This window comes from Crocodylus siamensis, chromosome 2, assembly GCF_052110815.1.
Source record: "Crocodylus siamensis isolate JL-2025a chromosome 2, ASM5211081v1, whole genome shotgun sequence".
NCBI lineage: Eukaryota > Metazoa > Chordata > Crocodylia > Crocodylidae > Crocodylus > Crocodylus siamensis.
Genome location: NC_143396.1, coordinates 297,409,539 through 297,481,627, shown reverse-complemented (window position 1 = coordinate 297,481,627; position 72,089 = coordinate 297,409,539). Strand labels below are relative to the sequence as shown.

Below are 72,089 nucleotides of genomic sequence, written 5' to 3'. Positions count from 1 at the left end.
AACCACCCTGGTTAAAAGATACATGGATGCACCGATAAAACATTTAATAATCAATGCATAAAAATGGAAAACAAGAATCCCAAGTTTAAAAATGTGGATGACTGATAATGGAAGCTAAAAGAATTAATGTACCATCAGCCGCTAATTAAATTTAAAATAAGATAGTATACTTTTTAAACGTTAGGAATAAAATGCAGCATAGGTCAGACATGGATCTGTTGCTAGAGGTGGTAAAACGATAAATAGGTGGAGAAATGGTGGCATTATTCACCTGGTATGAAGGAGAGGATGAACGCATCCCATTGCAGGCCATGGCTTGAATTGAAAATATCCTATTTGTAACAAGAGTATATGTGAGACAATACTACCTGAAATCAAAGTACCAGGCCTGGAGACTTGCATCCAGGAACCACACTGTACTGCACTGTGCCATGCCGGCTGGACCATTCCCACAGCAAGGCCCCAGATACCCTCCAAAGGCATCTGCTTCATGCAGGCAGTCCCCTCCTTGCCTGCTTTTATAGGGCTGCCCCTTCCACTTCCTTTTTCTCCCCTAGCTGCCATCTCCTCTCCTTTTTAGGCAACATGGTAAAAACGTGCCCAAGCTCAGGAACCTTGTGTTTTCATTGTGACTCTTATCTGTGATGCTTTGCACAAAGCCCTTGGTCCAGGAGGAAACGCTTTTAAAAAGCCAGTTCCTAGACTTGACACTTAAACTCCTAAGTGCCATTGGATACCTTCAGACTAAGATGGACTCTAACCCTTAGTCTCCATGCCTCAACTACTTTGTTAAAGCCTTGGGGTGTTCACACCCCCAGAACCAAAATAGTATCTTTCTCAGCGGCAATTCTCAACCTGGGACCCACGAGGCTTAAGTGTTGCGTTAATTATAATAGTATGGTTATCCATGTATGCTTTTCCCAGTTCATTTTAAAAAGTGTTTCTAGTCATGTTATGCGTACAAACTATAATAGACAGATATTTAAAAATGGGGTGCTACTACATTCAGAAGAGTTATGGGTGGGTGCCTTGAGTCTGAAAAGGTTGCGAACCACTGATTGAGGGAACAGTGTCATGTATTTGCTGGTAAAGTTTTCAGAGGATGCAGAGACATGGCGTGGCTCAAACAACAGCTCCCTGGTTTGCCAGGTGACCAAAGCAGGTACGTTTTGTATTAAAATGTTAATACATTTGTATGAATATGGCCTGCATTCATCTTTACCTATTCTAAATGAAGGGTTACAGCAGAATTTTTCTCAGAAACTGGTTTTTAAATGCTGACAGGCTCAGTCCCTCCCAGCTACATGGCAGCCTTCTCCTCTCATTTAGCTACATATGGTTTATGACTCAGGCATGTGAATTTCCTGACAATACCAAAGAGACGAGGGGATACCCTGAGGTGGTGCCATCTGGAGCCTTTCATAATCCTTCTCTCCTGCAGGAACAGGGCACTTTCCCTTGGGGGATTCAGTATTATTTAATGGCGTGTATCTTGCAGCTCAAAAGGACTTCTCACAAGTCAGAAGTCCACCAAGGTAAGTCTCTGCATTTGTTCCTCAGTTTTATAGCAATGATTCTGGTTACAGTGCACTGAATATTTGGTGAGATTCAAAAATGAACATATTATGTCATTTACTCAAGTAATTTATTTGATGAAAACTTCCATAGTGTTGGCCAGCTGTTGCTTAGAGGCTGATGTTGTGCCCTCAGCATGGAAGTTCTGGAGACTTGATACAGGTAAAAAATAACAAAATTGATATTTACCTGAAACTTCTCAGTTCTGCAAAACTGTCCTCAGGATTTCAGCGCTCTATCCTCATCACCAGGCTAATCTAACAAGCACAAGAATGGGAAAAAGTAAAGCTGAGGTGGATTTGGTTGTGCGCCATTGACTAAGGTTTGATTCCCACTCAGTGAGTGCATCTACATGTGCTTTAATGCACTTTTCCTAATATGTGTTATATTTAGTACCTCCAGTGTGAGGTACTACATAAATGTGCATTAGACTGCAGTAATGCTCAGTAGCGCAAGCACACACTTTTTAGGTGACGTTTAATGTGCAGTAGCCTATTCTACTGGGCAGCATATTAGCATGTTTTTTTACACGCCACTTTAATGCCCAGTAGAATAGGCTACTGTGTATTAAAGTAGATGCACTCAGTAAGAACGACGGGAGACAGTTCCCTGTGGTCAAGTTCGCTTCTGATGGTTCTTCTCAGCTCACACTGTTTTGGTATTTATATCTTTTAAAGAAGTTGAAAATCTGCAAAGGATTCAAGAATAGCCTTAAAGACCTTGATCCATTATGCTACTAAATGCAAGATTGTTGGTGACCTCATTCCAACAGATAAACTATCTGTATGGGAAAAAATATTGGATACTAAAGGGCTCTTTTAATCTAGGGAGATGGTTATAAACACAATGAAAAACTGGAAACTGAAGGCAACTGAATGCAAACTAGTTAGAATGACTAACTATTGGAGAAAACTACCAATGGAAGTGGTAGATTCTCCATGTTCTGGTAGTTTTAGATTAAGACTGGATACCTTTCTGAAAGATATGCCTTATCCAAACAAAGCTATGAACTGACTGCCCAGAGGAGTTTTCCATCTATTGACTCCTTTGTGAAATCCTATGAAATATGAACTTTCACTTCTACCCAGGAGAACTTTTACAATCTTTTCTTCAATGCTTGATGAAAGATGTTTATACCTGGAAGCTTGCAATTAAAGAAAGGGGTTTTTTGCAAAAATCTTGTTGGTCTAATAAAAGATATCATCTCTACTATGAGTCCTAATAGCTTTATCCAAACAAAGTTATTAGATTCTACACAGAAGAACCTGCCTGAAGTGTAAGAACCTGTGCTATGCAGGTGGTTGGACTGGTCAACTAATTGTCCCTTATGACTTTCAACTTTATGAATCAATGTATTAATTTAAAAGTTTGCTTCTTCCTACTCGCCACAAAGACAGCAATGAATCTTTTTATTTTTGGGGGAAAAGACTGAAATAAAAAACAAATCTGGAGTAATTTCAGTGTTTTGGTCCTTTACCAGCAACCCACTTTAAAGCAAATTTTACTTCTGCCATCTGAGTGGCTATTTTCTCAACAGATTTTAGTTGCATAATGTATATACCTTAGCTCTGCTATCTACATGAGAAAGCTTACATGTTTTCATATGAGTTTAAAACCCAGTGAAATGCATCCTCCAAGGTTTAAATGAAACTACTTTTCTATGAAAGATTTGTTTTGGTTCATTTCCTTTGCAATTACATTAATGTTTAATAAAAATAGATTATAAAAATGCTCAGAATGGCAATTTTCTTGAGCTGATTATGTCTATGGAGGTGGAACAAACACTAAAGGTAAGAAAATGGATTTTAATGAGGCTTTCAAGATATCAGGTAAAGTATTAACTTATATAATGAGTATACTTTTCTTCTATATTTCAATCCATTCCTAAATGAGTGAGTATAACACTCAGGATGTTATATGATCATTCACTTTAGAGTCCTGGCAATTACTATGTGTTTTGAGCAATACTCTGGCGGAATGAAATAGCATCTCTTAAAAATATCCAGCTTCAAATAATATCTCAGGAAACAGCTTGTCACATAATGGAAAAAATAAAATACAACTTTAAATAGAAGTACTTGCCTGGGCACAGTGTTCAACCCATAAATCATCATCACTCCACAGAGGACTGAGGAACTTCGTCTGTTTGCATCAGCCATGGACCTGGAATCCTCCCTGCCATATTAATAGAGAGATGAGTGAACCTGGGTAATGAAATATGTATTCCCTAAAGCTTTGTCCACAGGTTGAAGCAAACCTACGCTGAAAGTTATGTTAAAAAAAACCTGGAGTTGATTCTTGTTTCCTTCATGCTAGTTGATGCAACTGTAAAGTTAATGATGAAGAAGTAAGTCTTTTGAGAAGCAGTTCTCAGGGTATTTCCCCCAAGGAGCAGCAGCAGCAAACTCTGACAAGAGGGGCTGTTCCTAGCCCAGACATCTTGAGACATAGAAGCTACGCGGTGCAAATTCACTGAAATCATTAGCATAGGTTGCCAGCTGAGTATATGGCTTAGAGTAATAGGGAGTTCCTGTTTGCTTCATGTTTGGAGACTCACATGAACTCACATGGAGGAGCTTCTTTCTTGTGCAAGATTGTCTCAGAAGGCACCAATTCTACCAATAAAATTAAATGCAAAAATGTTGGGGGTGATGTTTTTTAAGTGTCCTGGGAAGTGATGCCCCTTTGTGTCGTGGTTGGCACCCAGTTCATGTGTCAGTAAGAAAGATGATATGTAAGATGGCACTTCTGGATCTATAACCAAGACAAACTCAGTGGGTTGAAATTAGACTGCACAAAAACATCTTTAAAAGTAAAGTGGGAAGTGCATGAGAAAAGGAAAGTAGGCATTCATGGGACGTTAGCAGGATGCGAGAGGGAATACAGGAAGAACTGTATGTGTGTGTGTATGTATCCCTTCATGCTTTTGTCATAAATCCAGGATAAACTAGAACTTGCAAAGTAAAAGCAGGTGTGCAGGATATTGCTGAGCTCATTCAAGGAAGCAGCACTGTGACCTTTGCAAGGTGTTTGTATTAGAAAGGGATTCTAAATTTCCACCTAAGAGAGCGGTACTCTTGAATCAAAGACAAAGGGAAGCATTATTTAGACAGTGAATATTTAAACACCCTGACATCACTGTTGTGCTAATTTTCTCATGCTATTTTTAACGAAATACAGACTGTCTGCTCTACGTGGCATTCATTATTTCATTATTGTCTCTCTATTTCTTTAAATTACTCACCTGCCAGATCTTTTCTTCTCACACTGTTAACCTGTCAGACCCAATGGCAAGTTAAGAGTCTGAATTACTGAAACTGATTGATTCAGATGAATAGAAAGAAGGACAAAAGCTTTTCCTTTCTCTGCCATTCCTCCCTTGTGAACACTGAACCCTGTGAGAGGCTTTGCTTTGTCTTGGAGCCAGGCACACTATCGATCACTGGATCAAACCTGAGTCCATGTCAGGCAAGTCTGGTGCGAGGCTGCCACTCTCATTTTGTATTTTTAATCTGAAACGCTGGTAGTTAAAACACCTGCCTGTCCATGAGGCTTAGCATGACTTAGGGCTGTCAGCTGGGAGGAGGTTGGCATCCAAGTCTATAGATGTTTACAGCTTCCTGTTCATCTCTGTCAACATGCCCAGGGGGATTTTATTCTACCTATGAATTTCCTAACAAAAGAATTGCTTGTATTGTCAGGTTTTATCGTCCCCGCAGGGTTCCTTGGTGACAGTGAGTTATCTACCTTTACTCAAGGGTTAGCGGCTTTCATATATTTACATACCTAGAAAGATGGGCTTAGACTGGCTGGTCTCACATCTGGCTCAGCCCCGCCTTACAGGCACTGGCCACTGGAATCGGTGCAGCGGTGGGAACGCAGAAGCCTGCGGCTGCTCCAGGTTACAACGGTGGCTTACTCCCCATCCTATGGGATGAATGTTTCAGCAGCTTAGGGCTCTGGGGGCTTCCCTTTGAGTGGAGGCTTGAAAACATTATTATAAATTGAAGATGGTGTCTGTGCTGAACAGGCTGTTCTCGGTGTCCATGAGAGACAGGAAGAAAAGCTGGTGCAGAGTTTGGTTTCAGGACCGCTGTTCAAGACAGCCAGAAGTGAGGCTGAAGGGGTGGTCCCACCCCACACCTGCCATGAGCTGACAAAGACTCTCTATGCCCTGACTACTCCCCGCTGCAGCAATGGCACACTGTAGGCTAACACCTGTATCTGTACATCTTACCAACTCACAACTCCCTACCGATGCAGTTATCATGTGCGGGGTCCTGTATCCTCTTGATAGCGATTCATTTCTTTTCCCCAGGCCAGTGTAGGGTGTGTGACCAACCACATATCTTAGATTGTACCAACATGCTCCAACTGCGTTCCTTGCAACCACCAAGCATGATGGTGTCCTGCTTTGCCTTCAGTCTCTACAAAACCACGTAAACAACTACATTTTTTTTTAACATTCACTAATAAAGTTAAGATTTGTTTGGGATTCAGCTTGGAGTTAAAAGGATGCACATGAGTCTGTGCCTGTTTGCAAACATCTCTCCTGGGAGGATAAGTGTCCTTCAAACTGGTCTGTATCCCAGGCACAACAGAGGTGGGGAGCTTCTTTACACAGTTGCATGGCGGGCAGTGCAGAGAGCTGGGGCTCAGTCGTGGAGGAGGGGGAAAGGGAAGCGCACACCACTTTGAGGTGGGGAAGGGAAAGGTGGGTGGGTGCCTGGCAGCCCCAAAATCCTGGGAGCTGATGGGAGGTGCTAGGCATACCAGTTTTGGGGTGGGGCCTTACCTGCTGCTTCTGGCAAGTGGGCGTGTCAGGACGGATGACAACAGCAGTCCTGCATCTCTACCAACCCTTGCTGGGGGTCCGGGCTCCAGTGAGGAGGAGTCTAGTGACCATTTCTCCTTGGTCTGGCCCCTGGCAGCTGCTGTCTTTGGCCTCCTGCGCTTCTGGCCCAGAGTCCAGCATGAACAGAGGCTGGGTCCTGGCATCCCTGCAGGAGATCTGCGAGGGCTCCAGTAAATGGGGCAGGCAGAAGCCCTGCACCTGAGCAGCAGTTTCTGTCCTGCACCTTTCACCAACAACTCCTACAATCCCTGGGGGTGGCCGGGCACTGCTGTCCAGCTGGGGCCCAGGCAGCGCCACTGACCGCTTCCGACCATGGTGACATAGGCCCAGTGCCATGGCTCTGCCTGCTATCCTAAAAGCTATGCTATGGAGTCTGCTCCCTGGACCAGCCGCCAGATGCAGATGGGCTGGGTTGAAGGTGGGCAGGTCTCGGCATCAAGCAAGGTGCCACAAAATGGCAGCACTGACCCTTGCAGAACAGTGATAAAGGGAGTCTTGGGGGCTAAGGAGAGGCCCAGACAGCCCAATGGGATTCTGGCTGGACACCAATCCCCTGATCCAGCTGGAGGAGGCAGACAGATGTTTCCTTTGCTGCCAGCTCCTGTGCTGCTGTAGGTTCAAGCTTCCCATCTTCAGATTGAAGCTTGCCCTGTTTAGACAGGTCTATACCAGTCGAGCGGTGTGCATCTGTCCATGTGCTTATTAAATCAGTTTAGGGGCACTCACACTGGGGCAAACCTGATGTCTGCCCAGGCCCTCTGGTTACAGGCAGGCATATGAGTTATTAGGCCCATGCTTAGGGCCCACAGCATCCCTGGCAACATTAAAGCACCGGTAAGGATTGGACACAGAAAGGCTAGGTGGCAAGGGCTCCTGGAAGCAGTGCATGACAGCTGCCCTTGTCACAAACCTGCCCTTGTCACACACTTGTTCAGGCAGGGCTAGGAGCACTGGTACCAGCTCCATCCAGTGAGAAGGTGCAGCTGTTTCTCAGGCTCTGATCAGGTCACCAGCATCCCTGGCTTTGCAACCTCAAGGCTGAACCACTGCCATGAACTCTACCCGGGGCTGCTCTTGAAGACTATCTGTAAGCTGCAGCTGGTGCAGAAGGCAGCAGCTGCCTTCAAAGATGGTTGGGCACCAGGAGCATACAGCTGCAGTCTCTCCAGCGCCTGCACTGCTTCCAAGTACCTTCCAAGTGCAACACAAGGTGCTGGTCTTGCCCAGTCATGATCCCTAAGGCCAGCTGAAAGCAACCTCCTGCAAGCACCAGGACTGCACCGAGACCGCTTGGTGATATTTCATGGGAGGTCGTTCTCAGCAGCTGCTCCTCAGCTCCGAGGCCACCAAGCCCCAACCCCACCTGGACGTCCTTCAGAAGCACCACAGGATGGCTCTATTTGGGCAGACATCTAGCAACTAGGCTGAGACACTGCTTAGTGGGTCTGCTTGGTTGTTATATTTATTCCAGATGTGCTTCTAAGTTTCTGTTTCTCTTACTGCCCTGAGCCATTGTTGGGAAGGGTGGTATATAATTCCCATAAGTAAATAGATAATAAATAAATAAATAATCTCTATTAGGGCAAAGAGAAGAACTCCAACTTGAACAACTACAGAAGGATCTTGCTGCTGGCCCATGGCTTGTACGTTCTCCTCAACTGACTGCTGTTTCACTCTGAGAAAGGAAACCGCAAGGAGAATGCTATCCTTGCTCCCATACACACGTATCTATAGCTATGCTCGAATGGGACCCTGGGGCTGGAGTGGGGAGAGGGCAGAGCCATGGACGGCTCATCCAGAGGTGTGCGTGTGTGTGTGTGTGGGGGGCAGCCCCATTGCTGCACACACCCCTGAAGGAGGCACGGTGGATGTGCTCCTCACCCCCCCAATTTGTGCATGGGGTGAAGGTAGAAGCAGGCTGCCTGCTGCAGGCTCGAGGCTCTCTGCTCTGCTGCCTTTGCCCCAGGAGCCATGCACTGGCCGCATGTCCCTGGCCCACCCCGCAGCAGTGGTAGCAGTGAGTTGTGCCCCCCACTGCAGGGCAGGCAGGGGATGCACAGCCAGTGCACAGCTCCCGGGGCAAAGGCAGCAGGGTGGAGAGCCCACAGCAAGCAGCCCACATCCACCCTTGCCCCACTTGGATCTGCTCCTAAAAGCATTCCTATGCTTAAAAATGGTGGTGGAGGCATTTGAACTAAAGTTCATTTGATAAGCTTTAGTTCAAGCAGCCCCCCCCACCATTTTTAAGCACCAGGACACCAATCTGCCATACGAGCTGCTTGTGGCTCCGTCTTGGTCCCCACCCAGGTCCCATTCTCTGCCCCTGCTGCTGCCCCTTCCCCATTCCCTCCCTCACCCTGGGCTTGATTTCTCCCCCTCCTGACCCATCCCTCCCCAATCCCCTTCCCCTCCACAGACTAACCTTCAGGGAGCTGCTTTCTATGCTGCTCGGATGCATTCCTGTAAATTGGTTATCAAATCAGTATTGGCCAATGTGCCTGGTGAATAATTGGCTATTGGTATTGGCCAAGAAAGTCTTTATTGGTGTACCCCTATGTGATTTTGTTTCTTTCAGCAAAGCAGAAAGAAACAGACATAGTGTAGGGCAAGCCAGAGTTTGTTGAAAAATGAAAAAAAAAAAATCTACCAGCATTTTTTCCATTTTTAATAAATATTTATCAACCTTTCCAAGAAAATTAAGCAAGAGCTAGCAGTACCATAGTGACATTTCATTATCCTCCTGAATTCTCTCTCTTTTTTTCTCTTTATTGTTTTACCTTCCCTTGTGCATTGAGACTTTTGAAGTGATGCCCTCTGCCTGCAGTTTGATATTAGGCTCTTAACAGTGATTACACCTAAAAAAGGCTTTGGTCTTCGAGGGTTGTTCTGCTCAGTTTTTACATTCCAACACCTGCAGTTGCACTATGCAGAAGAGTAAATGTAACTTAGCATAGCAATGCAAGAGCAAAAATCATGCCTCAGAGAGAATTCATTGTAGATTCAAAGACATATTCAATAGCAGGTTAATGGTCTTATGATAGTTCTCCTTTCTGTACATTTAGATACCTTTTTTTCTCTCTATGTAACTTAATTGCTGCAAGTCTCAATTACTCTTCTCCCCCCTGGGGATCAGCACAACGCTAACATGCAGGTACCGCATGCTAATTGGGGATGCTCCAGCAGAGCTTGGTTTCACAAACTGTTTGAGTCCTCGAGAGATCCATTAAAAAGCTTCTGAAGGCAGCAAACGTGCCAGCTCTCCTTCACAAACCCACTAAACAAGCAAGGAGCTGGGTGACTGGCTGCATATGAACTGGAACAGTACAGCACATGCCTGCATATCTGCATGGTTTGCTTCTGCACGTGACTGTGGGCATCTCCACCATGTCCCTGCTTTTACTGTCAGCCCTGCTCTCACAAAACACATTTCACTGATGAGATGCACATGCTGCTCTGAACGTGCTCTTGTCTCCCCACAGTCTCTGAACCCTTTGCTTCATTCCATGTTCACTATGAAAATGAAGAATACTGTTTGAAATTAGAGGAATAATGACATTTAGCTGAGAAAGGAAAAAGCCTCTCTCCTACTATACATCTCAGAATCAGGCCTTCAGTCTCTGCCGCAGCATGCACCATGCCATCGTACACTGTCTGATAATTATGTGCCTAAGCCCTTTGTTGGAGAAAGACAGGATGAAAACAAGGAACTGCACAATCAGCGAGGCGATTCAGACTAATGGCAATGTGAATATTGTTCATACAAAAATGGCATTTCTCCCCTGCCTGAAAGTGGTACAATCTAGGGGGAGCAGAAACCCGTTTAGACTATGGTAGTATCTCTATGAGAAGTCTGGAGAAATTCCAGAATTAGCTCCTTTAGAAATATGAACAGATATGCTGGGTGTCAAGGAAATAAGGGTCACACATAGCATTTCACCTACCTGGAATCATGCAGGAGAATTGGGTACCTGGGTACAGACCTATCTAAATGATGCAAGCTTCATCCTGAAGACAGGAAGCTTGAACCTGAGCAGTGCCTGGAGTTCAGCGTTAATCTTGTATACTGTTTAACATTGATAGCATTCATTGTGTACTTAGCACTGTAAGCAAACGGGGGAAAAACACAAGATAACTTGATTTGCAAGTGACACTTAATATAGCCTGTGGCAGAAAGCCACCTTGGTTTCTCCCCAAAATCTCTGCCCTGTGACAATGTGATAAAATCTCTGTGCTGTGACCATTTGAGTCAGGTGGGCTCAGCAGAGGGGACCGCACCCTGTCTCTTTAGGTAACTTGAGCTGGCTGCAGTCCTGAGGGAGGGGGGAAACCTGCTCCCTCGGCCTACGGGACTGGTACCTGGGTGAGGGGCATCTACCTGGTGGGCTGGGATCTGCCCGGTAACAGCTGATGTATTTCAAATGGGTTGGCTGACAGCCAACCGGGGCTGGCCTCCACCGGACCAGGTGAATGAGGTCACGGGGCTATATAAGTTAGGACGGGCGAGGAGGCGGCCTCTTCGGCCATGAGGTGAGGCTGGAGCCATGGTGGGGGGGGACTCAGAGGAGCATAAACATCTGAAAGGGCCCTCTCCCCCAAAAACTCATGAACCAGGAACAGCCAGATGCTACAAAGGATCTCACCAGCCTCTGGATGAAGTGTGTGAGGAAGCTACTCAATCTGATTAGATATCTAGCTGGCAGTGACACAGATGCATGATCCAAAGGCTACCACAGCCAGACTGTTTGCTCTTTAGGATGTCTAGGATATTGCTCAATCTTGTACCCTATTTTCACCCTACCCCTGTAACCAATAAAGTTCTCCTTTGTGACTGGTGTGGGAGACTTATGGGGAGGGGGTCTAAATTATGCCTAAGAGACCCCTTAGGTCTGTGGACTAAGAGAGACTGTACTTTTTGCCCCCGGACTGTACTGGGTCGAGTACCTGTAGGACATTAGGCCTGTGTTACCCCAAGGACACTGAGCCAGGAGTGAGTCCCTTCTCGGGGTGGTGGCGGCGACGTTACCCCCAGGCTAGCGAGGGTGCTCCAGGAAGGGGTCGGCCGGACGTGAGGCGCCCCGGGGAGGCGCTCGGAGCCTGGCAGACAGTCGGGCGCAGGGAGGTGGGCGGCTCAACGCAGGAGCGCCCCCTACTGGCCCACCACATAGCCCAGGATGCTTTTGGCATTTTTTTAAAAAAAATTTTATTTTTTTTGCAGCAAGAGCACACTGTTGGCTCATATTCAGCTTCTGATCTACTGGAGCCCCCAGGTCTTTGTCTACAGCACTACAGCCCAGCCACTCGTTCCCCAGTCTATGCTTGTGCATGCAGTGATTCCATTCCTAGTGCAGAACTTAGCTCTTGTCCATCTTGGGTGTCATCTGATTGCTTGTGGACTATTTTTCCAGTCTATTCAGACTAAAAAAATGTGCAACTGACATAGACACGATGGATGAGACAAAAGGGAGTGGGAAGAACTTTTCAGTGATGACTGAGTTACTAAAGGCAATGGGTGTTGGCTGCAGCCAAGGCTGGATATTTTGCCTGGGCTGTGCCAGTGCAACTCCTGGGACTTAAACCCCAAGATGCCTGGCTAGAAGGTCTTGCTCCTCTGCTCAGGGTTAGACCAATCATCATATTTGGGGTCAAGAAGGAATTTTACCCATGGTCAGATTTGTACAGACTTGGGATGTTTTTGCCTTCCTGTGTAGCAGGGCTGTGGTCCTCCAGCTGGCACCTGCTGTGAACATTTTAACAACCTTAGCAGCAGCAGCAGGATACTGGCCATCATGCCCCGCTACTTTATCCATTGCAGGTTTGGGTGTGATGTCTGTGTTGTGTCAGGGGTGACTGTAGTTTTGCTAAGAGGTCAGACAATGCATTAATCTGGGCTGGTTTGGATACAGCTGATCCTGCCTCAGGCAGAGGTTGGACTGGATGTGACCCTTGGAGGTCCCTTCCAGCCCCACTTCTCTGAGTTTCCATTATTGCAAACAATGCGTATCCAGTGAACAGAACCAAAGAGAGCTCATAGGAGACTTAGGAAAGAGCAACTTTTGGGTCAGTCTGATATTTGTTTTCCTGCATTCAGGGAAAACAGGTCAGCTCATGCTGAATATTAATGTGAGCCTGGTCCTTGGCTGCCACGATGGAGAATGACAGGCAAGTGCCATTGCTTGGGAGGGCAACACGTAGGTAGCTCATAGCTGCCTGGCGCAGAGCACGAGTCTGGAAGACAAAATCCACGAAGAACCACTCACATGCCTGAAAAGCTCTGGTGGTATATATGTGGGTCGCTGGATACATTGCAGTTCCTACCTGGAAAAGAACAGACTCGTTCAGGAAACCTCTTCACTTACAATCCTTATACCTTCTTAACATCCTCTCTTTTTTGGATTAGATCCACAAACTCTTCCTCCAGCTCCTTTTGCTTTCTGACCAATGCTGTGTCCTGCTTGTCCTTCAGCACCAGAGAAGGGTTCACAGCAGCTGCTCTGCTGGAGAGGTGGTTCACTTCCAGCCCAGGCACTGAGCAGTGCCCATAAGCAAAAGTGAGCCACGTTCTCCACCATTACAAATACTTCTCAGGTTGCTGCACTGCTTTCTAGGCTTGTGCCCCACCACATAGCCTTGGTTTCAAATGCCTGTTTTATTACCACTGGCCATGTGGAAATGGCAGCTGTTCAGTGCCCCAAGCTCCACTCCAGTTTGCCTCCTGGGCTCGGGGGACAGGAGCCACCTGGCAGCTCACCGCCCTTCACGGAGGGAGCCAGTCCTTGCTGAGAATGAGCAAGAGCTCCAAGGGGCTCAGTAGGAAAGGGTTAACTTACCTATCTTAGTCTACCTGCCACCACATGCTCATCCTTTGGGAGCCACGGCAGAGCTACGGAGCAAGTGCCCATGTTGGTGTGTGCTGTGGGCTGTGCTGCAGAAGGCCTTCCTCCTTCCTCCTGCTCATGCCCGGCACAAGGGGCATGGCTCACTGTCCCACAGCTCCCACCAGCAGCTGCAGATATCCATGGAAAGTCACTGCCAGCACCTGAGGGTGCCATGGACTTGCAGCCCTGTGGGGAGGCTGCAGCAGCCGTGAGCCTTCCTGCAGCAGCAGGTGATAAAATGGGCATTGCTGGCTAGTTTCCTCTGCAGGGTCACTGACGGGGAAATGACCCGTGTCCTGGGAAGGCAAGGGCTGGAGCAAAGGGCAGGGCAGTGTCCCTCCTGTTGCCCAGGGCACCTGTAAGGGAGGAACTGATCCAGCTCTCTGCTGCCTCAGCAGCCCCACGGCCTGCAGCCCACGGCTTGCGCCAGCCTTCCCCCGTGCAGCTGCGGTCCACTGGGCTCCTTCCCACGCTCGCACCCAGCAGCTGTGTTGCCGTGTGATCCCTGGCTTCTTTTCAGAGATGCTGCGCTGCTCACAGAAAGCAAGGGCTGCCTCCCCACGAGGAGGGGACGAGAGAAAAAGGCGGCATTCACAGCTTCTGGCGGGTCAAAAAACCTGAGCAGCAAATGCAACTGCTTTTTTTTAATATCCCCTCTCCGCAGCCTGGGAGAGGCAAGGACCAGGTTCTCCAGAGACTCTTCAGAGGGAATTGAGCCACCTCCTCTTTATTGATCATCTCTTCCTTATTAATGAAATACGGAGTTATGGAGTCACTGCAAGCATCAGCTACTTGTAGTGATGGCAGCAGGTTTAGTAAATACAATGGGGTGGCAACCGGATGTTGTATTTGGATTAGCAAGTCAATGAGAATATTCTTTTAAACAATGGTCCACGGATATTTCCTGGATACATCATTCTTAAATATTTTTAAGAGCAGGACATCGGAGCCTCTGAGTTCACTGAAGTATTAAGCACCAGCACCATAAATGCATGAGACACTGTAATATCAGCTTCAAATAATTTAAAAAATGAGGCAGAAAATTAAATTTCCAGCCTCTCAGATAAATAGTCTCTCTCTAGCTATGGATTTAAAATCTTCAATGAGCAGGGGCACTGAAAGACTTCTATACTTTAATGTGTTTCCCTGAGGTTAACCACTGTGTTTTAAAGTATTTCTTTTCAAGATTTTACTTGACAGAAAAAAATATTTCTAGGTTAGTGTTTGCTCACTCTGATTTTTCTTTTAAATATAAAATCCTGTGAACAGATGACACAGGTAACCTTGCACAAAGCTCCAGTAATAACAGCTTAGCATTAAAAATACATTTTTTTCATTTTACAATAGTAACTCAGTAGAATCAATACTTAATGACTTGAAAATGCCAAAATCTTTTTTTTATTATTATTTTTGCCTGTTAGGTTTATTTTTTATTTAATAAGCCTGTTAGGTTTATTTTTTTTCTAAGATTAATGCTCCTAAACAGATTAACTCTGAGAAGCTTTTACTACACTCATTTATACTTTATTAACTTCTGCTGGTAATGATCTTCTTATGGGCCAATTTATGTCTTTGAATTTACTCTCATTTAGCAGTAAATATTAAACATCTATTCATTTTAATAGCTTGCCACATCAAAAAGCAAAGATACATCTTACATCTTTGCCTCGGGAGTCTGTCATTCACTTCAACTAGTACACTTGTGCAACACACGCACTGGAAATGGACCTGAGTTAGTCTCATACTAGTAGGACTGGCATTTCTTTTCCTCTTCAATGGCACTTTCAATAACTGTCATAGTTTCATAGATGTCGGGTCAGAAGGGACCTTGCAGATCTTCAAGTCCAACCCCCCGCCTGGGCAGGAGAGAAAACTGGGCTCAAATGATCCCAGCTAGGTAGGCATCAAGCCTCCTCTTAAAGACCACCAGGGTTGGAGCCAGCGCCACTTCTCTTGGAAATTGGTTGCAGACCCTAGCCGCCCTGACCGTTAAGTCGCGCCTCCTGATGTCTAGTCTGAATCTCCCCTCTGCCAGCTTGTGACCGTTATTCCTGGTCACTCCTGGTCATGCTCAGGGGAACAGGGACTCCCCCAGTGCCTGCTGGTCCCTCCTAGTAAGTTTATAGACGTTCATCTTCTGTGGCATTCCTGAATGACTATTTCATTTACTTGCAAGACCTTAAAAAATATCTGATGCCCCCAGGACGAAAGGCCCTAGCCATGTTAGTCTGAAGTTATGCAGAAGGCAGGGCAGGGTGGCACCTTTGACACTAACTGGGTTTGGTGAGGCACACGCTTGCTGCCTGCTGCCAGCCTGCTTTGGCAGACGCTATTGTAACCCAGGAACACCCAAGGGTGTGCCCATCCTCAAGAAAGGGATAGATGAGGCAAGCGACACTGTGAGAGGGACACCTGTGATTTGAGCTCAGGCCTCTCTTTTCTCTGTAGAGTCAGCTCCATGCCAATGCTCTTAACTATTGACAGGACTGCACACCGCTCTGCTCCTTCTGGCCCCGTGCTGGGATGCTGGCTTGAGCCCGGGACGTGCCAGGTAATCAATGTGTCCTGCAATTCACATTAATTCTCGCAGCTAGCTGCGTTCTTCATCGACGCACGAGCCGAGTGATCCACCGCTAAGAGTTGTCTGGTTTGTGTTTCCACAGGCCTCTTTTCAGTGGTATGCCAGCTCGCCCCAGGGCAGAAGCCAAGCCGGGGGCGAGCTGGCATACCACAAGCAGGTAAGTCCGCCACACTATGAAAAGGAGGTGAGAGAAGAAGGTTAGGTATCTTGGATGGTAATTAAAAAACCCCCAACTTTTCTTTCTTTTTGAACAGTGGCAGTGGTTTTTCTCCCATCCAGCCTTAGCTCAGCTGCTAGTGACTTTTCAGTGGTAAAACTGCTCTGTGAGGGGAAAACAAGGGAAAACAGGAACGGTTTCTTCAAGCACTGCTGGAACAGGTACAGACCAAGGGCAGATTACGCTAGACTAACTCAGTCTCTTTATTTCACAAGATGGCTGATTGTTTTAGGCACACGAAATGCAGTAGATCTGCTCTGGACTTCAACAGAGCATTTGCTATGGTGCCACATGGGAAGTGCTCGCTAGGTTGGAGAGGACAGGATTATAAAGTGGGCAAGAAACTGCACAGAAGGAAGATGACAAAAGCTGCTAGGAAGGTCCCTCCAGGATCGTTCCTGGATCTTTAATGGCCTGGCCACTAACCATGAAGAGCCTGTGGACAACCCAAAGCAGAGTGGCATTACCAGGATGGTGATAGCAAGTGGAAAGAGGGGGACAGCATGAGGGCTGAAGTAACAAAAGTGTGATGAAATGTAATATTATGAAGTGTAAGATCACACACTTGGGATGCGAGGTCTAGCAAGACAAAGCCTGAGAGGAGACACCCATACTCTGGGAAGGCACAAGGGAGGTGACTGTCAGGGCGGGGAGGAGCTCCTGGCACCCAGGGACAGTCCTGCCTCAGGCAGGTGGCTGGACAAGATGACTCCAGAGGTCTTTTGTCATCTGACTTCCCTGCTGCATGCAGGAGATGAGCTGCAGGGCACTAGGCACACAACAGCAGCAACAAATGATGGACCAAAAATCTTCTCTTGAAAAACACCAGATTAAACCAGGATAACCCACACTATCATTGCCTCGAGCTTCTGGTTCCAGATCACACCATGCTCTTAATTTCATGCTGTCTGCTTTTGTTCTGCTTTGCTCACAAAAATAATAAAACAACTTCAGCAAGTGAATGCATCGTGTTTGTGAAACAGTTGAGTTATTTGGGATAATTGAGTTGTCAAAGGCAGCGATGTAACTATCCTTCATACTGTAACATACAAGAAACATTCACATGGCATGGTGCTTTATGAACACTGTCTGGAGTTCGTTAGTATTAAGTTGAAACGGGCTCTCTCATCAGCCCAGTTTTCTCTTTGTTTTTATTTAAAGACCGAAATATAAACTCAAACTCATTTCAGGACCTCCACTCATTCTGCTGAAACTTGAATCATGCATAAAGTCTATTTTCATACACTTCTAATACACAAGAATATTCTCCAAGCAAAATCAGTGTCATCTCAGCATAGGTATCTTACTGTGTTGGCAAATGAGAAACGAGGGGGAAGAGCCAACCTGGAATCATTAAGAAAATGCAGGAAAATGTACTGAGCAAAACAAGAGAGTTAGATGTAGTCCCGCGTTAAAGTGTTGAAGCAACTTTCACACATTGTATTTAGTTATGCTTCAGGAAAAAGGTCGCTTCACTAAATTTTACATTTTTCAAAATAAGGCATATCCTTGCATAGTAAAGAGACCTTCATGTGCAGGGCTTTTTGGAGAGGTACAAGTCACCACCTTTCCTTAAAATAATTCAGTAACAAAATGGTTCTGAGGAAATTATTTTTCCTATTAGCCCTTTGCTTCTGTGCTCCAGGAAACAGGGCAACCCATGGAGAGCATGAGTTGTGACTGGAGTTTTTGAGATGTGATGGTAGAAGTCCGGCCCTGGGCTCCACCAGGGTAACTGGGGATAACATCCAGAGCTTTAATTATTGCTCCAGAACACTTAGGGTGAGCATATTATTTTTAATGAAATCCAGGATGGGGGTGAGGGTGAGGGTGGGGTGCATGCTTACATGCACGCGCACACCCCCCCCCCCACCCATCCACCCCATGCCTCCACACCCCGGGCTCTGAACCTGCCCAGCCTTGATCCCGCGGCTCTCAAGATCCCTGATGGCAGGGCAGGATGGGGCAGTGTGGAGCCCCATGGCTAGGCTTGATGCCCTGCACATAGGGGCTGGGCACAGCTGGGAGCAACTCCTGTGTGGTGTCCCCAGGCGCTGCCAGCCCATGCTGCATGGCTACCCAGCTCCTCCACCCAACACGAGCAGCTGCTTGGGGCTGCCACATGCAGCCTGGGCCTTGCAGCAGCGTCCATCCTGCCTCGTGCTTCCCCCGGCAGAGCCAATCTCCACCCCAGGCAAGAGGAGTGGCACTCAGCTCAGCCTGCTCCCCACCTCCAGCCTGCTCGGGTGGAGCTGTGCTGGGCACATGTGGGCAAGGGGAAATCCAGGACTTTTCTCTGGGGTTTTCATTTTGCCTAAACCCAGATTGCTACAGAGCTGCTGTAACTTAACTTCAGGTCCTATGGGACCAAAACTTAAGGAGCTCTATAACTTTTCTTCCATATTTTTACTGATAGTCAAAAATCAACCACTTCAATAACTGTCCGTGTTAAATGTTGATGAACTAGATAAGTTCCCACAAAGCATATCAGCTTAATCAAATCAAGTTAAACAGAGTGGTTGCAGATGTCTCCTCTGGCATCTCTGAACCAGTGGTGGTGGGTGCATAATGAACAGGGGTAAACCACTCTAGATGTACTTGGTTCAGTGCTCCCCCTCAGGCCTTCCCCAAAGAAGAGTGTTTTAGATTTCTTTTGGCCACGTCTAGGGATTACCTGGGTCTTTTAGCATCTATGTTGCTGGACCAGTGTTTGTATCACAGAACATGTCCGCTTCACTGGCCTGTTTCAGCGGTGTCAGCAACAGTCCAGGACTGGCTGGGCATGGCCAATATTGCTCAATAGCTCATCACCCATGGATGATGCTGTCATAGCACATGGGCAGGGCAAGGGGGGCCAGCCAGTACCAGCCCATGTGAGCTGATGACCATTGTGAATCCACCATCCAGGACATCCACCCAGCTGTCACAAACAGAGAGTCCACTTTGCCGTTAAAAGTCCGGTTGAATATTGCACAGCACTGGCTCATGGCAGAGAGGAGCTGCTTGGCTGCATAGTGACACAGGAAGTTTTCTGGGACCAATCCTTTGTGGTTTGTTGGATGTTGACTGACCAATATCCTGAGGCAGGTGCTGAGCTTCGTAGCTCCCAACTCCATCCTGGGCTTGATGAGAAGGAGCATACATTTCCAGAGGTGGCAGAACTGTATCCATGGCATTTCTGGTGGAAACCTTGCACTTGCTAATGCCTGAGCCACAGCACCTTTCTAAGCTTGTACGTGCTCCAGGGGGATCATTTCATGACTTTCCTATTCTGAGTGAGAAATCTTGCAGTAAATCATGGGGGAACCTCCTACAATGAACTTTCGGCAGTTGTGTGCAACTCTGGGTCTCTTCTCAGTTGTATCACAGAGGTCTCAATCCCAGAGTGTGTAGAGCAGTGCCCCACGCCCCAGGCACTGGCAGCAGGGCTCCAGAGCACAGGCCAGGCACGGACTGTAAGTCTGGCTCTGGATTCTTCCACTTTGAAGATGGAAAGGTCCAGGCCCCTTGTGATCAGGTGTGCTCTGGGTCAGGTGCAAGGGCAGTTAACAGCCCATCAGTTCACCTCTGCAGCTATGCAAGGGAAGGCTGCAATCTATGCACTCAAACTACATTGATCACATGGGGTTGGGAAGGGATCTTTCCTTCCATTTCATAGACTTACACAAGTACCTGGATAGATCTTTCTTTTCTTTCTCTCTCAGCTGTTGATAGAGGATGGATACCTAGGAGACTGAGTATTCCTATCATCCAGTACAGTACTGTCATTCCTATGTCCCATTTGCACCCAGTTGAGTACTTCTAAAATAGCAAATGCATACTGTTTTGTAAAATCCTTTGCCTTGTGACTTGTCTACTCTGCAATAACAAGCATAGAGTATAAAAAATTACCAAGGCATAACCTCTCATGAATGAAACCAGGTCAATGCCAGCACTTGCATTTTTCCTTGCCTTCTGCTCAGAAATATTCCATTTCTTATCCTAATGCATCACTGTCATGTACTCAGTAATCCTGTGTCTGCTTTCCACTCCTTTCTCTCCCAAGAGAAATAATCCATTTTTCTCTGCAAGGTTGCTAACTGCTCAGCACTAGGACAGCATAACAGACAAAAATCCACAGATGACAAATCCAAATCTTTGCAGCTTGAGTATAATAATGTATATGTAATATATATAATAAGTTCCTTATCCAGCTGATGCTCTGCCTGTGCAACACGCACACAGACTCTCTTTTAAATAGCCTGTGGGAATGACATAAATACAGAGAATTTTGATTCTTACAGTGATCATTCAAAGAAGTTCAGTTTGTAGACTTAGAAGTGCCTGCTTTTTCTTTGTCTTTATAGAATATGTTTTACAGCATTAATATCAGTAAAATATGCTACACATTGTGATCCCATCTGTTCTGCCATAAGTAATGAGGATATAGTCTCCCTCAAATTGCTCAAATGATCAATAAAGCAGGTAGGCAGATGTCTCTAAGTTTTTTCATTTTTTATCTCCTGCTAATTATGCAAGAGATACACTTAGAAGTATGTGAATGCAATATATTTGTAATAACAAACAAGGGCATAAGCTTCAACAGCATCTCAGACTCATCAGATGAATGTATGCAGTGATTATAGTGTGTCTAAGGTTAGCAAGCACAGGGTGCTTCATTTTTAAAACATACCACTGCAAGAAGACTGCTCTTCCCTGCTGACTACCTGTGAGAACACACTGCACTTTTGTGCATGTTCATTTTAGGAAGGTTTTGGAAATTCTTGCAATTCCAGGACCACCCTCACCATAGCAGTGATATGGCTATGAAAGCTACCATGGTTTATTAATACCATGGATCCTATCCCTTGTGTTAACGGTGAGTTGGTGAGACCTCAGACGGCTGCTTTACACCTGAACAACACTAAGATGGGTTGAACCAAGCCTGCCATTGGGATAGGGCTACAGACATATGTATTCAGGGGTTTGGACTGATTCACACCCAAGTGCTAGACAAGCATTCCTTTAGTGGCAGACAGACAACCTGTTTAAAAGGATGTGACTATTTAGCTCTACATGACACTGCAAAACATTCTTGGAATCTCCAGCATTTGGTCACTGACTTCAGCAGAATTGGAATAGGACCGTTAAATCCACAAAATGTTTGCTTACTCTGGAGTGCCTGCATCAGGTCATATACTGTGACTGTTCACATTCATCTTAACCTGTCACTACTCTAATTAGAGTTTGGCTTACTGCAGTTCTACCACTGCCAAGTAAATAGAGATTACAGTAAAACTGTTTGTGGCAGTTGTTGAGAACAACACACATACCTTTTGTAGTGACCACTGCCATCAGCTGACACTTTGCATATGTCGACTACCTAAACAATTAAAAAATCCAGAGTGACACAGCTGCTGCTAGGACATGTTTGCTCTGCGCCATGCCCAGTAACTGTTAAGTGTCTATGGCCATGCAAGGTGCCCAGGGAAGTTACAGAAAAGTGTAGTTCACTCTCGCCTTGTGTGGTAGACTTTGGATTGTATCAATTTACCTATAGAAATGCAGCTGGAGGAAGATTAGGGCTCCATTGTGTACACATGAGCTTTAATACACATTAGTCTATTTTAACGGTCATAAACTCCTGCAAGACCGTTTCAGGCTGGACATAAAGAAGAATTTCTTTACTGTCCGAGCCCCCAAGGTCTGGTACAGTCTGCCAGCGGAGGTGGTTCAAGCACCTACATGGAACCCTTTCAAGAGCAAATTGGATGTTTATCTTGCTGGAATCCTATGACCCCAGCTGACTTCCTGCCCTTTGGGCAGGGGGCTGGACTCAATGATCTCCCGAGGTCCCTTCCAGCCCTGATGCCTATGAAATCTATGAAATAATGCACATTAAAGTGTCACTAGAAAAACTGTGGTATTTAGTTAATGTGCATTAAAATAGCATAATGCACATTAAGCATTACTTAAAAACTGTGAGCACCTATACATGAACTAGGAGGCTCTGACATGTTGTAATTATGATGTGTTAATCAAGTCTGCTGGAGTGTGGTAATTACTGTACTCCAGCTAGCCTCTGCATCTTGTGTATCAGCAACCCTATGCTGCATAATGGGGGCAAGGGGTGCTTGAACTAAAGCTCACTTGATAACCTTTAGATAAAGCACGCCCCCCCCCCCACCATTTGCAATGTGGGGACACTGATACACAAGAAGAACTGGATGCTTTAATCACAGTGGCTTTCACAGCTGCTCTTATTAAAGCGGCCCCTTCCTCCTGCCCTGGAGCATGTATAAAAATGCCCCATGCTCTTCAGTTAATGTGCATTAAGACAGACTAATGTGCATTTTCCTAGTACCTCACAATGGAGGTACTAGATGTAATGTGCATTAACTAAAGCATGTTAATTCATGTGTACATACACCCCTTGTGTACAAAGTGCTCTCAAATTATACTGCTCATAATCTGCAGCAAGCTAGCTAGCCCTCTCAATGTATGTCTCTGCTCCATGAACTGCAATGAAAACCAAGATGAAGAATGAGTACTTGGGCAAAAGTCTAAGCAAACACTTTACAAAGTCAGGCAAATTCTTTTCATCACAATTTCATAGATTTTATAGACATTAGGGCTGGAAGGAACCTCACAAGATCATCAGGTCCAGCCCCCTGTCCAAAGGGCAGGAAGTCAGCTGGGGTCAGATCACCCCAGCAAGATAAGCATCCAAGCGTTTATTAAAGGTATCCAAAGTAGGTGCTTGCACCACTTCTGGGGGGGAGTTGATTCCAGACTCAGGAGACTCAGATGGTAAAGAAGTTTTTCCTTATGTCCAGTTCAAATTGATCTTCCAGTAGTTTGTGACCATTGAACCTTGTCATCCCCTGTGGTGCTCTAGTGAACAGATGTTTTCCCAGTTCCTGGTGCACCCCCCCCTTATTTACTTATAGGCTAGCATCAAGTTGCCTCTGAGCCTTCTCTTCTCCAGGCTGAAGAGTCCCATGTCTTTCAGCCTGTCTTCATAAGGCCTGCTCTCTTGTCCTCTGATCATATGCATGGCTTTCCTCAGGACTCCGTCAAGCTTCTCCACATCCTTTCTAAAGTGTGGAGCCTGGAATTGGATGCAGTTCTCCAGCTGTGGCCTCACCAAGGCTGAGTAAAGTGGGAGGATGACTTCTTGGATCTTGTTTGAGATGTATTGGTAGATGCAAGCCAGAGTTTTATTTGCTTTGCTGGCAGTAGAAGCTCATTGGTGGCTTATGTTCATCTTGTGCTCAATCATGACCCCCAAGTCTCTTTCAGTCATGGTATTAGTGAGTGTGGCACTGCCAAGCCTATAAGTATGATGTGAGTTTTTTTCTCCCAAGGCGGAGTACATTGCATTTCTCTGTATTGAATATCATCAGGTTTTTATCCGCCCACCTTGTGAGCCTGTCCAGGTCAGCCTGAATGGCCAGCCTATCCTATAGCGTGACCACATTTCCCCATAATTGGTGTCATCTGCGAATGTAGCCAGTCCACTTCTGACATCTGAATCCAGATCATTTATGAATATATTAAAGAGTACTGGTCCAAATACTGAGCCCCAGCGGATGCCACTGGTCACCATGAGCCATGTTGACTCGATTCATTGATTATCACTCTCTGGGTCTGACCATGGAGCCATTTCCCCAGCCATTGCACCATAAGGTTGTTGAGGCCACAGTTCCCCAATTTTACCATGCAGACATCATGGGAGATGAAGTCAAAGGCTTTTTTGAAATCCAAATATAAGACATCAACCTCTTCTCCTTTGTCCAGGTGATGTGTCACCTGGTCATAGAAGGAAATGAAGTTGGTCAGGCAAGACCTACCTGCAATGAAGCCATGTTGGCTCTCTCTCAGAATGCTGCCTTCAGGTACCCTATTACTGATGGATTCATCAATAACTTGTTCCAAGATCTTTCCAGGGATTGAGGTCAACCTGACTGGTCTGCAGTTTCCTGGATCTTCCTTCCTTTCTTGAAGATGGGCACCACATTGGCCCTCTTCCAATCTTCTGGAACTTTTCCTGAGCACCGCGAGTTCTCAAATATCCTCACCACTGGTTGTGCTTGTGGCAGGCCAGTAGGGGGTGCTCTTGTGTTGAACCACCCACTTTACTGCACCTGACCACCTTCCAGGCTCTGAGTGCCTCCCTGAGGGTGCCTTATGGCTGGCTGACCCCCTTTCTAGAGCACACCCACTAGCCTGGCGTAAAAACTGCCACCACCCAGGGCTGGGCTTTATTCTGGCTCTGGGCACCCTGGGAAACGCAGACTTAGTAGCTCTCAAGGATACTTGACTCACTTCAAACACTTGGGGGGTGCTTCTCTCAGTCAGAGGCACAAGTTGTGGTCTCCCTTGGTCAGCTGAACTAAGGGGAACCCAAGGCATAATCTAGACCTACAACCAATAAGTCTTCCACACTAGGTATAAAGGAGAAATATATTGATTACAAGCGGTAGGGTTGGAATAGGGTACAGGGTAGAGCAATATCAGAAAAATCCCATAGAGCAAACTGGCAAGGCTGGGTAGCCTTTGATCACACATCTGAGTTACTGCAAGCTATATATCTAGTTAGATCTCAGGTAGCTTACTCACAAGTATCATCCAGAGGCAGGTGGAGATTCCCTCTGGAGGCAGGCAGTTCCTTGATCTTGAGTTCTGAGAGAGAGAAAGTTTCAGATGGTCCAGCTCTTCTCTCTCTGAGTCTTCCTCATGGCTGCTGCCCCTCCTCCTGGGCAGTCCTTAACTTATATAGCCCTTATGACTTCATTTACCTGGTCCAATGGAGGCCAGCACATGTTGGCTGTCAGCCAATCAATTTGAAATGCATCACTAGCTGCTGGGCAGAGTGGCAGTTCCTAGCTGCCCAGGGAGCAAGCCCCTCACCCAGGTATGTGATACCAGTCACATAGGCAGAGGTAGCAGGTTTCCCCCCTCCCTCAGGAAGGTGTCCAGCTCAGGTTACCTTAAGAGAGAGGGTAAGGTGTGTGCCCTCTGCAGGGCCCATCTTAACCAAATAGTCACAGAGCAGAGTTTTTGGGGAGAAACAGAGATGGCCTTCTGCCACAGTGCTATGATGTCAGGCAACTCTTTTAGTACTCTTGGACACAATACATCTGGGCCAACTGACTTGTGGATGTCCAGCTTCTCAAGGTGTTCCCTCACAAGATCTTCACCAATTATAGGTGTATGAATGCCTTTACCCTGGTAGTCCTGCATCCTGTCAGGCAGGGTGACTGATTCCCTTGGGCTGGTGGAAAACCAATGCAAATTAACCTTTGAGGAGATTAGCTTTTTCCTGGGTGCCAGATGTCAGCTGCCCCACTTGGTTCAGCAGGGGTCCAATGTTGCTCTTGTTTTTTTCTGACTTCCAATGTATCTGAAGAAGGACTTTTTTTATTGTTCTTGATTCCTGTAGCCAGTTTGAGTTCAGTTTCAGCCTTGACTTTTCTGGTCTACTCCCTACACTTGCAGGCCAGTGCTGCATAATCCTCCTTAGTGGTATTTTTCAATTTCATCCCTTATGGGCTTCTATTTTCAGATTCAGGAGGTCCATGTGTTCTCCCTATTGAGCCAAGGGGGTCTCCCAGCCCTTTTGCTACCTTCCCACAGATCAGAATGGACTTCCCTTATGCTTTTAGGATCCTTGTGCTTTTTGGAGGGACTGCTCATCATGGACTCCTCTCTCTGTTAGATCGTGATCTCTCAGTACCTCAACAACCAATCTCCAGAACTTGAGAAAGTCAGCTTTCTTAAACTTGAGGATTTATACATTGCTGCCTGATTTACCAGTTTTGCCAGAAAGTGATCAACTCATGAGCACTGTCACCTAGCTTCCCTTTGATCCTCAGGTCGCTCACTAGATAATCCCCTTTGGCCAGAACACCTTGACACAACTGACCTCCTGGAATCAGGCTGCAACCAAAGCCCAGAAGAATGGGAAATCACCACAGTCGAACATAAACACAGCTATGCCTAAGATCGTCCCTGACCAACCTCATTTTGAACACTTCCTGTGATGGAGAGCTCACAACTTCCCTTGTCTGTCCACTCCACTGCCTCACTGCTACAAAATAGCTTGTGATTATAGTACAAGCTGGAATAGTATCTGAGAACTTGGCAAACATACGTTTATTAAGCATCTGCTTTGCTGTTATGGCAGCAAATGGACTTTCTGCAGCCAGCACCTCAATCACTTGGTACTGAAGGATGAAAAGACTGAGCTGAGGAATGGCTGAAGTGTGGGGAAAGCATCAAGATTTACAATTTCTTCAGTAACATAATAAAGAAACAAGATGCTCTGTGCTAGGGCAGAAATTTCAAGGGGTGCAGAAGAAGGACACATGGGGGAGAAATGTAGGGTAAGAGTGATAAACAGCATGCACACAGTGCTATTGTGCAGAATGTGTGTATTTCTAACTGTAATGCAGCTAGAAATTGAACCTTGAAGTCTATGCCTCTCTCTGCTTTGAGATAATTCAGAGCCCTGAAGAGTGAATTGTAAAGCCTGGAGTGCCCACATAGCTGGAGACCAGAGAATACAAGTGGTTCAGCTGTTGGGCATCTTGGAGATTGGTACTAGTTACAGGGTTCCTGGTAGGAAAGCCATGAGATACAACTGTCTGGAAGAGACTACAAACTGGACTGGAAATATGTGCACTGATTTTCCTTCAGTGTTTAATTCCACATACAATTAATAATGATAATTTTCAAGTAGTCCATAGAATCTTCTAGAGGACAACCAAGGGGCAAGGCATGAGGGAAAATGAAGGAATCCTTATAAACCTAGTGCCACAACATGGTGGCAAAACTATCCTTTGAGATTTCTGCCTGACTTCATGTGGGTCATCACATCTACCACACACTATTCCAGTCAAAAGCTGATAGTTAAGGGTGAGTGGTCTTTATGGGAAGCCTCATGACAATGGTGAAATAACTTAGAATTCAGCTCATCATGTCATTCCTATTTAGTACAGGGAGGACAGCTGCTAATCCCTTTAGGTGAAATTTGTTTCCGTGCAGAGAGCCATCACAATCCCCAAGAATGTGGAAGAGATGTCAGTGGTGCATCTACTTAATGCTGGTCCTCTGCCTGGGAAGGAATTTCAAGCAAAGATTAGCAACTTTACTGGCTGAAGATAAATGGTTTGAAGAGTGTTTTAAAATGTGCCAAACAGATATAAAATAGCTTGTTTCCTTTGCAAGGAATAAGGCTGTGCTACCACTGATCCCTGCCATTCAGCTCTAGAAATGGATTTAATTTCTTTGATGGATTTCACCTCACCTTTCTTGGTAATTCATGCCAGAGACTTTTGTACCATGTCCAAATGTTGCCTGGATGGAACAGAGCCAGGGTTGCAGAACTGAATCATTTAAAACCTTAAAGCTCAGCTTCTCCATCTCAAATGAGAGAGAGAAGCAGCTGATGCAAACAGAATGTATACTTTGGCATCTGGCCTGTAAGACTGGAAAATGAAAAAAGTGACAGTCACTTTATTTCTCAGTGTTTTAAAAAGTCCCTTGATGCCTCTGGTAAAACGTTGCACCAATAAAAATGTGCAAATGGAGATTCCTTTCTAAAGTAGTCCCAGGAGGAAAGTATAGTTCCTGACTGAAAAGACATGCATCTGCAGAGCTCCTTGCTGGCTGGGAATGTTCATTTGTTATTTTACTTCCATGTGGTTGGGTTGTTTTTTTACAGGTCCTTGCATTACATACAGTCAGTGGCAGAGGTTGTCTAAGTCACTGTAGAAGGAGACCAGGAAAAAAACACCAGCAAGTGTTATTTGTCATTCAAAATACTTCTGCATGCACAGGTACGAACTATTTTTACTTAGTCATGCACTTCTGCATCCTCCGATGAGATATCAATAGTAATTTTAAATTATCACATGGAAAAGGAACTAGTCCTTTCTAAGTAGGAGCCCACTGTTGGCACTGGATTAATGATCTAGATACCTTGTTCTGGCAAGACTCAAACCCTCAGACTGACCATGACCTCTCCATTTAAAAATAGGCACATTTTACTGTTACACAGTAATAACAGAGAAAAATAATGCAAACAATTCTACATCTACCAGTGCTAAGGCTGTCACAGAGGAAAACATTGTCTGGACAGTACATGAGTTTCAACCTGAGGTTCTGTCTTGAATGTCAGATGTCAACAGCCTGGAACTTGAAGGCAGAGCCCCCCCCACTACAGAGGGTGAATGAGATGGGCTGGCGGTTTGTCCATGGTGGCCTCAGGTTCCCCTCTTGGGGACCCTTTCCTGCTCTGAAATCCCTCCTTTGTATTCTTTCTCTCCTCTGATGACTCTTCATCTCTGGGCATCACTGATTGGACTCCCTGTGGCTATCATACTGTCCATGTTCTGTTCTGTCAGCATAGTCCTTTGTTTCACAAACCCATCACATGCACACATCTTAATTTGGGCTTTTACTTGCCTCTTCCTAATTTGGTCCGTTCACCAAAGCTGAAAATCTTAAGGGCCCTAAACTTGAGCACTGTGACCTGATGTCAATGCTTCACAGTCCCTTATCTCTGTTTGGGTAAACCGTTCATGCTATGAAACAGTGTGGTACATGTCTTCAATTTCCCAGCCTGTGTGTCTTCTGGCTTCAGACACAGTGGGCCTTGAAGGAAACTTTGTCACAAATAGGCTTTTAGAAATTAATTTACCCTTGCCATTCCCCTGGACCATTGTTCTGATGCAATATCTAGTTTACCTACAAGCCAGTTCCCAAAAGCAAACCTTTAAATATCATTTTCTAGCCATCATCCACCTTCAGAGAAAGATGATTCTACCATATTCCTTGTGAGAGACCGTTTCAATGGAATCAGAGAAAAGAAGTCAATATAATCAAAGGGGTATGAACAAAACAGCTGAAGTGTTTCACATGCATTTAATCTTGATACAGTAAAGAAATGCAGGCAGGGAACCATGACTTGGAGAGCAGAAATTCTGTATTTGCGTATTCACCAATGCTAGGAGTCTAGGCAATAAATGAGAAGTGGAACTGGAGCAGCTCACTGATGAATATAGATGTGACCTAGTAGCTGATGCTGAAATGTAGAGGGAAAAGCTGCATGGCTATAATGATCAGACCAGTGGGCATAAGCCATTTAGAAAGGACTGAATGGGGAAAAGGTGGGAGAGTGTCATTCCATCAAAATGAATTCCTGATGACTTAGAAGTAAAAGCTCTTACACATGGACAGATATCTTCCAGATTGTGCACAGGACCAGGTATACACTGGTGTCTTGTAGAGGCCACCAGGTAGTCTGACAGCTCCTCTATCACTCACCTGTAACAGGGAAGAGAGGCCACAGCCTGAGAGACCTGTTAGTGATCCCATGCTGTCAGTTCCAAGACTCCTGAGAAGATCTAAACATTATAGATGACAATTTCCCAACTGAAAGAGCTACATCCAACACAAGAATTTTATATTAGACCTTGTCTAATATAATGAGATAGGATTAGTAATGGGATCAGTTAGTCTGGAGAAGACTAAGGGGGAATTTAATAACAGCCTCCAAATCTCTGAAGTGTGGTTATAGAGAAGATGGGGGCAGACTATTTCCTGTGGCTGTAGATGACAGAACAAGAAATAACATTCTATACTTGCAACAAGGGGATTTAGGGTGGATATTAGGAAAAAAACTCTCTCACTAGAAGGTAGCTAAGCAATGGAATAGATACGTTGAGAAGCTGAGGAATCTCCCTTGGACTTTTATGAGACGTTTAGACAAACACTTATCTGAAATGTGAGAAACAATAGTTTTTTGTTGGTAACTTTTATTGGATGTATAGTTAGGAGACATGTCCGATAAGCTTTTGGGCATGAAGTGGAAGGCTTGTCCAATATGTCTTCCAACTATACAAGTTGGTTGAATAAAATATATCACAAAAAAACCCTTGCTTTTCATAGATTTCCTGGACAATCACATGGCTACAATAACATTCCAACTTTATTACTCCTGGGATGGTTTATATGGGGATGATTTTGCCTTGAGCAAGGGGCTGGATTAAACGACTTCCTAAGGTCCCTTTCAGTGCTACCCTTTCCTGATTTTATGTACTCAGAAAAAGAGGTGCTGATTGCTGGGCTAAACTTTGTAGTTGGTTTGGTGCAGGTGATCACAACTTACTGACATTTCCTAAATGTTCAAACCATAATCAGAATAGCGGAATAAAGCTCAAATCAGTACATTATATTCTTGGTGCTTTAAAAGGGCAGTTTCAAAGGTAAAAACAAGTATGAGCCCAGCCACTTAGAATAGCAGTTCCCAATCCTGGGTCACAACCCAAATGAGGATCGTGGGAGCAATGCTGGTGGTGCCACATAGAAAAGACGAGCCACGCCGTGTGCCGGGAGCTCCCTCACCCCCATCCCCAGGCTGCCACTGCAACCGCTGCACTCCAGTACCACTCGTGGGGCAGGGGGAAAAAAAGTTGGGAACCACTGACTTAGAAGAAAGGATTTGATCAGAAAAACCTAAGCTGCTCCAAATATAATTCAGAAGTCGGCTTGATGTACTCAAATCCTCATACAAGAAAGAGGCCTATGCTGGATTAAAAGGAAACAAAAAACCAAAACATTCTTTGAGGAAAAGTAAAAGCTGTAGAAAAGGTGAACAAAAGTCTTTAAAAAAGGAAAAACCTTAGGAATTATAGATTTTAGTAAGGGAAGCAAATGTGCACAGGGGAAATGGCTAGAAAGAGAAGCACAGTAAGCCGTCTACTGTATGTATATTAGGAACAGACAGAACCCTCACAATGCCATCGCTCCATTCTTGGATGTGAATGATGAAATCGTCAGTGACAGCATGGAAATGAACGGGGCCATCCACACGTGCTCCTGGCTATCTCTGACCATCAGTGATAGCACAGAAATGACAGGAGTGATCTGTCCTTACTCCTGACTATTGTTGACACTTCCTCCATTAAGTGTTTTGAAAACTGCTTCTTGAAAAACTAGAGGAGCAAGTGAGAACCCCTGGAAACTCCTGAGCACCAATTCCTGAGCTGGAATTCGTGCTGCAACAGATGCAGCAACACTCGCTTCCACGTGCATTGTGAACAGCTGTGAGGATGTCCGTGGAAGAATTCACGCAGTGTATGGAAACGCACGTGAGGCTCCTGGCCAAGCGCTCTCCAGCGACGCTGCCACAGCATCTGTCACCTGTTCATGTCTGTATAAAATGACACTAACCACCACACCCCGCACGTTCCCTGCAGGGGAGGAGAGGCGGTCAGAGCACATCTGCCACTGCTGGAAACGTGTGTGGGAGACAGGCAGGGTGAGGAAATGCCCCTAATTTTTTCATTCCTAAATTGTGGGAATTTTTTCATTCCGAATTGGGATATGCCCCCAATTTAATCATCTTAATTTGGTAGATGTACCTGCTGGATATTGAAAAAGAAAAAAAGACAACAGCATTTGCTAAACAATGACCACTCCACAAGGCACCTGGGGACAGGGCGCTAAACCAGTACTGCTGGGTGTCAGCACCATCACTGAATTGGGATGTTACCATGACAGCGGGACTCCTGGGCCCAGGACAGCCCTGGCCGAGCCCTGTGAGGTGCAAAAGAAAGCCAGTTTCTCTTCCGCTATTACCCCTGCAGTCAGGCAGCACCTGCCACCAAAGGACGCAGCAACAACAGTCAAGCTGCAGGATCCAGGGCCTGGCTCCAGTCCCGCATCAGGCTGGATGCCCCGGGGAGGTGCCTGCAAATCCTCCTGCACAGTTATTCAGCTAAGGTTTTGCTAGCATGTCCCATCTCCTTTTAGCATTTGGTGATTTTCACCTGACCCATGCGAGTGCTGTTTAGTATTTTTCCAATTTAAACAGTGGTCTCTGCCCAAGGATCTGATTCAGTGGAAAGCTTGAGCAGATGGATGGTTGACCGCTACTGACCCATTCCCAATCGGACTATTTTACCTCCTCCCTGTATTAATGCATTTGGCCCTGTCATGTTTGAGTTAGGGTAGTATGAAACTCATGTGCTCCCAAATGAGACACCCCTTGTTTTTGGAAGGGAAAGACTGTTCCAGAGTCGTAGCAGACTGCATGCAGCAGCTCACAGGCCCTAAGCCAGCTCAACTGCTGCTCCATGTGCAAGCTACAGTGTTAACTCTCTCTCCATCTATGGGATGGGTAGCAGCCATGAGCAATTGCCAAATCCCTAGCAGCTACAAGAGAGTTAACACTTGACTCTAGCCCTTCTGCTTGCTGGGCCAGAGAGAACAGGGAGCCATTTTAGCAGCCATTGCAGCATAGCATCACCCAGCTTCTACTCTTGTGAGGAAATATCAGTTTCTCCATTTAAAGCATGCAGCAAAGTTCTGGAGGGCTGACATTGGGAGAAAAGGTTCATGTGGTACATGAGTAAATATGGTAACATTAGAGTCCCCAGCCTGTGAAATGGATCCATGTCTTTCATGGCCGGTGGAAAGCAGTGGAGAATAGCTGAATCATGAACAAAAGTAGCTTCCTTCAGTAGAGAACACCTGCAAAGCACCTGAACAAATATCTAGGGAAGAATATAAGAGCATTGCTTGGGCATGCAGGGATGAAGTCAGGAAGGCTAAAGCACAACTGGAGTTGCAGCTAGCAAGGGATGTGAAAGGCAACAAGAAGATTTTCTACAAGGATGTTGGTAGCAAGAGGAGGGTCAGGGAAAGTGTGGGTCCCTTACTGAAAGGACAGAGGATGCAGAAAAGGCTGAAGTGCTCAATGTCTTTTTTGCCTCCATCTTCACCGGCAAGTTTGGCTCCCAGACAACTGCACTGGGCAGCTCAGTTTGGGGAGGAGGTGAGAAGCCCTTAGTGGGGAAAGAACAGCTTAGGGACTATTTAGAAAAGCTGGACAAATACAAGTGCATGGGGCCAGATGGGATGCACCCAAAGGTGCTGAGGGAGTTGGCTGATGTGACTGCAGAGCTATTAGCTATCATCTTTGAAAACTCGTGGTGATCAGGATTGGTCCTGGATGGCTGGAAAAGGGCAAATTTAGCACCCATATTTAAGAAACAGAAGAAGTAGATCCAAGGAACTACAGACCAGTCAACCTCACCTCAGTCCCTGGAAAAATCATGGAGCAGATCCTCAAGGAATCCATTTCTAAGCACTTGGAGGAGAAGAAGGTGATTAGGAACAGTCAGCCTGGGTTCACCAGGGCCAAGTCATGCCTGACCAACCTGATTGCCTCCTATGATGAGGTGGCTGGCTCTGTGGATACCGGGAGACCAGTGGATGTGGTATATCTGGATTTTAGCAAGTCTCCCACAGCATTGTCATAGGCAAGATGAGGAATGTGGGCTGGATGAATGGACTATAAGGTGAATAGGAAACTTGCTGCAGTATCAGCCTCAGAGAGCAGTAATCAATGGGACGATGTCTAGTTGGCAGCTGGTATAGAGGTGAGTGCCCCAGGGGACAGTCTTGGGACTGGTTTTGTTCAGTGTCTTCATCAATGACCTTGAAGATGGGATGCCTAGCCAGGGTCATTTGACCCCAGTATCCTTTCCTGCCCATGGCAGGGGGTCAGACTTGATGATCTGGTTAGGTCCCTTATGACCCTACCGTACCAACTATGAAACTATGCAACTACGTTGCAGCACACCCCCAGTAAGTCTGCAGATGACACCAAGCTGGGTGGGAGTAGTAGATACTCTGGAGGGTTGGGCTGAGGCTCAGAGTGACCTAAACACATTGGAGGACTGGACCAAAAGAAATCTCATGAGATTCAACAAGGCCAAGTGCAAAGTCCTGCACTTAGGAGGGAACTAGCCCCTGCACCGGTGCAGGCTGGGGGTGATAGGCTGGACAGCAGCTCTGCAGAAGAGGACCTGGGGGTGACAAGGGGCAGGAATCTGAACAGGAGCCAGCAGTGTATCCTCGGTGCCAAGAAGGCGACCGACATCCTGGGCTAGATCGGTAGGAGCGTTGCCAGCAGATCGGGGGAAGTGATTCTTTCCCTCTATTCAGCACTGGGGAGGCCACATCTGGAGTCCTGTGTTCAGTTTTGTGCCCTCCCCATGACAGAAAGGATGTGGACACGTTGGAGAGAGTCCAGTGGAGGGCAAGGAAAATTGTTCAGGGGCTGGGGGACAGGACTGGTGAGGAGAGGCTGAGGGAAATGGGCTGACTTAGTCTGGAGAAGAGAAGACCGAGGGGGATTGAATAGCAGCCTTCACTTCCCTGCTGGGGGGCTGCAAAGAGGACGGAGCTGAGCTGTCCTCAGTGGCGGCAGACGACAGGACAAGGAGCAATGGGCTCAGGCTGCAGCAAGGGAAGTTGAGGTTGGATATTAGGAAGAATTTTCTCACTAGGAGGGTGGTGAAGCATGGGGACAGATTACCCAGAGAGGTGGTGGAAGCTCCATTCTTGGAGGTTTTCAAAACTTGCCTAGACAAAGCCTTTGCTGTGATGCCTTTGCCTCTAATTGGGGGCTGGTCCTACTTTGAGCAGGGGGTTGGACTAGATGTGACCTCCTGAGGTCCCTTCCAACCTTCATTGTCTATGAAATTATAATAAAACTCCTGGCACAGTGTTGTGGTTTGCTCAATCTTCTTCAAGGCAAAATTTGACCTCTGAAGACTTCCCCAAGCCCCGTTCTCTTTCTGTCCTTCCATTCCTGGGGCAAATAACTGCTGAAGTAGCAACCACCAACAACATGAGACAATAGCCACCAGCCTGTGTGGCTCTAAATGTTCAGATCAAGGCACAACATCAATGTGACTCAAGTCTGTTAAACAAGGATCTCCTCATGGCCACGGGTGTAAATGCAATAGGTTCATGCTTATAACATTGGATGTCTCTGCTGCTCTTCATGCCATGGGCCACGCTGTGTGATGTAGCAGTAAAAAGGCTCCCGTCACTCCTCCCCAGCAGGATTCAGTGACATCTCTTCCTCTCTGAAGGCTTTCACTGGGCGGTGAGCATCCCAGGGTGTACATACTGTTTTTACTTCCCTTCAGTATGGGTGTGAGATCAGTGGTGAGGTAATGAGTGTCCACAGACTGGCTGCCAAGAGGATGCTAACAGCATGCAGCCATACACCTCATTCTTCACTGCAGAAGCTCCCATCATGCGAACATGCCAGACTGCTGCAGGAAATCAGCGCCTGGCTGGTGACAAGCACGGTCAGGCCTGAAGCAACAGTGGAAATGGGAACAGATGTATTTATTTGAACTATAGATGCCATTTAAAAATACATGTTATATGGAGGAAAAATTAACATGTGCATCCACTGTATTTGCACTGTTCTCTGACTGATTTACTAATAACTTAATTCCTCATTTTGTCATCTGCAGAGATTTTATACTAATTGTATTTAATGGACTGTGAGTCCTGAAATATTTAGTCATTTGTAGTAAAAGGAAAATATGTTTACTGCTGGAATAAAAAAATAAACAACTGGAAAACTGATGCAGATGCCAGTTATACAGGATCACTGAGCCCATCACCAGTTAATGGAGGTTGGAAGAAATATGCTCAGAGCGCATGCAGTAGCCAAAAGAAATGTGTGTAGCACCAGAATGAAGCAGTGAGCTGATAGTTGAATTAACTGGAAGTCAGGCTGTTTCTCCACTGATAGTACTGCCATCTCAAAGAGCAAAGGGCATTTCCTGTCACAGACTCCTAGAGAAGTGGGGCTGGCAGGGACCTCCGGAGGTCACAGCTAGTCCAATCCCGCATCTGAGGTAAGATCAGCCCTGTCCAAACCATCCCAGACAAATCCAGTGTCTAATTTCTTAGCAAAACTACAGTCAACTCTGACATAACACAAGCCAAACACTCAAACCTGCCTCAGATAAAGGAGGGGGACCACAATGACCGACATCTTGCTGCTGCAATGGTTGTTAATATACACCAGAGAGTTCCCAAGTAGACGGCCACAACCTGATGCAGAGGAAGGCAAAACCCCCAAAGTTCATAGCAATCTGACCATGAGGTAAAATTCCTTCCTGACCCCGAATCTGGCATTTGGTCTGACCCTGAGCAGGTAGCCACTAGCCAGGAACGCCTGGCTTTAAGTCACAGCCTAGTCCCAATCTCCAGCCTGGGCTTTCAAAAAAATTATATGTATATACATATATATATATACACATTGACACACACACACACATGCGTACACACACACACATATATATACACATACACATACATACACACACACACACATATATTGCTCATATTGGTTGATTTTTATAAAATCACATTTAGCCAGCACTGTTATATTTTTTAGTAGAATGCATGGATTCTAACAGCATCTGATACTTTATCATTAAAGATTGCTCAGAGTTCAGAGATGAAAATCCTTTAATTGTTTTTATTGGCAAGCTGTGATACAAACTGCATAAAATAGACAGGTAAGAATTAACTGCCCAAGTGGTGAATGATCCTTGCAGAGCCCTGAGGCAATCAAGCTTTAACTTTTCTGAAGTATGCCAAAAGTTATGGACAGTTGCTGTGTGCCTTCCTGTGAGGTACATCACACGGGTCCAGGATGAAAGGCGTTACCAGGACCTTCCCAGTGTACAGCACTGACCTGCTGAAGAGGGTTCAGGGCTCGGAGCACAGAGACCCCCCTCTCTGTAGTCCTACAGCAGTCAGTCACCTGCCAATATCTGTGTAACCCTCTGTTAAAGCTACAGGAACATGACAGAAGCACAATTAATGCTTTATACGCCAGGCATGATTTAAGCAAGCCTTTCATTTTAAAAGCATCCCTTTTCTCCTTTGCCCTACAGCTGCAGAGTTTTTAAGGAAAACTTGTTTGTTATTACTGGTGAAAAACCTGTCAATTAAGTTAACCTCTTTCTTTGGGGAAAGGACAACTGGTTAGTTGAGGACTAACTCATCAGCTGGAAGCACAGGAGGAGAAGGAGCTGCCAGTGGATGCATCTACACATTCTTTAATGCACCGTAATTATGGTGCATTAAGTTTAGTACCTGTAATTACTGAGTACTAAACTTAATGCACCATAATCAGCACTGCTGCTCAGTAGTGCTGGTGCATGTTTTTTTGTGATGCTAATGTGCAGTAGATTAATTCTGTGGCACATGGGGAGTGAGCAGTGTTGAGTCAGCCCAGTTTCACCTGATCTTCTCATATACCCTATCCCATCCCCTCACATCTTCCTCACATCAGTCCTGTACTAGCTCTGGCGGTGGACATGGAGTCTTTCCAGTGCCTGATACAGTGATTACAATAGATTTGGCAGCAGAGCTCAGAAAGGGTCTCAACAGCATTAGACAATGCAGCATCAACACCGGTAGCAGCAGTAATGCATTTGCAGCAGCTCAGCCCTTGCTACCCTACTCTGCACTCTGCAAACCGCATCATTTCCAGGTAACCTGGAGAAACTCCCACTTGGCAGACCTCTCATAGCCCATCCTTGCTGATTATGCTCCAGTTCACAAAGAGATGCAGGCACAGATGTCTCAGGCCAACCTGGCAGGGAAGGTACCCTGATGAATACAACACATTTGAGAGGACACAGGCCGCTTTCTCTTTTGAAGCGAGGGCATGTGATGGGCGGGAAGTGCTGAGCTGTTAATGGTACATGCCGTAGGCAACAGCAGGTTTGCATATGCAGACCCACCTACGCAATCAGCTTTTGCATTAATGTGTCAAGCTAACCAGCTGCCCCTGAACTGTGCACGGCTCTGATCCTGCTCTCAGGGCATCCCACCTGCGAATGGAAAAAGTCTGCTGGCTGAGCTGCAAGAAGATTCAAGATGGCAGCGTACAGGGAGCCAGCCACAGGCCCTGCTCTCTTCCACATACTGCTGCTAGCCCGGATCTAAAATTAACGCGTCTTGGACAAAGCCTGAATTTAATGCTCTTGGCTAGGATGCTTCAGGCCCCTATGCTGTGAAGGGAAGGGGCTGGAAGACATTTAAAAGTTGCTGTACGGGGAAGATCTACCACAGACAATTATCTACTTACTGCAGATGATGGCAGAGGCTTTTTTGCCCCTACCTTGCATGGCTATACACCAGCTGCAAGCCATGAATTAGGCTGGAAGAAGCTCTCTTGCAGGAAACTGCCTGTACAGCGACAGCCACAGAGGGTGTCCAGCATGCTGCAGGACCCTCCTAACCTCCCAGCAGCTGGCCAGCAATGCAGCGCGGCAGGGCAGTGCAGCTGCAGCTGCAGCCTGGAGCTGTGGCAGCTGTGGGCATGGCAGCCCCTTGGGACTAGCGAAACTGGATTTGAGAGGCGACACCAAGCACAGGACAACTCCAGAAATGTGCATAACGAGATAGAACAAGACCCTTGCTGTCGATTGCATAAACCACCCTCTAGGAGCCAGAGCCAGGGCATAATGCTGTAAGCTGTATGGGACAGGTCAGAAAAACCTGGAGGATCATCCCAATTTTTATTAGTTCACAGGCTCCTACATATGCCGTAGCCAAGGGCCATTGCAGGTGCTGGCTCAGGGAGCCCCCGGGGGCTTGCACTGACAGGGTTCTCAGAGGTACAGATCCTAAGCAGCAAATGCGTCCAGTAGCAGGGGGAGCATCCTCATCAGGACCCAGCAAGCCTATCGCAGGCTCCAGTGCTGTGCGCCCACTGCTCCTTCCGAGTGCATACCCAGTCCGGCGGAAACGTGCTGCGGTGGGGTCGCCTGCTGCCAACGTGGCAGAGAGACCATGCCAGGGTCGTCCCCAGGGGCAGCTTCCATGGTGCTGGAAGCTGTGGTCTTCTGGCAGGAGATAGACACGGGAGAGGAAGGGGAGTAATTTAGGTGAATGGACTAGAGGTGACATCCTGACATCCCTTCCGACCTGAATTTTCTATGACTGTGAATGAGAAGGGTGCTTTGCTCAGGGTGAGTATGCATGTGTCACTGAACATGTGTGTGTCCCCTGTTACGGGGAGGACCCTCAGCTCCCCACAGGTCCCTGCAGAGCCTGGCTCCGTGCTCTGGCAGCTCCCCAAAGGCAGGCTTACCCTCCACGGCACTGCATTGCACTGCTGGGAACAGGGACCGGGCAGGCTGTGTCCGTCTCGGGTCACGCAGCCTTGATTGCAGACCATTTCCCTCTGCTGCCTGGGCGGTAGCCAGCTCCTCAGGACACAAGAACAGCCTTGTATTAATGGCCAGGAAGTGCTCATCATGTGCCAGAAAGACAACAGTGTCCTCAGGTATGAAGTAATTAGGCGAAGTGGCTCTAATACTTCCCCTAATGAGAAGGCAAATTAAAATTTGATTTTGATTAGTGCAAATCCCCAACCTCAGCTATTTAGTAACAAGCAGTTTATTGTTAATTACCGAGATGCAATTTGGCATTCATTGTCAGTTTTGTGATTTAAATCCAATGGTTTAAAGGTAAAGTGTTTTGGTTGCACCAGATTAGTGATGGATAGGAAATGATTTTATAAACTACCCCACAGAAGCACAACCACCTGCATTGTCCTCAGACTGAAAGTGCTGCCCAGCCTATTCCATACTAAAAACATCCTGGGACTATTTAGCTTGAGGTGTTGCTATACAATTCCTCCATCTGCCCATCAGCTGGTCATGCAGTCCCAATGCTGTGCTACATTTAGTAGCCAGCTCTGGCATCACCACCTTACTTACAGAGGATGCTCTGAATACAGGCATCTTCCTACCACCTCTGTCTATTTCCCAGGATGTCCAAAGACGTGCGTAAGTGCGACACACCCAAGCCAAGGCACCACATGCCCTCACAGGAATGATGTGGATGAAACTAGACAGCAATTACACACCAGAATGAACTGTCACAGAAAAACTATGAAGGACAGAGACACACGTGCCAATGGGAGCACCTTTTCCACAAAACCACCACGTCCTTCCTAACACCTTTAAAAGAGGAGTTTGGGAACACACATTCATAAGCTGGCTGAACACCAGGATTGCTTTTATGCCAAGGCTTACCCCAGGGGAGGTGCGGAGCCCAGGGTAAACCAGCTTGTGCGGGGCCCCCTTAAGAGAAGTGGGCGGAGGGGGCTGCAGAGCGTGACGGAGGTGGCAGCCCTGGCCCTGGTGCTGGTGCTGAGGGGGCTGCCACTGGTGGAGCCCACCCCAGGGGTCTGCCTGCAGCATGGGGCAGCCGAGGTGAGAGCCGTGCCGGGTGGGTGAGGGATGCTCTTGCGGCAGGGAGCCCTTAGCTGAGCTGAGCTGAGCCGTGGTGCCTGGCAGCCTCGCAGGGGCTCCAGCCCAGCCTGTGCCACGTGGCAGGCACTAGGCAGCATCTCTGCTGCAGCCCTCCGATGTCGAAGTGCAGGGCCTCCCGAAGTGCGGGGCACGGGGCCGTCACCCCAAATCGCCGTACCCTCGGGACAGCCCTGCAAAGAGCCGACCCAATAAAAGATATCACCCAAAGAAACCTTGCCTCTTACAAACATTTAAGGCTGAGGGGGGATCTTGTGGCCTGTTACAAACTAGTCAGGGGGGACCAGCAGGCATTGGGGGAGTCACTGTTCCCCTGAGCACTGCCAGGAGTGACCAGGAATAACGGTCACAAGCTGGCAGAGGGTAGGTTTAGGTTAGACATCAGGAGGCGCGACTTCACGGTCAGGGCGGCTAGGGTCTGGGACCAGCTTCCAAGAGAAGTGGTGCAGGCTCCTACCCTGGGGATGTTTAAGAGGAGGTTGGATGAACACCTTGCTGAGGTCATTTGACCCCAGTACTCTTTCCTGCCATGGCAGGGGGTCAGACTAGATGATCTGCTCAGGTCCCTTCCGACCCTACAAACTATGAAACTGTGAATAACTGTGCATGCCAACAAATATTCACAGAATAAAGAAGATAGTTCATCAAGTCTGGTCACTTATATCAAAATGCTAAAACTGGTTTCTGAACTTGAATACAAGCATGGAAGTAAATCCATGCCTAATCCGTTGTATTTAAAAAAGACACACTCCTTCAAATTTACAGGGGATTTTGCTTTATAGAATCAGTGGTTAACAGAATCAGCTGTTTATTTGAATCAATATGGGAAAACCAAAACCATTTGTATATTATTACATGTAAAAATCGCTCATATTAAAATCACAATTTTTGGTTTTTGAAATCATTTTACCAGAGAAGCTGGGGGATTTTGCAGAGTTCCAGGATCAGCTGGGGGCTGGGAGGGAGCAGGAGGAGGGCGGCCGGGCAGTGGCTCATGGACTGTGCATGCACATGGCCCCAGGCAGCCTGGAGAGCAGCTCCTGCAGGTCAGCGGAGCGGGGAATTGAGCCCCTGTAGGGAGGGAGGGAGTTGGGCAGGGCTGGGCTCCCAGCAGGGAGTGGGATGGGAATGGTGGGTAGCTCATCCGGGGGGCAGTGGCCAGGCTCCCTGGAGATGCACCCCCTGCATGGACAGTAGCTTTGAGGGGTGCAACCCTGCGCCACTGCCCTCACTGCCAATGCCCATCTGCACCCCGGTCCGCTCTGCTCCACTGCATCAGCCACCAGCACCTACCGGGGAAGGGGGCTGCAGACACAGGTCCCTGTGGCAGCTGGGGGCCCCTTCGGCAGGGCTAGGCGGGGTGTGGGGGGAGAGTGAGAGGCATCAGCAGGGCCAGGGGACTGTGGGGCAGGAGTGAGTATCTGTGCTCCTAAAACAAATGGGTCTCCTTTTAATGCAATCAGCCAGTTAATGAAATCAAATCACCATTTCCCCAAGTGATTCCTATAGGAGGAATCTACTGTACTTAGAAGATGCTGCATTTAAAATAGCACAAGACTGGCATCCAGAAATTGAGCCAAAATACTTTATTTAATGTACAATGGAATCAGAGGGGGGTTTCCTTTATGATATTAGATTTAGGTCCTTTCACATTAGCACACATTATGAAATTGTTGGTGGAGAAGCGTTCAGTAGATGTTAAAATGGCTCAGAGGTGGCTACTTGCAAATCTAATGTCTCATTAGGTTCCCATATATATTTAATAATTAAAAACCCGATCCTGTCTTGATAGCTGCTACAACTTGTACAGCAAAGAGCATTCAAGTTCTGCCTTTATTGGTTTGAAAAAAATAGGCATTTCAAAGCACGTGTGTAAGCAGAGCTACCTGCTTCCTATGAATGAGAAAACTGGCTTCTGAAATCCTTAAAAAGGCAGGAAAGCAGCATCTAGAAAGCAGGAGGGAGCCATGATTCCCAGAGCAGAAAAACCCCTCATGAAGAGCAACGGTATATTGTATAGTCTCCATAGTATTATTGATAAAATAAAAATAATAAAAATAATGCATTTGTAATGAGCATCTTTAGAGCAGGTACTAGAAACCCTTTCTGGAGGGGGTGAAGCTAAATAAACAGCTTGGTCTGTGGCAGGCTGATGCTTCTGACCCAGCCATCACCACCGTTTTTCCGTGATACTAAAATGTCAGCAACACGCGTGCAACTGGCAGCTGCCAAATGCTGCACCATCCTCCCATGCTGAAAAACTGCCAAACTGCCTCATCACCAAAATGCTGCCACTATCCAGGCTTTCCAAGTCAGAACAAATGACTGGCAGGGCAGATCCAGCCCTTGGTTTGGAAGTTGCTGACCCCTGATCTAGAGGGGTGAAAATTAATCTCAAAATGATTTTTTTAAATACCTGTCTAAACACTGCTTTAGTGATGAGGTAATATAGGGAGTCACAAAGATGTTCATGGATCATGAACACCACCCAAACTTGTATCTTATGAGTAGGACCTGGTTTAAATTGTGGGCCCAGCTTGCTAATATAATGGCTTGATCATGGTAGGGGCTGCTGTTTTTGCCCCCAGATTGTGGTGCCCCCCCATGCTGCCCGGTTGGCTGAAGGGGCAGGCTTCGGGGCAGGTTTAATTGTGGCAGAGCAGCCTTGCTCCCAAGGCCTCTGATCACTGCCAAAAAGCCCCAAGCTCCCCTCCCCGCTCCCCCCGACCACACTGGAAGAGGCAGGAAGAGCCTCTTCCAGGCGGGGGGGCAGCGGTTGCCTCCTCTGCGGGTGTGTTCGCTCCCCTGCCCCCATGCCATGGCACCCCGGGTTTTCCTGACTGGGGGAAACAAACAGCCCTCCCATGCCCATCCCCAGCTCTTTCCTCCCTCTGGTATCCCTTTTGCAACCTCTTCCCCTGCTTTCCCCAGCCCGCACAGCCATCTTGTTGCAGTGAGATACCATGATATGGTTGCTTCCTTGGGGAATTCCCCAGCAAGCGGCCATATCATGGCATTTCGTTGCAAATTTCATTTTCAGTGAAAATCACTTAATTTCATGATTTTCACAAAAAAATTGAAATTGTGATTTAAACCAGAACCTACGTATAAGCCACACATTATAAAACAAGAGGGTCTAGACATCCTGAAGTTACTCTCATTGTAAGCAGTCACAGAATTATAGAAAATTCGGGTGTGAAGGGATCTTAGGAGGTCACATCTAGTCCACCCCCCTGCTTCAAGCAGGACCAGCCGCAACTACATCATCCCAGACAGGGCTTTGTCTACCTGGGTCTTAAAAACTTCCAAGGATGGAGATCCCACCACCTCTCTGGGTAACCTGCTCCAGTGCTTCACCATCTTTCCTAATATCTAATTCCTACTATTAGGAAATTCTTCTTGATATCTAACCTCAACTTTCCTTTCTGCAGCTTGAACCCATTGCTCCTTCTATCATCTGCCCCCACTGAAGACAGCCCAGCTCCATCCTCTTTGCAGCCCCTCTGCAGGGAGATGAAGGCTGCTATTCAACCCCCCTCGGTCTTCTCTTCTACAGACTAAATCAGCCCAGTTCCCTCAGCCTCTCCTCACAAGTCATGTCCTGCAGCTCCCAGCTATTTCCATTGCTCTCCACTGGGCTCCCTGCAATGTGTCCACATCATTTTTGTAGTGGGAGCCCAAAACCAGACACAGGACTCCAGATGTGGGCTCCCCAGTGCTGAATAAAGGGGAATAATCACTTCCCTCGATCTGCTGGCACTGCTCCTACCAATGCAGCCCAGGATGAGATTAGGCTTCTTGGCAACATGGGCACACTGATGGCTCCTGTTCATTTTATTGCAACCCCCGGTCTTTTTCTGCAGAGCAGCTGCCCATCCAGTCACCCCCAGCCTGCACCAGTGCAGGGGATTGTTGCTCCTAAATGCAGGACTTTGCACGTGGCCTTATTGGACCTCATTAGATTTCTTTTGGCCAAATCCTCCAATTGTCACCATGGGATGCGGCTTTCTGCCCCCAAGTTGGCAGATGGGTATCCTGAATCCTAGCCCTACCCCCCACTGAATCTACTACCCCCGCCCCCCAGCTTGGTGTCATCTGCAGACTTGCTGAGTGTACGATTTGTGTCATCTTTCAGGTTGCTGATGAAAATATTGAACAAAACCAGCCCCAGGATGGACCCCTACGGTGATCCTGTCTTGAACAGGGGTTGGACCTGGCCATCCTCAAGGACTCTCAAGATGCGACTTGTTGAGGTTTCTTTCATTCCTACATTTCTATGAGTCTATGAACTTGTTCCTGGAACTTTTTGGGGGCTGTACATCTGATGCTTTGCAATATGTTGGAGCAGGACTTTGTGCCCTAAAAAAAGGAGGCTCCCTCTCTGTAAGGGTCCTGAGGGGTTTTTAAGCTGTCTCCAAAGACTTCTCTACGATTGAGAAATGAACTGCAGGAAACTCGTGTCCTGTGGAAGCATTCAAATCGCCATGAGCAGAGCGAGGAACTGATCCTGACACAGGAACTGTTACTGCCCCAACAGTGCTTAAAAATTGAAAGCCCAGTGATGGATTCATCTCCCTTGGAAAAAAGAAAATACGTAATGGCCAGCAAACATACCTGAGAATGAATCCTTTATTTGTAGCCATTTGAAACGGCTTTGTCGCCATTTGAAAAGGGTAATACTTTATAAAAGTCTATTTTGGTAGAACATTACTCTTCAGCTGTTTCTGAAGAAGAAAGTTTCAATGATAAAGAATAATTCAAAAAAACCTTCATCATTCAGCCTATAATCCCCTCGAGGTAGCCTACAGGCAAGATTTTAAGTGAGTTTTAACTACAAAGGATGTTTGAAGAGTGATTTTTCATGAAGATCATCTGGGAGAAGAAAGATTTGGTGTAGCTCTAGATTTTTTAAAAGGCCCATTTTAATATTTTTATAGCTCAACCTAATTAAACAGTTTATTTGTAAATACTCAGAAACTATTTTCAGCTGCGAAGGAATTCATGCTGTGACTCTGGAGAACATAACTTGTGTTCTTCATATGAAAGGAAGAGCCTGAATTCTTTAAATACAAAACTCAGGTCAACTACGCAGTGATGAGCAGCACTTCCAGGGATGAGAGACGGTGATTTGCAGCGTGAGGCGAGAAGGAGCATAGAGATCATGCAGTCAGATCTCCTGTAAACCAACCTGCGTTGGACTAGACCACCTTCCAGAAAGGCATCCAGGTCTGGATCTGAAGTCACTCAGAGATGGAGAATCAGACACTTCTCTAGGCAGCCTGTTCCTACAGGGAGCTCCCCTCATGGTTAAAGATTTGGCCTTAATTCTATTTGAATTTATCTGGCTTCAGGTTCTCATCTTTACTTCTCCTTAGGTCTTTTATCTCCAGAGGAGAAAGCCAGTATTTGTACTCAGTATTTTGTCTCTGGAGATTTTTTTTTTAGCTCTGTGATGAAGCCCATCCTCAGTCTGTTTTCTGATAAGTTCAGTACTGTAGCAAGGAAGTTTGGTGTCTGGGGCAAGCCCGCAGTGGCAGCCCGCCCTCGCCCTGTGCACAGATCCGGGGGCACCCCTCACCCATGCTTGTTGGGAAGTGCATGCAGCAGCGCGAGCTGTGCTTCCCCAAACAAGCTGCTTGCAGCTCCATCCCGTGTCCTGCCCTGGCTGAGCAGCGCCTGTTGGCACCCCTTTGCTTCAGTGCCTGGGGCAGTAACCCCACTCCCCGCCCCACAGGTACTGGATAAGGTAAAGCATGGCCTTCACTCTCTCACAGTAAGGCATTTTCTTCCTGTGCTTGAATAATTTTTTAGGCTGTTTTCTGCACAATTTGTGATTTTTCAGAACGACACGGTATACCAGCCCCAGTCTCAGTGACTCATATGGAAGTCAAGTCACCTTCCAGTCCTCCTCTGCATCATCCAGCGCAGAAATCCAAGGATCTCACAGACCCTTTTTGGCAAAGCATTGCCCTGGGAACTTCTGTTAAATTGCCTGGCCATTCTGCTGTTGGTATCCTCCCTTCTGCAGCTATGGCCTGTTTTTATTCTTCCTAGACTACCGTGTATGACTTATCTTCTGTATTTTTGCCCCAAGCAGGCAGTGCTCTGTCCTTCTGCTCTTCTATCGATTGCTGAATTTGTCATCCACTCCTCTTAACATAGGGAAGTAGGACTAGCAGGGGCCTTGTGACCCGTTGAGTTTTGTCCCTTGTATTCATAGGAAACTATCCAAACATCCTCCAAATCATCTACTCCCTGCCTTCACACACTCCACAGCCACAAAAACCGCTATGATAACAAACCCAGAGGTTCCTGGCTAGAGGGTCTTGCCCCTGCACTCAGGGTCAGACTTATAACATATTTGTGGTCAGGAAGGAATATTACCCTACAGTCAGACTGGCATGGACTGGGGGGGTTTGCTTTCCTCTGTATTTGGGGGGTGCGGCCTCTACTTGGGACCTCTCAAATGTATATTGACAATATTTTATAGAAGCAGGATGTTTGGCTGCTGTGATTCCCCTGCTTTATCTGGGGCAGGTTCAGGTGTTAGGTCTGTGTTGTGTCAGGGTTGATGGTAGACTTAAGTAAAATTGAGATTATGGTTTGTATGGGATGGTTTAGACAGGGATGATCCTGACTCAGGAGAGGGTTGAACTAAATGGCCTTTGGAGGCACCTTCCAGCCCCACTTCTCTAGGACTGTATTATTCTAAATACTGGCAGGAATACCTTCATCCTCAGCCAGTGTCTCCCTCCTCCTTAGTTTTGTCCAACATCCTTGAAAAAACCTCCAGAAGCCAATAAAACATTTATGAGGGAAACAAAAATAACTGCCTGGCCCATACAGGTGACCTACCAAAGCCTTGAGGCTTGGTGACTCCAGACACCACTTGCACGACACAGTGTCATCAATCACCTTTCATAGTTTCATAGTTTCATAGTAGCTAGAGTCGGAAGGGACCTAGGTAGATCATCTAGTCCGACCCCCTGCCTTGGCAGGAAAGAGCACCGGGGTCAGATGACCCCGGCAAGGTGCTCATCTAACTTCCTTTTAAAAATCCCCAGGCTAGGAGCCTGCACCACTTCCCCTGGAAGCTGGTTCCAGGCCCTAGCCGCCCTGACTGTGAAGTAGCGCCTCCTAATATCTAATCTAAACTTACCCTCTGCCAGTTTGTGACCGTTATTCCTGGTCACTCCTGGCAGCGCACGGGGGAACAGGGACTCCCCCAATACCTGCTGATCCCCCCTGACCAGTTTGTAGCAGGCCACAAGGTCCCCCCTTAACCTTCTCTTGTGGAGGCTAAACAGGTTCAGGTCCCGTAGCCTCTCCTCATAAGGCCTGCCCTGCTGACCCTTGATCATACGAGTGGCCCTCCTCTGGACTCTTTCCATATCGTCCACGTCCCTCTTGAAGTGTGGTGCCCAGAACTGGACGCAGTACTCCAGCTGCGGCCTGACCAGTGCCGCATAGAGGGGGAGGATCACCTCCCTGGACCTGCTCGAGATGCATCTGTGGATGCATGACAGGGTACGGTTGGCTTGACTGCCTCCCCACACTGCCGGCCCATGTTCATCGTGGAGTCAATGACGACTCCAAGATCCTTTTCCGTCTCCGTGCTGGCAAGAGGGGAGTTCCCCAACCTGTAAGTGTGGTGCCGGTTCTTCCTCCCCATGTGCAACACCTTGCACTTATCCGTGTTAAACCCCATCCTATTCTCATCCGCCCACCGTTGCAACCTGTCAAGGTCAGCTTGTAGCCTATTGCACCCTTCTAGTGCACCCACATCCCCCCACATATGGGAATTGCACATCCTCAAATCCACATCTCCAGTGTGCAGATCACTGATCTGAGAATGCAGAATTCTGTGAGCCGATCCCTGCCACAAGCCTGTTAGACTTCATCTTGAAGCAATTCAGTGCCTGGAGGCAGTGGTAGGAGTGGCTTCCCATCCAAACACACTGGAAAACTGTAATCTCCACTACAGCCCTCAGATACCAGCTCACCTGCTGGGAGGACAACACTCACAACTCCCATCAGGCCAACCTGAGGTCTGCCGTTGTACAACAAGGATGCTCCGGCAGAAGAACAGACAGTACATTTGAAAGAGTTACCCAAATACTCTACAATAGCCTGCTGCAACACAGAAAAAACACCCCTGTGACCACATACTCCTGGTGGGCGCCTACCACCCCATGATTGAGTAGAATCAAGCAATTACAAGTATATACTAGAAAAAGAAATAAATCAGGCTTTAAGATAAATATTTCCAGCTCCTCTCCCCATCCTGGCTTTCAAGCAGCCCCATAACCCTGCTGAATTCAACATCAGAAGCAAACTCCCCACTGATCTACAGACAACAAATGAGATACAACTCTGTCTTAACAACAGATGCAAAATCATCCAGCACATTTTCACTGCGACAGGAATCCACCCCCTGCCCATAATGAACCCATTGGAATCCTACCTGTACATCCCAAAACATGGTGTCATCCCATCCAGGGCACCTAATGGAAACTATATGGGTGAAAAAAATAGACTAAAACCATGCACTAGAATAAGTCATTGCAACCCAGTCTTTCAGGCACTGATCCATCCATGGTAGTTTCAGGTCTTTCTGCAGGGGACAGCAGACTCCAGGCTGGGATTCCTCTCCTTGTCTTTCTTCCACTCCCTCTTCTCTGCTTCAAGGGCAGGATGTTTTCCTTCAAAATGGGTAGTCGCTTGCTTGAGGCTGATGTTGCAGCACTATTGGAGTAGGTCAGCAGTCAGCTCCTCCCAAGTCTTGATGTCAGCATCCATTTTATTGAGCTCTGCCTTCAGGGTGTCCTTGTGACATTTCCTCTGGGAACTGCAAGATCACAGGTCATTACTAACAGGGACTGCATGCTGGGAACAGAGCATTTGTTTTAGGAGTTGAGAGTCAGGCATCTGCACCCCATGTCCAGTCCAGCAAAGTTGGCGCTGGAGGATCATCAGCTCAATGCTGGTAACACTGCCTTCGACAAGGATGCTGGTGTTTGTACAGAAATCTTCCCATTTGATGTGGAGGATTTTCAAGGGGCATCATTGGTGATACCTCTCCAGGCTCTTGAGATGACAGTAGTAGGTCACTCACATTTCACATCCATAGAGGAGAATGGGGATGACGACTGCTTGTAGATTCACAGGAGGGGACCTCAGCAGATCATCAAGTCTGACCCCCTGCCCTTGGCAGGAATGAATACTGGGCTTATATGACCCCCACTAAGTTAGAAGTAAGCTCCTTTTAAAGACCCCCAGGGTAGGAGCCAGCACCACTTCCCTTGGAAGCTGGTTCCAGATCCTGGCCGCCCTGACCGTGAAGTAGTGCCTCCTGATGTCCAGCCTGAACCTACTCTCCATCAACTTGTAGCCATTATACCTTGTTACTCCTAGTAGTGCTCGGGGGAACAGGACCTCACCCAATCCCCTCTGGTCCCCCTAGTAGACATGGATTTTTATGTCTCTTCATAGATCACAATGAATAAAAATGCACCAAAGCAATTTTCCAAAGGAGGCACTTGCACACCAGATCCTGTGCTGGATCTCCTCATCAATACTCACTCTCTGAGAGAGGTGGCTACCGAGTCAAGGGAAGCACTCAACTACCTCCAGGATCTTTCCCTTGATGGCAATTTGAGGGTGGGGGGGGCACATTTGTAGTTCAGGGCAGACTGACAGAGCACTTTTGGCCTCATCTTCATTATCTGACGATATGATTCCTCAAAGATTTCTTCCCTGGACACTTCAATGCGGCAATGACCAGCGTGGGGTTGCTGAAGAGAGAGTTCACTTTTAGCTTCTGTACCAAGTCCCTTTCATATCTTTGTGCAGGGAACACCTCACCATCTCCTAATGACCCCTCATTTGGGATAGGCAAAGGCTGCTGGCTGGGCTCTTTCAGTGGGCATTGATGGTTCATGATGTGATGTAATCTTGGGTCTGTAAACTGTGTGGTTCTGTTATTAAGATCTACAAAATATATTCTTCCAGACACTGTACTTCTAACTTCCCAGTCTTCTTGGCAGGGAGAGAGAGAGGCCCAGAGTTTGGTAGGCTTCTCTGAAGAGATGCAGTGCAATCTGGAGGATTTCCTCAGAGTGCACAAGGGTGGCACTGTCATCAGCATATTGAAGATCAAGGATGGTTGTTTTGAGTACTTAAGTCTTTGAATGAAAACATCCCATCTACATCATCTACACTTGACCCCAACTACACAGTTGTTACTGCTCAGTCATTTAGTACTTGCTATGGCCAATGTAGTACTATGGCAAGCACTAAATTACTGAGAAGTAACCATGGTTACTGCGCAGTCCCATGGTGCATGGGTCATTTCCAACCCTACTGCACAGCAGCAACTTGATTTGTGCCTGCTGATGCCGTGTCGCTGTAGCTCATCACTATGGCAAAATAGTATCTCGTACAGATGCGCCCAGTGTCAATTCCAGAAGGATGGTGCTCCTGAATGGGAACCAAGATCACTGTCACAAAAATGGAGAACAAATTTGGGGTGACGATGCGTCCTTGCTCAACCCCAGTTTGGACGACAAAAGGATCTTTCTCTGACAGGCTACGTAGGACAGTCACAGTCCTCTGATCATGGGGAAGCCTTGGGACCTAGATGTACTTTTCATAACATCCAAATCCAGCCAGTACTTTCTACGGGGCTTCATGACTGAGTGAATCACAAGTGCTAGTGAGGTCAATGAAGGCCATATAAGGGTCCTGATGTTGTTCCTGATGGGCAACAAAGATCATGTCAATCTCCCCACAGAATGGTCTGAAACCACACTTAGATTACGGCAGGACTTCCTCAGCAAGAGGTAGAAGACAGCTCAGGAGGATGTGGGAGAGGATTTTCTCTGCTGTGGAAAGGAGTGTGATACCTCAATTGTTCCTGCACACACTTACTTCCTTTTTTGAAGATAGTCATGGTGTTGGCATTCCTCAGGTCCCCAGGAATTTCTTTGTTGTTCCAAATTCACAATAATATTTGTTGTGGAGTCTCAGGACCAGTTACTCGCTGGCAGCCTTGCAGTTTTCAGCAGGTATGCCATCTGGTCCCATAGCCTTGTTCTTGATATCCTCGATGACATGTTAGACTTCTTCTAGGATAGGAAGGCTAGTGAGGGATCCCTTTTTAGGGTGGTAGGGGATGGGCTCAATGGTGGTATCCATCACAGTTGACTCACAGCTCAGGTGAGTCTCAAAGTGCTCTCTCCATCTAGATTGGATAGATTGATTATCTATGAGGAGCGTTGAGCTATCTTGTGAACACAGAAAAGTAGGACCTAGGCAAGTTGGACCATACATAGCTTTTGTTGTCTGGAAAAAATCTATGTATGTCATGTTTGCGAGTATAGAGCTGGATCACATTGTATCTTGCAACCATTGAGTTTTGTTTTCCCAGATCCTCCTTTGAGTTTCAGCTTTGAGTAGCTGATATGTCATCTCCTTCTCCAGAGATGAGGTATCATCTTGCCAAGCAGAATGAGCCCTTCTCTTCTGGTTGACGAAGGCTTGAATCTCAGCATTGCTCTCATCAAACCAGCTTTGATGTCAATGGGTGGTATGTCCAATGGATTCAGCACAAGCAAAATATGGATTATGGTTTCAAACCCTGTCCAGTGTTCCTCAATGTTGCCTAATTTGTGGACAGGGCAGAAAACTTTTCATGGAGATACTGCTGGAAACCCCTACAGATCTTCTGGTCTCGAAAAGGGTTGGTGTTGAGAGTCTTTCACATTGCTTTAGGCTATTTTTGGTGTTTTGGAACAAGTTGGATATTCATAATGGACATGACAAGACAGTGGTCTGACCAGCAGGCAGCTCCTCACATGACTCATACAATATGGACATCCATTCAATTCTGGGTTGTAACAATAACATCGCTGAGGAGGTGCCAGTGCTTAGCGAGAGGGTGTCTCCAGGTGGTCTTGGATTGATCCCTCTGTCTGAAGATGGAGTTCGTGATGACAAGCTCCACACATTTCATCAGGAGATGGGTGCTATTAGATCTGGCTTTTCCTAGCAGATGCTGAATTGCACCCCTGTTGCAATCCAGGTGCACAATGACTATCAAGGTACCACCACCTACATGCAGATTCACGGTTGGAGACTGCCAGATTCACTAGTCCTGTCTCTGTCACCACTGGTCCATTGCCACGGGGCTTCTGGAAGTTGGTACTGGAGAGCATATTGTTTCCTGTGGCAGAACCCTGAACATGACTTGGTTTCATGTGTGGAAGCTGATGTGCAGAAACGGCAACCACATGATTTCATAGATTTCATAGACATCAGGGCTGGAAGGGACCTCGGGAGATCATCGAGTCCAGCCCCCTGCCCAAAGGGCAGGAAGTCAGCTGGGGTCATAGGATCCCAGCAAGATAAGCATCCAATCTACTCTTGAAGGTGTTCAATGTAGGTGCTTGAACCACCTCCGCTGGCAGACTGTTCCAGACCTTGGGGGCTCGGACAGGAAAGAAGTTCTTCCTTATGTCCAGCCTGAAATGGTCTTGCAGGAGTTTGTGACTGTTCGACCTCGTCATCCCTTGGGGCGCTCTGGTGAACAAACGTTCCCCCAGATCCTGGTGGTCACCCCTGATAAACTTATAGGTGGCCACCAGATCACCCCTGAGCCTGCACTTTTCCAGGCTAAAGAGTCCCATGGCTCTCAGCCTGTCATCGTAAGGTCTGTTTTCCTGACCTCTGATCATGCGCGTGGCTCTCCTCTGGATTCTCTCAAGCTTCTCCACATCCTTTTTGAATTGTTGAGCCCTAAACTGGACGCAGTACTCCAGCTGATGGAGATCTGAGCCCAGTGACAAGGAAAAACCCTAGATGACAGGAGATCTTCATCTTGCTAAAGCCTTCTTCTGTTTTTACAGCCAGTGAGATCCAGACATCATCTCCTGCCTGATTGAGGACTCAGCATTGGACTGTGGTTTGTCTGGAACCTCCTCTCAGGCCTGCAGGGCATCCTATAGGATTTAGCATGGCAGGCAGTAGATTTAATCCAATGTGCATTAATGCCACCGAGAAAGTGTTCATCTGTACTAATGTGTAGTAGTGTCGATTATAGTGCATTTAGTACCTGTCATTACAAGTACTAAAATTAATGTGCCGTAATTACAGTGCATTAATGAACGCGTAGACATGCTCAATGTGCTGCATTCAAACACTTATTTACGCCTATCCCAACCATGCAGTTGGTCAAATGAAAGTTATCACCTTAAAGAAATTTCGCCTCTCCTTTCCTGCAGCATCATGGCATCACTCCCACATCCATATCCTAGGACAGAAGAGCCTCTTTTAAGGCCTGCTTGCTTCCTACATGAAGGATGCCCAGTTGTGTCTCTAGGTGCTCCTCCAGAGACATGTTGCTCAGTACTTACTTGCTGAGTAACTGGTTAATATTAGATACTCCTATCCTGCTTCAGTGCCTCCTGGTTCTCCTTTCTTTTCTCTTCGCAGTCTGCATTTTTACCTTCTACCTTTCCAGCTCCCTCCTCAATAGTTCTCCTGTGACATCTGTGCCATCACTTCCACCCTTTATACAACAGAAGAGAGAACAAAGATCTCAAGGACAGTGCTGGAACCTGTACTTTTAGATGGTCTCCTCCAGTATGACTGCAAAACCACACTCCTTGCATTATAAATCTTTTTCCCAATGATGGCGTAAATTTTGGTTGCAATGAGTTCAGGATGGCTGCATTACTCACCAAGAGCAAGTTTCAGTGCCAGTCTCATGGATGCTACCATCCAGGCTTCTTTTTCTCTCCTGTTGAATAGGGTATACACAGCAAGGGGCTGGATCCAACAGCTGCATCAGGGCTACTTTGGGAACAGAGCTAAGCTGTTGTAGGTGCAGGGGCAGCAATCCCTAGTGACCTGGTTGGGATGAAGGGTGTGGCAAAGACTTCTTGTGCCCCTACTTTCTCCTCACCCCTGCCCATGTGCAGCCAAAAGGCTTGGGACAGCCTGGTCATCTGTTGCTTCTTTTTCTCTTTGTTTCAGGGTCTCTGTCTATACAAATCTGTTCTGCCTTCTAGATGATCTTAAACTATTGTCTGTGTTTAAAACACCATTTATATCACAGTGGGTGTGTCTACACAAAACACTACATCACTGTAACAACGAGCTATGCCAATGCAGTACCAGTGGGCATGAACTGTGACGGCAATGCTACTGTGCTTATTGCTACTGTGCAGTAGGGTGGAAACGACCCATGCGCTGCTGGGACAGTGCAGTATCGGCAGTTACTGCACAATCATTTAACACTTGCTTTACTATCAAATGTGCAATTGGGTGCTTGTGTAGATGTGCCCGGTGAAGGTGAGACTCTAAACTTTTGTTTTCAGTTCTGTGGACACTTGTGTCAGGATTTACAAGCCCAAAAGGTGACTCTCTCAGTATTACATATGGAATAAGCAGCTACCTTCCATCCTGCACCAACTCCCTGCTCCTGGTAAGTCCTGCTGCCTGTGCTAATTATACTTTAAAAACAAATGCTGAAAGATTTGCATAACAGTTTCAGCATAACAAGCACAGTATAAATGTCTCTGTGAAAACTGTTAGGTAACAACTCAACAGTGACTAATTAAAGACCTGGCTACTTGTTTTGTAGAGTAATCCAGGCAGATAAAATGCCTTCCGCTGGGTAATACTATATTCAGCAGTATCATTAAATATTAGTACGAGCTTCAACAGTAATTTTCACAAAGAATTTCCTGTAAGCCTTTGAAAATATACGCATTTAAAATAATAGAAAATGAGATAGTTTTAACAGGATTAGAGGGTGCACAGAACACAGATCATCAGGCTCATTTAAATAAAGCATCCTGTGCTGATTTTGTACATATCTGAAGTTAGCAAAAGAGTGAAAAATGAAGCTAAAATCCCTTGAAATATTCTTCTGACTAAATTTCTATTTAATATTATTCCCAGAGAGCGTTTGTTTTCCCTCTGGCCAGTGTTGCAAAAGAATGACTTGTGAATATTTCAGAGTTGTGTTACTGATGCTGGGATGGCTGGTGCCTGATTAATTGTAATTAGAAATCTCTTCAGAAATCCCATTTGCAGCAAATCATCAGGAGTTATTTTTTATTTCGGTAACAAGAGTGAGTGATTGCTGCACATGGTGTTGGCAGCAGCTGCTGGACCAGAACAGAGCTGTGAGGCCCACATGGCTCCAGGGAAATCAGTTGATACGGGCTTGCTAGAGCCATGGGTAGGAGGACTGCGAGTACAGGGGACAGCCATGGCCTCTTATCCCCAGTACCAGGCTGCCGAGACTCCAGTGGCAACCCAGTGCCCTGCTACGGCAGGAGGAGCCGTGCTGGGACTACCGCTTGCCACTGAAGCCAGCAATAAGCAGGCTTCTCCTACGGAAGCAAACAAGAAAGCCCTGCTCAGAGCAGCATACCAGACCCCAGTCCCCAAGCAGATGGCCATAAAAAGTTACTGGCCATTCTTCAGATCACTGGGAAAACTTGGAAATTACTGTGTGCTTGGATAACAACACAAAACCAACATCAAAAATTGGGGGACCCACACACTGCCTGTGACGGGTGTAGACTGCCATGGGCCCCAGAGCCTGGGGAGATGTCAGCAGCAGGCAGGGCAGGCCCAGGTGAAATCCTAGATGGCCTCTAACAGACTTTTTAACCCACAAAAACTGACATGTGAAAGGTCTCTTCAAATTATTATGAATAGCCTGGAGAGCTACTCAATCAATATACTGCCAAACCATGCTACACGGCTGACTCATCCCATCATCAAATCTAAAAAGAAACCCCTACTACTCATCTATCGTATATTGGGGATGACAGATGCAGAAGCTCAAATGAGAATGGTTATAAAGGACATTAACTCTGCAGTCAGCTATACAAGTGTACAGATAGAAAACCAGTTCACATCCCAATGTAGAGCATAAGTGGAGCAGACAGATAACTCACCAAGTATCACAATAAAAAACAGAAACAAAGTGAAAAAACAGAACTAAATTCATGGAAAAGCAAATTCACACATACAAAGCTGAGAAAAAGAAACAGAAGGCAAAAGAAGATATGTTGTTGCTGTGAAGAAAATACAGTAAAGGGAAAATGCTCTGAAAACAGAGTAATATGCAGTATAACTGTCAACTAAAAATTCCAGGCTAGACCTTGCAAAAAAGAAGAGCACACAGAAGGCATTTTATAGAAGAACAAAGTAGCCACTTGGGGGATGGATTTTGCACAAATTGCGTTAGTGCACTGCAGAAGAGCACAAGTACACCATAGCAGCCAAGGCAAACAGTAGATGGAGAGACCAGGCAGCAGCACCCAGACAGGAAACTGAATGACAAATACACTGCAGAGCGCTGGCAAATGTGCTGGGCTGAAAAAAAATCATCATTACCAGGGAAAAAGAAGAAAGTGAAATTGCAACCAAGCAAAATATTACCACGAGGGCAATGCAACATCCAAGCAGAATACCAAGGGAAAGTGGTCTGTAGTTCACCTCTCGGTGGATGTGGCCAAGAGATTTTTACTAATGGGACAAGCACCTGTAAGCACTGATCAGTGACTGAGGAGTGAGAAATGCATTAGGATGATGCCAGAGTTGCCTCTAGTATCGTCAGTTCAATCTGCTGCAAATCCTTTATTACACTGATCATATAGGCTTTCCTGTTATCCTCCTTGGTCACACACGTACCAGCCTGTAATTTCCCCAGCGGGTCTCATCCCCCGTCAGTACATGTTTTTGTTAATTCAGTGCAGTCGGTCCAGCCAGACCCTTGCTTGTGTCATTTGCTCTTGTTACAAAAAATGTTTCCTTGCGGCTCCTTGTGCATCCCCAGATCTACTCGGACTCTCATAAGAGAGCTTCCAGGTGGCACAGTTACTAGACCACAGCAGGCCCCTTTACACTTGGATAGGTCATGGATGGGCACACACTGCTCAGGAAGGGCAGGCCGGGGAGCAGAGGAGGAGGAGTTGCATGTGATGTAAAAGAGCCGTATGGTTGCTGAGAGCTGTGGCATGACGCTGGAGACAGGCCTGTTGAGAGTCCCTGGGGCAGGGACAGAGGGGAGCACAACAAGGGTGATGTTGTGGTGGGGTCTGCTATAGACCACCAGACCAGGAGGAAGTCGTGGATGAGGCTTTCTTCAAACAGCTAGTGGGAGTTTCCCAATCACAGGCTCTGGTTCTCATGGGGGGCTTCAATCACTCCAACATGTGCTAGAAGGGCAACGCCACCATGCACAGGCAAGCCAGGAACGTTTTGGAGAGTTTTGGGGGACAACATCCTGGTGCAAGTGGTGGAGAGACCAATTAGGGGCCATGCTCTTCTCAACTTGCTGCTCACAAGCAGAGAAGAACTGGTGGGGAACATAGAAGTCGGTGGCAGCTTGGGCAGCAGCAACCATGAGATCACTGAGTCCAAGATCCTGAGGAAAGGAAGGATGAACAGCAGCGGAGTAAGGACCCTGGACTTCAGAAAAGCAGACTTCGACTCCCTCAGGGTTGAAGTCAGCTGATGGGCAGGGTCCCTTGGGAAGCCAGACTGAGGGGGAGAGGAGTCCAGGAGAGCTGGCTAGACTTTCAAGAAGCCTCAATGAGAGTGGAGGAACAAACCATCCTGATACGCAGGAAGACTGGCAAGTATGTAGGAAGACCAGACTGGCTTAGCAGGGAACTCTTCAGTGAAGTAAAACACAAAAAGGAAGCTTATAAGAAGTGAAAATTGGACAAACAACAAAGGAAGAATATATGATTATTGCCTGGGCATGCAGGGATGAAGTGAGGAATGTGAAAGCACAATTGGAGTTGGAGCTAACAAGGGTTGTGAAGGGGAACAAGAAGGGTTTCTACAAGTACATCAGTAACAAGAGGAGGATGAGGGAAAGTGCACGCCCCACACTGACTGGAGAAGGCACCTATTTACAGAGGATGCAGTCTTCAGATGCAAGGGCATCTCCCAGACTACTGCGTCAGGCCGCACAGTTAGGGGAGGAGGTGAGCAATCAACAGTGGTGAAAGAACAGGTTTGGGACTATTTAGAGAAGCAGGACATGTACAAGCCCATGGAGCTGGATGGGATGTACCCGAGGGTGCTAAGGGAGTTGCATAATGTGACTGCAGAGCTGCAGGTCATTATCTTTGAAAACTCGTGGTGATCAGGAGTAGCCCTGGATGATTGGAACAGGGCAACTCTAGTGCCCATCTCCAAGAATGGGAAGAAGCAGGATTCATGGAAATACAGACTGGTCAGCCTTACCTGTGTCCCTGGAAAGATCACGGAGCAGGTCCTCAAAGAATCCCTTTCTTTGCACCTGGAGGAGAAGAAGGTGATCAGGAACAGTCAGCATGGGTTCACCAGGGGCAGCAAGATGACTGGCTCTGTGGATGCAGGGAAAGCATCCCTGACATACTTTGGACCTGAAATACTTTTACTTTAGCAAGGCTTTGATACCATTTCCCACAACTTTCTCACCAGCAAGCTTAGGAAATCCAGGTTGGATGAAGGGACTGTAAGGTGGTCGGAAAATTGGCTGGATCATAGCACAGAGTAGTATAATAAATGGCTCTCTGTCTAGTTGGCAGCCAGTATCAAGTGGAGTGCCCCGGGGATCAATCCTGGGGCCAGTTTTGTTCAATATCTTCATCAATTACCTGGAAGGTGGCACAGAGTCCACCTTCAGCAGCTTGGCAGATGACGCTAAGTAGTAGATATGCTGGAGGGTAGGTTGAGAGGACCGAGGGGGGATTGAATAGCAGCCTTCACCTCCCTGCAGGAGGTTGCAAAGAGGATGGAGCTGGACTGTCCTCAGTGGGGGCAGATGGCAGGACAAGGAGCAATGGGCTCAAGCTGCAGCAAGGGGAGTTGAGGTTAGATGTTGAGAAGAATTTCTCATTAGGAGGGTGGAGAAGCACTAGACCAGGCTGCCCAGAGAGGTGGTGCAAGCTCCATCGTTGGAGGTTTTTAAGTCAGAATGGCAGAAGGTTTCAAGGGGAATCCCAGAGGGGGTCTGTCCTGGGTCTGGTGCTGCTTAATGTGTTTATTAATGATTTAGATGTAGAAAAAGAGAACTCCCCAGTCATGGCTGCAGATGATAAAACCAGAGAAGACTGTAAACCCCTTGCAGGATAAGAGCAGAATTCAAAAGGATCGTGATAATATGGAGAACTGGGCTACAGACCACAAAATGGAGTTCAGCCAAGATGAGTGTCAGGTGCTACACCCAGGGAAGAAAACAAAGAAGCTGCCAGATACAGAATGGGAGATAACTGGCAGGGCGGTGACATGGCTGGGAGAATTGGGGCTGATGGTAGAGTTAACACGAGTTAGCATAGAGTTAGCATGAGTCAGCTGCAAAAACAAGCACGTATAGGTTTGGTACAAATTAGCAGAAATGTTACACACATTGCATGGGAAGTGACAGCCCAGTGTCACAGGTACGGGCTGGGCCTCAGCCCGAGTTCTGCATCCTGTTCTTGGTACTGCATTTTCATGAAGGGGACAGAGAAAACGGAGAGGATCCAGAAATGAGCCAGAAAGGTTCTACGGGGCTTGGCAGTGAGGAGGAGGAGACAAGGTTGAGAAGACACGATGTGTTTAGTTGGGAGAAAATAAGATTAAGAGGGCACGTGGGATACGAGGCAATAGATCTGAACTGCAGAAATGCAAATTTGAATTAAGTCTTTAAAAAAACCCCAAACTTCCCAAATTGAGGACAGTGCAATAAACTGCAGAAGGAAGCTGTGGAATCTCCTTTGCTGGAGGTTTTCAAGAAGATGCGTCAGTTTGGCATGGTTTAGGAGCAGCATATTTGTATGAGTGCAGGGATTGGACTAAGTGACCCTCAAGGTCCCTTCCAGCCTGATGAGCAGAGACCTACCTAACTTATGGCGAGAGAAGGCAATTTTTATCACTTGATCGTGGGCTGAAGAGCCAATTTTGTGGCAGTTTTGCCCCTTGTTACTGATTTGCAGAGAGGCCTTGGTTTTGGTTGTCAGAGAAGCTACCATCTTGCCTGGGAGGCCAGTGTTTTATTTTTATTCTGGAGGGGTTGTTTGTTTTCCTGTGGAAATCATGGCCAATGCCATGTTTCATGGCGATTGCGGAATTTGCCATTTTTCGTGCTTCACGTGAAATCACAAAACTACAGTTTAAGTAGGTCCCCACCTATGAGTCCATCATAATTCTGGTAAGGTAATTATGTTTTTTACTTTAAGCAAGGAAAGTTGCTTAAGTAGTACCTGATAATTAATTAATTCCCCAGTTAATAAATTATAAGCATTTTCTATACTGAAATGGTCTCTTATTTCAATAACAGGCAATAATATTAAATTACCTTGCTTTATATTTGCCCATGATGTTTACTACTTACACAACCAAGAGGCACTTATTATGAAGGTTGTATTTAAATATATATATATAAAAAAATTGCAAATGAACATCTCAAAGAAGCTGATGGTCTTTTTGAGCCTTCAAGGAATAAACGTTTTTCTAGAAAACTTTTTGCAGCTATCCATATTTTTTTCTTAAGCAGCCTGCTCAGAAGTATGGAGGTTAAAACAGAATACTCTCCTTGTGACGGGGAACGAGGTTGGACCAGGGAGAGGGGAGGCCCTGACAAAACAGGTGCTCTGCATCACTGGCCTCCAGGTCCCTAGAAAAGGCACATCTTTGTGTTCCTCAACTAAGAGGCAGCCTGACACTTTGAACAGATCGTCTTTTCTCTAAACAGGGCTTAGGATTACAACCAACCAGAGCTCTGCCCACAATTCACAACTGAAAATCACAACTAATATTCATATAACTTTAACATTGCAGGAGAGTGATCTACAGAAAGTGTTAAGATGGAAAAGAAGTTACAGAACTGGTGTCCAGAGCCTGCACTGAATCTGTAGCTCATACGTTCAGAGCTTAGCAGACGGAGGCATTATTGTCTTTGAAGCTTCATGTGCCTGTCATTTATTAGGAAAAAAGCAGATTTCTTAGGAGTTTCTTAAGTCAGCTGAAAGGTCTAATAAAACAACCAACCAGACACATCATGTTATCCCTTAAGCACTTGGCTTATAGGTACAGTAGAGTCTGTAAGCACCCAGCATGGTGGTTTTTAGACTCAAGGCACATCTCTGGAAATTGCCAATTCAACTTTCACTCATTTCTTGACCATGCATGTTAAGTAACATTATTGACCATTGGCCTCAATATCAAGGGCTGAGCCTTGATATCTGCAGAAGCAAAGAAAAAGTGTCTGCCAAGGTTTTGTGGTGGAAGAGCCCTCTCACAAAGCCTTGCTAGTGGGCACATGTGCTTTGGTGCCTGTTGCAGAAGGCCAAAGATCCATCCTCAGCCTAGTGGCTTGTTGGGCTTTTGTGGTTACGATGTAGTGGCTGCTATAGCCAGTGATGCACTGACCCCTGTGTCACATCCAGTCTCCTTTGACCCCCTCTCCCAAATGACCAGGTGCCCATGTTAAGCTACAGCAGGAAACTGGTCCATCTTGCTTGAATTCAGCCCCAAATGTGGGGAAGGGAACAGGTTTGGGATAGGAGAGCCTATTCATCCCTACTTCATGTTTCTTGTTCTCAGAAAACCATTTGCAAGTGCTTATTTTTCCCACCTTAATTCAGACATAGGTCACAGACCACGTCCCCGCTCACAGAGAAATCCTCTCTCCTTTCTAATGGTTCATACCACTAGAAGCACAAGTCTATGCACACGAGCACACGAGCTCCATCTCGGACTACAGAGAGATATTCAGAAACACACTTCTTATTTTTACTGCTATTGTATTGCCTAAATGTGAGTTTTCAGTATTTCCCCCACAAACTGCTGATGACTTTTTGTTCTACTTACTAATTATTTAGATATGAAGTGATGAGCTTTAAAAGCAATATGTATTACTTCAGCAATTTTTGCTATGGCTGCAAGAAATCTGTTTGGTGCCAAAATATCCAGCCAAACTTTGGACAAGAACACTTCCTTGAAGACCTTAAAGGGCAAGTTTAAAAGTCTGGACAGCCTGAGAAAAGAAAACACCATTCTAAAACCAATATGCTAGTCAATCATTTTTAATGTTCCCTTTGCTATACTTTCTATTCAAAGATTTGGTCCAGTTCCAGGTTTTACATCCATATTGAAGAAATATTTTTTGTGCATTTCTTGTAAGGCTCTATAAAACTTCTGTGGACAGCTGCTGCAGCTGTAAAAGGTGTGTGACCGTCGTTTTTACAGCTCTATGGTGGAATACGAGAGCTACCCTCTACAGCCCAGCTAGCTCACTCTCCTTGGTTCTGCATCAGAGAAGTTAGTTAAAAAGAGGATTATTGTGTCAAGTTGGGTCCTCTGGCAGATCCGCTGCAGGATGAAGTTCTAAAAAGCATCTGGGCTGCGGAACAGCAAGTGGCTGTTTAACTATGCAGACTATCTATAATTTGCACAGATATGGAAAGAAAAGTCACAAAAAGCAATTGAAACGGAAGCAAAGGCCCTTCTTTAACACTTCACAACTGACAAGAGTGTTAAATTCAACATAACTATATGCCAGAATTGTAAAAACCTAACAGGGAAACCATGGTGAATTCATGGAGTATTATAGTTCCAGCCAAATGGTTCTTATGCACAATTTCCTGTAGGGAACCAGCGAAAAATGCAGTGACCAGTTATAATCCTGACTGTCCCATTGTAAGATACTATATACTGGGCAGATGGCTTTCATGGAAGTGAGTTGAACTGAATGAGAAAAATAAGAGAACCATTACAGACTAGTTTTAGTTGTGTGTGTCCATTAAAAAAAAAAAAATCGGGACACACGAATGTTTGGGGAGAGGGTTTAAGTGGAGAGAAAGAGTGCAAGTGCTAGCAATCCAGGTCAGCTATAGTCAAGACCACCACATTCACAGTTCTTGCTTTTTTTCCTTTAGAAAACATATGTCTGACTGCAAACTGTCTCTGTTCATGCAGGATTTTTTGTTGCATTAAATATGAGGTGGGGGGGAGGGAAAAGTGCCTGTGGAGTGTTATTAAGATTGTAAGATTAAGAAGAAAAAAATCTGGTAGTATGTGAAGGATCTGACAGAAACCAAATGAAATGTGATGTAACTTTGCTTTGAAGTAACATCTAGGGATATCAGCCTGCATACTTCTCTATGGCAGCTTCATTATTTATTACTGCTGACTTTTACTAATTCTTGAAAGACAGACAGAACTGCATGCACGCTGAAGCAAATTTGCCCTTCAGATCTGAACTGAAAGAACTTGAGCTAAACAGTCTTTGTAAACACTGTTGCAGAGCAAATGATGTATTTAGAAATATGTTTATTTGAGCTAGATGGTAAGATAACAACATGCCACCTAAAGATGACTCTATGTGAGATTTGATAAGAAACATTTAAACTCAAACTCAGGTTTAGCTATAAACATGCCCATAGGAAATATCTTGAGATATGGCCAGTATCTTGGGCTCTTGCTAACTACTGGACCAGGCAGGGTCAGGCACCAAAGGCCTAAAATTATGAAATACACCAACATTTTGGTCAAGTAAATTGGTCAGTATTTCATGGAGGCCATAAAACAACATCCACAGCGATGCAAACAGCCAAGTACCTAAAATGACTACAATGCTGTGTACATTCAAAGCCATCCAGCCCCTGGAGCTGGCGAAGACCATGTTGGCCTGCCTGGTGACTGGAATATCTTGACACGTGCACACCAGCCCCGTGCTTCGCATGCTACATTGATTGCACATGGAGGTTGGCTTTGGACTTTAAATCCCTAAGCACCCCAAGACCTTCCTACCCAAGAGACGCATCTTACCACTGTTGTAATAAGAGAAAAAGCTTCTTAATTAACGACATTATGTTTTTAAGTACTGTCATGAAGGGCTAGAGCAGACAGATGAGACACTTCTTTTTAACACTGCTTTTTAGGTAAGAAACAGGGGTCCAGACAGTCTCCCAAATCGGGGGGTGGCACACGCAGCTAGGCAAGGCCTTAAATGCCTATATACCAATGCTTGTAGTATGGGGAACAAACAGGAGGAACTCGCCCTCAGAATAGCCAGTTCAGACCCAGACGTAATAGGGCTCACAGAAACGTGGTGGGATTCATCCCACAACTGGGCAGTCAGCATTAGGGGCTATTGGCGTTACAGGCAGGACAGAGAAGGAAGGAAAGGTGGGGGTGTGGTGCTCTATGTCAAGGAGCACTACACATCCTCTGCCAGCAAAATGGGGTCATAGGGGCAAGCTGAAGTGCCAGGGGGCTGTGGGAAAAGGGATCTAACGGTGGGGGTCTACTACAGACCCCCCAGCCAAGGGGAGGAGCTGGATTGGGAATTTTCAGGCCAGCTTGCAGAGGCACTTAAGGCAAGGGATGTAGTTGTCATGGGTGATTTAAATTACCTGGACATCTGCTGGGAGGAGCAGTCAGCCAGGTCGAACCGTTCCAAGAAGTTCCTGGCAGAGATATAGGACCTCCACTTAATTCAGGAGGTGCACAGTCCCACCAGAGGAAATGCCCTGTTGGACCTGGTCCTGGCCACAAGCGATGACCTGGTCAGGAGCCGCCAGGTCCTTGACCACCCAGGTGATAGTGATCATCGCTTGCTGGAATTCATCATCCAGTGCAGGGTATCCAGGGCCTGCAGCAAGGCAGTAGCCCTAGACTTCAAGAGGCCAACTTCAATGAGTTCAGGAGATTAGTGGGAGAGGCGCTGGGGTTCCTGAGGGCAGGGGAGCTCAGTGCCCAAGATGAGTGGTTGTTCCTTAATGAGACAATACTCGGGGCCCAAGGGGTGTCCATCCCAACAAAAAGAAAGGGGACCAAGAGTGCCTGAAAGCCTCCCTGGCTCATCAAGGGTGTCTGGGAATGCCTGATTACCAAAAAGGCGATGTACAAATGGTGGAAGGCGGGGTGCTATCTCCAAACAGGAGTATACCTCCTCTGCTCGGGCCTGTAGCGGGGCTGTCAGGAAAGATAAGGCGGACATAGAGCTAGGACTAGCATCCAAAATCAAAGATAACAAAAAGTACTTTTTCAAATATATAGGGAAGATGAAGAAAGCACCAGGAAATGTGGGGCCCCTGCAAGATCCTCTGGGTAATCTGGTGGTTGCGCCAGAGGAGAAAGCAGACCTCTTTAACCAATTCTTCACTCCTGTTTTCTTGGGCAGGGACCAGGACTTCCCTACCATGATGCAAGACGGACTCAAGGGGAACGCCTCCAGACCTCAGGCTGGGGAGGACCGGGTTAGAGAGCTTCTAGAGGGGCTGGACTTGTTCAAATCAGCAGGTCCAGATGCTCTCCACCCCAGGGCGTTGAGGGAGCTAGCAGGGGTTATTGTAGAGCCCTTGGCACGGCTTTACGAGCACTCGTGTTGCTCGGGCCAGGTGCTGAATGATTGGAAGATAGCCAATGTGGTCCCCATCTTTAAAAAAGGGAAGAGAGAGGACCCAGGCAACTATAGGCCCATCAGTCTTACCTCAATCCTAGGGAAACTCTTTGAGAAGATCCTCAAGGAGCACATCTGTGATGGGCCAGCTTCAGGGATGATGCTCAAGGGCAACCAGCACGGTTTCATTAGGGGCAGACCAACCTGATTGCCTTTTATGATCAGGTCACAAAAGCCTTGGATGCAGGTGTTGCCGTGGACATAGTCTTCTTGGACTTCAGCAAGGCCTTTGACACTGTCTCCCACCCCATCCTCATTAAAAAACTAAGTGAGTGTGGCATTGATGCCTACACAGTCAGATGGATTGCAGATTGGCTCAATGGTCGCACTCAGAGGGTGGTGGTGGACGGGGCATATTAGATCTGGGGGGAAGTGGGCAGCGGAGTCCCCCAGGGCTCGGTCCTTGGGGCCGCGCTGTTCAATTTCTTTATCAGCGATTTGGACGACGGGGTAAAAAGCAACCTGCTTAAATTTGCTGATGATACCAAAATTTGGGGTGAGGTGAGCACGCTAGTAGGGAGAGAAAGACTGCAGCAAGACCTGGATAGGTTACAGGGGTGGGCTAGCAGAAACAGGATGCGTTTCAATACTGACAAGTTCAGGGTGCTGCACGTGGGCAGTAGTAACCAGCAGCACACTTATAAGATGGGAAACTCCCTTCTCGAGAGCATGGAGGCAGAAAGGGATCTTGGAGTCATTACTGACTTCAAGATGAACATGGGCTGACAATGCGAGGTCCACAGGTGCATCTCTAGCAGGGCCAAGGAGGTGATCCTCCCTCTCTGTGCGACTCTGGTCAGGCCGCAGCTGGAGTACTGCGTCTAGTTCTGTGCGCTGCACTTCAGGAGGGATGTGGACAGCATGGAGAGGGTCCAGAGGAGGCCACCTGCATGATCCGGGGACAACAGGGCAGACCCTACAATGAAAGACTGCGGGACCTGAACCTGTTCAGCTTCCACAAGAGAAGGCTGAGGGTGGACCTGGTGACCATCTATAAACTCACTGGGGGGCCAGAAGGGTTTGGGAGACACCTTGTTTCCCCGAGCCCCACCCCTCGCATAACAAGGAATAACAGCCACAAGTTGTTGGAGAGGAGGTTTAGATTAGACAGCTGTAAGAACTACTTCATGGCTAGGGTGGCTAGGATCTGGAACCAACTTCCAAGGGAAGTGGTGCTGGCTCCTACCCTGGGGATGTTTAACAGGAGGCTGGATGCCTCCTCTTTGAGCCCAGTTTTTCTCCTGTCCAAGCAGGGGGTCGGACTTGAAGATCTACAAGGTCCCTTCCGACTCCACTTCTGTGATTCTATGAACACTTGTATTACACTTAAAGGAATATACAGACATATAAAACACATTCTGTTCTCTGAAACTACTTACACAAGGAGCAGAACTTTTGCCTTATGCTTTACCTAAAACCCAACAAACAATGCTTTCCCTTCCACCTTTAACTACTCAATATGCTCTAAATTTAGGGGAAAGAGTGTTGACAGTACGCAGAGGCACTGCCCTGGCCATGTCATGGGGTTATGCAACAGTTCTCTGCAGATGGTGGCACTGCCACTACACAGAGAGTAAATGTTTTCGGAAGTGCCAAGGCACATGGGGTGTGCAACCCGAGACACACTGTCACAGAAGCAGAATATGCATGAAGTTTGGACCTGAAGGCCCTGAAATTCAGGCCTGTGGCTGGGAAGAGAGTCCTGTGAACATCTAGAGCCAGGAGCTGGACAGCTGCAGTCAGCTGCTGTACTGGATCCCCTACCCCTCACAGACTCCCCCTTCCTTAAAGCACCAGGATACCCATCACACTTTCTCAAAATTCACGTTTACACAGTGTCCAAAGTTTGGGCAGCTGGTGAGCTGTGCACCTTGTCTACTGAGGCTGACTGCAGTCATCTCTGTTGGCTACTGCTTCCCTCATCTAGTTGTCTCTTGTAAGCTGTCTGGGGCAAAGGCAGAGGATGCCGCAATGGGGCCCCAGCCAGAACCCCGCACCACTGCAGTGAAACAAACCCTACCAAACCGAGCGAACCGGAGTGAACAGAGGGAGCAGATGGTTGCAGCAGGTTGTCTCAGGCTGTAGTTCTTCACCACAGTTGGAGGAGGGCTTGTCTAATGCCTTTCCAAACCGTATAGCTGGCCCAGTAAGAGATACCCCACAAAACATTGCTTTTCATTTATTTTCTGGCCCATTATGGCTTCAACAACACTCCAACACTACTACAGCATGGATCATATTAAAATTCCCTACCTACAATGGCATATCCATTGGTATGTGCTCAGCAAAGTTATTTCTGCATGTTTAAATCATAGAAATCATAGAATTAGAGAGAGGCCAGGGTAGAAGGGAGCTCCACAGGCCATCTAGTCCAGTCCCCTGTCTGAAGCAGGCTTGTCCTTGACTAAACCATCCCAGCCAAGTATCTGTCCGACCTGCTCTTGAAAACTTCCATGGAAGGAGGCTCCACCGCTCCTCGGGGCAGCCTGTTCCAGTGCCAGACCACCTTCAGTTGCAAAGTTCCTCCTACTTTCCAGCCTAAATTTCCTCTGCTGCAGCTTGAGGTCTTAGTCTTTCCCTTATGGCCCATTTCCACCCTCTCCATAGTCCCCCTTTAGGTAGTTGAAGGCTGTTATCAAATGCCCACTCAGGTCTTCTCTTCTCTGAACTAAATCACCATAACTAAACAAACTGCCCTTCATTTGCAGGTGACACTGCTATGAAAACAACCCCAGATGCTGTTGGCTTTTTTGGTAGCAAAAGAACACTGTTGGCTCATATTCAGCTTATGGCCCGCTGTAACTTCCAGGTCCTTCTCTGCAGAGCTGCAGCCCAGCCAGTCACCCCTCAGTCTGTATTTATGCATGCAGCTATTCTTCTCAAGTGCTGGACTTTGCACTTGTCCTCGTTGAATCTCATCTGATTAACTGCAGACCATTTCTCCAGTCTACCCAAGTCATTCCAGGTCCTAGATTTTCCCACCTTTGAATCAGACAATTTGATGTTGTCTGCGAAATAGCTCAGCATACTCTCAATTCCATCATCCAAATTGTTCATGAAGATATTAAAGAATTATGAACCCAGGCCAGGCTGACTCCTGGGGAGTCTCCGCTTGAGACCTCCTCCCAACTAGACATGAAGACATACATAGGAGACCTGGTGCTACCATGCAGGTAGACAACAACATGAGTGCCTGCATGGAAGCCTCTGTGACTAGGGAAGATTTGTCTAAATATAACTCAAGGGCTGCAGACCTGTCATTTGTAAAGCAAGAGCAAGGATGATGCCAAGGAGCTGTACATAACTAGATATTAGCTTGTCCCTCAGTGACCCTTCCCGCTGAAACAAAACTGCACAAGCCCCCAGCGTCTAAACTGGAACCCCATTTAGCAAAGACCTTGCCAATGCCAGCACTTCCTAGCCTGGCAGGCCTGCCCAGACTTCCCACCCTGGGTTGGCCAAGAGCCTGGGGCAGCTCCTGCTGACCCTGAGCCTCCTTGCTGCACCCACTTCCTCTCCTTCAGGCTCTGGGAACGATGCACCCTCACAAACCAACCCACCCCCTCCATAGTCAAAACCAAGCCAGGCCTACAACGTACCATGGTGACCAAGAAGCCAGCTATGGTGTTCTTAGGGCTAAGGAAGGGAAGGAGAAAGAGACACAGCTCCAGTCCCACAGACCCAGAGGACTCTTCTCACTGTAGCACTTGGCTACGTGAACCCCCAGCTGCAACATGGGGCTAAGAGAACAGCAGCTGCAGAGATACCCTCCTGGATCCCTGCACCCAGCCAGGCGAGTTGTGCCAGGGGACTGCAGCCCTCAGGATGCCTGCAGGTCAACTGGACAAACAACCTCCTCGAGCGAGAGCTGCAAGCTGCAGTCTCCGGTTGTGTTCCTCTTGTCTCCACTAATGGATTTTGGGGACTAACATATGTGCTGCAGCATAATGTCTCACAGGCATAATTATAGTGATTCAAAAAAATATTTAATTAATTAATCCAGCTAATCAAAGAACAGATTAAACATTCAACAATATACCCAATCCCCCAAAATATACACAGACATAATTTATCTTCTATCAACAGTGCCACCACAACCCAGATCACTGTCCACAGGAGTCCTGGGGTCCCCTCTTCTTCCCCCCTCAGCCTCCAACCATTTCCTCATGTTTCTATTGATGCCAAGCCCCCGTGTCCCTCCATCTCCATACAATTCACCCCCTCCTTTTCCCCAGAACTCTGCCTAATACACATCTTATCACCTTCTACTCATTTTTGCTTTTTAAATTTTAAATATATTCAAAATGTATTCTTATGCATTAGCTCATAGAATTTGCACTGTAATATTCAAACAGGTTTCTTGCATTTTCTGGTTTGGAGGCAGGAGGAGATTCTGTTTAGCAGATTTCAAAGATTTCCATCAGCTTTAGTAAGCGTCTTTCCCTGCAGAACACATTCTTTACAGGACAATGTTTCTGCTAGCAAAGCTTCTTCCCAAATTTTTTGAAACCAGTTCACTTGCAAGTTCAAAAAGCAGAGACAGACAACTTGTGTAACAGTTGAAGAAAACTAAAGGCTTCCTATACATGTGTTCCTATGCAGTTTAATTAGAAAATGTTGGAGCAGACTCAATTAATCTAATTAGAACACTTTAGCATCACGGCAGTGTCATGTGTATAAGCCCGTGTGGGTTTAAAAACGGTGCTGGGGCACATTAATTAAATCTTATCAAATGAGCTTTAGTTGAAGTGTCCCAGAGCCATTTTGAAACCCACAGGGGCTTAATACATGTGAGTCTGCAGCATTTTAATTATAGCAACTCTCTGGGAACTGCTCTAATTAAAACATCTCCCTACCCCAAAGCACTTATATAGGCACCCAGTGTCATGATTTACTTCCTGTAAAAGCACAGCTGCCCAACCTGAAAGAACAAACCACAGATGTTTTCATGCTGCAAGAAATGGCTCAAAAGGAGAAACAGGACCCCTAGACCAAAGCCAGTGACCATAAACAGTGATGCCAGTGAAGCACAGTCTCTAGATTTTTCCATTTTTATAAAATAACCTGAAATATTCATCAAGCACTCACATAATACAGCTCAGAATTACCCAAACTGCAAAGAAAGCCACATATCCTCAGCAATTTGCATTTCAAAATGAACAAAGGCCATCCACATCCTCAGAGCTAAGCACAAGGCAGCTCTGGCCACTGGCCTTTTGGAGAGGCTGTTCATGGTGCCTGCCATCTCGCATCTCTCTGCCATCTGACTCCCCGGCCTCCTGCTTGACCCCAGCTGTGCTTTCCACACAGCCATACCAGTCCAGAGAGGAAAGAAGGAACAAAGGTCTTGGTTCAGGAAGAATCAGACTTCAGCCCCACATGAATCATTGGAAGTCCAGCACTTGCTTAATTTTAAATTAATGCATAAATGCTTTCCCCATCAGAGGAAGCCCTGAGTAACTATTCAGGAGCCTTCCTGGACCACAGCCTTGACCAGGCTGGGACAGAAATGGTTGGGTTTCAAAGGGCAAATGTAGCACGCAATGAATCTGCAACGTGGGCTCTGACCAGAGAGTTGCTTCTCTTCCAGTGTGCTTTGCCCAACATTTTTCAAAAGCATCCATTTTTCCATCATACAGACTGACTTGACTGTTGGCAGAGGCCTGGGGCAGCCATTAGGCAGAAAGCTCAGCAGTGCAACAGCTGGGGTAAAGCTGTCTATTGCCAGGAGAGGTCCGGAGGGGAGGGGGAGGTTGGTGCACATCTCTAAATGTCACTGGACAGCAGCAGCAGGGTGACTTACTCTTCAAAAGCCTGGGGAAAATGTGTAGAAAGAAAAACTGTTGTTACAAAGGAGTTCAGCATGGGAGATGCATGCTACAGGACCTTGGCAGACAGCAGTACAATGACACGAGAAGTTCAGTGAATTAAAAATGCTTTACACAAAAGGTATTACACCCATCAGTAGTTAACTCCATTATTCCATTTTGAATCTCATTATGCTGGATAATGATGAATTAATCGCTAGACTGGAAGTTGAAGGTTGCCTAGGAACCAATGATAGTGACCCAATTCTAGTTCCATCAAGGCAAACGGAGGACAGTCCCAGCAGAAATTCTTGGTGCTTCAGAGAAGCTAATTTTCCAAAGCTGAGGAAATGTGAATACAACTAAGGGGGATTAAAACATTAGAAAGAAAATTATGAAAGAAAATAGGGAGTTCTTAAAGAGCTGCTTGGCCCAAAAGTTAGATTTCTGCTCTTAAAAAAATGAGGACAACTATGGCCAAAGTCCTTCATGGTTCACTGGTGAAGTGAAGGCAGCCATTAAAAATAAAGAGGTTATAGATGCTAAGTGG

At 46.6% G+C, this 72,089-nt stretch overlaps 1 pseudogene; it reads right to left on the bottom strand.

Annotated features, from left to right (window-relative positions):
- Positions 1–15,801: 15,801 nt before the first annotated feature.
- Positions 15,802–15,947, bottom strand: LOC149872444 (5.8S ribosomal RNA; annotated as a pseudogene).
- Positions 15,948–72,089: the final 56,142 nt, after the last annotated feature.